We start from the raw sequence: 72089 nt of genomic DNA, 5'->3' as shown, positions 1-72089 counted from the left end.
GCGTAGGCCCTGCGAGTGATGGGTAAGATCATGAGGGAGTGCTGGTACGCCAACTCGGCCGCTCGCCTCACTGCGCTACGTGTGAAGAAAACCATCTCTCAGGTGACAGTGGTCAAGGACGTTAAAGAGTAGCGCACACACTACCCTCTCAAAGGTGCTGATGACCTTTGAGTGACCCCTTCATCACTCATTAAGGGACCAAATTTCAAAACTCTTTGTTCTGTCGATGCCAAATACTCCAGTGTGTAGCAGTGGAGCCTTCTCTCTGCCGAGGGGCGGAGAGCGAGAAGGATTTCGAGTTGCTCAGAGTGAATCTGGTCTCGTTTCGAGAATGCAGAAGGTGCAGGGAGTATGCAGAGGAACTATGAACTTGTGTAGGAGCAAGAATTCAGTCATTATCTGGATGGCTTACTAAATACGGCCTATTTTCTCACTTGACTTGTTTTCTTCATCTCTTCTTCGCTTCTCCGTATGTTGTCTTTGCTTCCTTTACAGCCTCTCATCTCCTTTTATGTCGTCTCTTCTCGTCACTTTCACACCTCGCTCCTCCAGTGGCTTTAGGGGTTCCTCTACCTGCTGCAGCACATTGAAAAATTGTAAAAAAAAAAAAAAGAAAAAAAAAAGAGGGAGATTGTACCCAATCACTCTTTGCATTTTTCAGTAACGGGACGGATAATATGTGTTAATAGTGTATACTGAGTTGCCAGTTCATACATCTAGCAGGTATCTACCCTTATTGAACATTTTATGAGGTACAACTACAATATAGATCATTTTTATCTGTCTACAAGGACTAATTGTTGCTCATCTCTTGGTCTACTCAATTCCCTATCTATCAGTTCGAAAGGGACCACCATAAGACTATGACTGCGCAGATGTTATTTGAGTGGTGAGCATTTTCAGGACAGCCGAGACAGTGACGTGATAGCGTTTATGGTCCTGGTATGAGTGGGTCAGGTGGAGCAGTGTTTCCGGGGTTTTTATACTTCTTAATGTCACTTCTGGAAGTCCACCAACCGAAAATATCCAGCCAGCAGCCGCGCTGACACAGATGATTACCACAAAATGTTGTGTGTACAAAGTTTTTTGCCATTTACATTTACGGTATCGGTAGATATCCAGTAAGCAACTTATATTTATCTCATTTATAGATCTGAGCCGGTAAGGGTTAAGGGCCTTGCTCAAGGGCCCAGCAGTGCCAGCTTGTGGTGCTGCGGTTTGAACTCACAACCTTCCAATCAGTAGGCCAACATCTTTACACACTGAGCTACCACTGGCTAACCACGGTTTCCCCTGTTGAGCTACTGTTCCCATGGCAACAAGGACCATTTGTTCATTTCTGTAATTATTTCTGTTTTGGCCTTGACACTTCTTGTTCTGTCATTGCTTGGTTCCTCAATTGTGTGCACCTGTTCCTGGCTTAGTCCATGATTAGTTTGTCTATAAATCCCCTGTTGATTCATTGTCTCGTTGCAAAGACGTGTCATGCGTTAAGTCAGACTGTGTATCCCAAGTGGCATGTTTCATATTTTCATGTTTCCTGGTTTTGACTGTTGCTTGTTCTTCAGATTATGATTATGGATTAACCCAAGTTATTGCCACCTATCTGTGATTTTCTCTTAAAGAAACCCACACTACTTTACACGTTTGTGTCCCTACCTGATCGATCTACACATCTAGTGTTAAGACAATCCCAGATTTCCATCTCACATTTGTAACAGGACCACACATACTAACCATGTCACTATCGGTGCTGTCTTGAGAATGATCCACTATTCATACAATATCAGTTGAGGTCACATGGCGGTCTTGTTCCATTGATGGACAGGGTAAAGGGGGCTGATAGATTGTACACGACAACAGATGAGCTTCTTTCTATCTGAATCTATAGTCTATATGATAGGTGTAAGTAATAAAATAGTCAGTGAGTGGAGCTGCAAGGTGGGCACACTTAATAAAGTGGTAACTTGATGTACACTCGCCTTGCACTTTATTAGGAATACTAATGTGTACACCTGCACATTCATGCAATTATCCAATCGGCCAATCACGAGGCAGCGGCGTAATGCTTCAAATATTGCAGGTAGAGGTAGAGCTTAGTTTAGCGTTCACATTAGAACGGGAAACAAATAATCATAGTCGATTTGATCATGGCATGGTTGCTGAGTATTTCCAGAAACTGCTGCTGATCTCCTGGGATTTTCACACACAATAGTCTGTAGTGCGAAAAACAAAAAGCTCCCAGAGAGCATCAGTTCTGCATGTGTTGATGAGAGAGGTCAGAATATAATGGCTAGACTGGTTGGAGCTGACAGGAAGTCTATGATAAGCCAAATAACCGCTCTTTACAACTGTGGTGAACAGGAAAGTCAAAATGCACAACACATCCAGCCCTTGAGGCTACAACAGTAAGAGACCACATTGGGTTCCACTGCTGTCAGTCAAGAACAGGAATCTGAGTTACAGTTGGCACAGACCCACCAAAACTGGGCAGCTGGAAAAAGCCCAGGCGGCAGATACAGGTGTTCCTATTAAAGTGAATGCATATTAAACATCAGTATTATGAAATGGTCATGAGCCTGTTAAATTAGCTTGCTGCATTTGTCAAATGGAAACACAAGCATTTATGTTCTGGTTATACTCATGTATAACTCATAGCATTGTCTAAAGCATTATAATCAATCTTTATGGATCTGCTCATTTAAAGATCTGACCCAAGAAGCCGAGTGCTTTAGAAGCATGAGCTGGAGCAAAAAAAAAACAAAAAACGGTCACTTGAACTTTCTGCAATTATTGCTTTCATTCTACTCTGCTATACAAGTTGTACTCCCTGTACCTTTCCGAATACAGTGATGACTGCTACCTCATGTGCTTTCTCTAAGAGCCAAATGCTTCGAGTCACGCATTTTAAGCGTTGTGCCATAACTGCTTTGGCTGATATTATGCCTATATACTGTATTCTTTATGTATATGTGGAATGTTATTGTTACTGAGCAAAACACTTATGAGACAAAGGATTGATTGATTAGCAAACAATAAGTCTATGGATTAATTAACTGGCAGATTAATCACACCATCCAACTAAGCTATCTAAACAAGCAATCAAAAAATGTATTCACATGCATACCAAAAATTCAGATATATATATAGTTTATATATATATATATATATATTAGTTCAATAACACATGTCCTGGTTGGGTGATTTGATTTATGCAAAATGCAAATCCACGAATCACTTTAAAGCGATGTTTTGAACGTAAAAGAGAACCCTACATTCTTTCAGAAAGACGTATGAAGACATCGTTTTATTTTTAAGCGTTTCGATTTCGGATTTTTCCATATGAGCACTATCACTTTCAGTTGCACTGCACAGACCTTTCCATATGACAAGCGTGACTTCCTGTCGAACAGTGTTATTTTTTTAACATGAAAAAAAAAAAAAAACTAACAAAAAACAAAACCAAACTAACAGCTTTGCAAAGAATGTCGATCCGTCTATCAGCATTTACAGTAATCATTATGATTGCTGAATTTGTGAAGGGTCAATGCAGTTCTCCTTAAAGTCTGTGTATTGCCTGTATATCTGTATTATGCATACAACTCAGCCGTATGCTCACTGAGCTGAAGTGCAATATCATGTGTACTTTCATAAAAGTACAACTACGATTTGAAGCCTTTTAATGACGAAGCTTGATGCGCATTGTATGCTAATAATACAGGTGTGTGATAATGCTGTTCTATATGAGCACTCCTATTCCTGCTTCCTTGCATTGCAATATAGAGCAGTATTAAGTTGCTCAAGTTGATTATATCTAAAAAAAAAAAAAATTAATAATAATAATAATCAAAATGAACGTATGTATGAAAAACAAAATGGATATCTATGTGTTTGGATCCTGAATGGAGAAAGTCTTCTTACCCAGAACAATGTCTGATATGTAGCTTGATTTGACATATTTTTACCCTCTATTCATGCAACACCCACCATCGTCAAGCTAGGCAGACTGTAATGAAATATATGGTCACTACACAGCATGAAATTTAATGAATCGGTACAAGCTACACAAATCAAGATATATATCAGATGCATGGAAAATACAAAGAGATGCTCTTTTGATATTTCATGCAGGATGCGGTTGAACTGTTCTAGCCTGTGAACTTTTAAAAGAAACCTGTGGAACCAGCAAGCAACCTCGTTGAAATAACGGGTCGCTTTTCAGCAGCCAGTTACACCAGTTGAATTTAATATCGATTGTAGCCTGGTGCGAATTTCAACTGTACCATCGACAAAACATGTAAACAGTTGAAATTCCACAATTTGCTGTCTAGCCAGTATATCAGCAAGTGATATGTACCACAGCGAAAGCTTTTAGAGATTTAGACGTCGTGAGCAGGAATTTGTAGACAATGTGTAACGTCGTAGGCAGCCAGTGTAACTTTAATAACTCTGTAGTAACGTCCTCTGTCTTTTTGTCTTTTAAGAATACACACCGCTGTATTTTGGTCCATCTAAAGCTTCTTAAGGCTATCTACAAAGCTGGAGCACCATTCTTACAAAATATATACCTTTTGTTAGTGTTTTCATGAAGGTGCTGGAGAGCACTCTCAACACATCCGTTCGAAACTCCCGTCCTAATTGAACACCTAAAAGAGATTTTGGAGTGACGTTTTCGACAGCACTTTCCACCTCCATCATCAAAACGCCTAATGAACCGAACGCCAACGTTAAAGTGGCTCATGGTGGGTCGAAACTTTCCTAAGATAATTATGCTGGTTTTTTTTTTCTCCTTTAATTTGTCACCTTGAAGTGTCTGTGGTGCCAACATTGTTCTATACAGCACTAATTTTGAACTAATTAATCTCAACGTAGGGATTAGGACAGACTTTACAAGCTGACTTGCAGTCTCACTTAAGTTCAACTGGTGCAACTGGCTACTGGACAGGTATGGACATATCTTCAGAGTCTAAAACACTGTATGTCAACCGTATGTTTTTCTTTCATGCTACTGCTTTGGTCTTCTTTCCTGCGTAGTTTAGTGTTCTTCCTGCTCCAAACACATTATTTAATCCAGTATGCCTACTTGGCAATATGCTCGCAGAAAGTCTTCGTTAAGCTTCAGTATCAGATCAGTGTCAGGTATCAGCTGACACCTTTAAAATATGTATCATGTCAAAAAAAATTTGGTATTGGTATATCCTTAGATGTTATGACTTTGGGAGATTTCTAATATTCTGCAGGAATATAATGTGTGTGTATATGTGTATATATGTTTGTACGTGCTAGTTTTCAGGCCTGGACATGGCTGGATCAGTGATGTAGCACTCCTGGACCTGGATTTAAGTCTGATTAAAGTTGTGATTTTCATGACTTTTAAACTGACTTGGACTCGGTGTGAGATTTGACTCAGCTTGGACTCTAACCTAGACTCAAATTTGACCAAATGTAATATGCGCTGGTGTGTATATACGTTACATAGTGTAACTTATTTTCAGCATTAAACAACATTACTCATATGTTACTATACCCTGCTGTGATTCATTAATGTAGAGTGAAACATGTATATTTAATTATCACTTAACAAACAATACCCTATTCAAGACTCGACTTGGACTCGACTAGAAAGTATTTATAATATCCGTGTGGTGGTCTTGGAAAACCAGTCTGATGACAGAATACTGCCTATAACTTTTAATTCGGACAACTTAATACTAAGAAACCATGAATATACAGTATTTCACTAAAATGACACTATGTGGTATAATGAAAAGAAGACATAAGCGTAATCAATTCAATTTGTAATCAGATACTGGCTGTCAAAAATGTCCATGATTCTTCTGCATCACAGTCAGAATGAAATCTTAGAATGTTATTTTCTCCGTTTTTCACTTTTGGGGCTAACCTAAAATCTTATAGCTTCAATTGTGGTTGAGATATCAGTCCATCCAGGATTTTGCAATTTTGCGACCTTAGAAATGAATGCAAAATCAAGCAAAGTCTTTTTTTCTTTTTCTTTTCAGAGGAGCTTGCGATTCTTAAAAAATACTGCAGATTTTCCGCAGATTTGGGCCAAGACATTTGACATCATCGCAACGTGCATTCAGCCAAAGCCGCCTCCAGTACAGCTAAAATGTCTCATTTACCAACAAGCATCACTGCGAAAGACCGGGCGAAACAATTTTGTGCGATTGCAATTTGGCAATCCAAGTCGTTTTCCACAAAAAAAAAGCACAAAAACTCTACAACTCTAAAAGCCGCGGCAAAATAACAAAAATTTTGGCCGCGACAATCACACAATAATCTGCAATATCCTGTAGTTTTCAGATCTATATACAGTTGAAACTGTCAAAATTTTACAATGTGAAGAGTTTTCTCAGGCCACCAGACATTTATAGTCTCCATATCAGTAGGATTCACTGCCAAAGCTAAAAGAAATAGTAAGTAGAATTTCAGTTTCAGCTTGCTTGGCTTAATCTATATGCATGGTTAATGGAGCACAGGCAACATCCTGTCTAACTGTCTGACATTAGCAAACAGTGACCTATTTTTACATAGATGATGCCTATTTTTTTCTTCTAGCTCTTATAAACAAATCCAGGATCGGTTAAACATGGATACCGTTATGTCTTAATTATTTTCCGTCCCAGGACAGCTCAGCATTTCTGTATAAGCTGATTGAGAATCGCTAATCCGTTTTTGTAGCTGTTTTGCTCCTCTAAAATTGTCACTTGTCCCAAAGAAGCCTTGGGACCGTTGACCGACGAGGCACAGGGATTCACGAGTGTTAAGAGTGGCAGTTTTGGTTCCTCTCTAGTTTTTGACGAGGAGTTTGAAGATGACATTTCATACTTGTTTTTACATTTTGACTCCTAGACTATGATTGTCACATAGTATTATACTGTATTGTGTCTGTAAGACTATTTATTGTATTCATGTATGAACTGCGAGACAATAAAGTATTTTTCTTTATAAACCTGCTTTGGAATTTGAAATAATTGGATAAATTATTTTCTTTTTCTGGTTCTCTGAAACAGATTTCCAGTCACCAAGTTCACAAAGTCAGCAAAGATAAGAATACTTATCTCTGCAAATCCTGCCTCTGGCGTGACCTGGCATAACTTCAATTTGTTAACTCTTAAACATCTCGAATGATGAGTCAAACCTGGAGCACTGACTGCACATGAACTGCAACGTCTGACAGTTTCAGGTGCTGTGACCGTTAAAAAATCGACTCTATTTCAGTAAGTCAGATCTGAATAAGTGTGTGTGCGTGTGTGATTTCTGTTTCTGTGGCCTTGTTGCTGAGTCTTGAATTGGAAAATAGACGTTAAGCAGGTTGACCACCGGCGGTTTCAGAACGGTATTTCCCTGCATCAAAGAGATTGCAAAGAAGTTATCAATGGCAACAAATTCATAAACAGCGAATAACTGTTTTCGAAATGACTGTTGTACCTCTGATGGTTTGTTCCTTCATTCATCTTAGCACTCGGGGAGAAGAAATGGCTTTTATCACCGAAGTTATGAGGCCTCCATGGCAATGAAGAGGATTCTGAATGATGATTACTAGGTCTTTTTCATGTACCGTCGAATGCATATAAAAGACATGAAAATATCCCATTCAACTGAATTCATTAAAATAATTATAATTGTATAGCACTTTTAACAGTCATAAAGAAGCATCCTAAAGCAGCTTTATAGAAATCTGGATGTAGATTTAGATCCCTAATGAGCAAGCCAGAGGGTACGGCAGCAAGGAAAAACTCCCTGAGAAGAAACTTGAACAAGAACCAGACTCAAAATGGAACCAGTTCTCTTCTGGGTGAGACCCTATAGTGGGATTATAAATCATTACTCTTCTACAGTTGTATACTATAAAGTCAAACAGTGCTGAATGTGTTCACTATGAACCAAGCAGAAGTACAAATCCATTTGAGATTATCCACTGAAGCAAGGGTGGGTCTTGAGAATTCATCCATGTAGGACAAGTACAGAATCTCCAAGGAGACGAAGTATGACGACGTATCAGGCCGCTCTGGCAGGTGAGAGGAGTTAAAACAGGTTATTAGGTATGCTCTTATTCTACAAAGGGTGTATGTTGTGTGTGAGAGAGAAAGGGTGCATGTTGTGAGTTGCTGCCAGGCTTCCTCTGAAACTCATTTGTGTGGCTTCCACACAGCACACAGTAATCAGCTGCCAGAGCAATACAGACTTGTGTGCTGATGAACTAGTACATGCTTTCGACGAGGATGAGTCCTTTACAAGGAAAACCTTACAAGTTATATAATATCAATATTAAATGTATCTAATTTTTTTTTTTATTACAAATGATTTTATAAACAGTGTGTTACATTTGTAGTTGCAAAAGTTAAAATGTCCGTTGTTCTCAATAGGCATTTTTATCGATTCTACCTTTAACCTGATACACTTTTGTGGCACCTATTTACAATATATAATGCATAATTTAAAAAATAAATAAATAAATAAATAAAGACTAACGTTTCCTTTGACTCACACTTGTATCTCTAGAATTGCTGCACTGCTGCTTATTTAAACAAACTTCAGATAGACTGTTGGGCCCATAGTTTGTTGACACCTGACCATCTCACCCATATGTGGGTCTTCCTCAAAATGTTGCCACAAAGTCGGAAGCACACAGTTGTATAGGATGTCTTTGTGTGCTGTAGCATTACAGTTTCGCTTCACTGGAACTAAGAGGCCCAACCCTTTTCCAGCATGATGATGCGCCTGTGCACAAAGCGAGCTCCATGAAGACACGGTTTGCCAAGTTTGGAGTTGAAGAACTTGAGTGTCCTGCACAGAGCCCTGACCTGAACCCCACTGAACACCTTTGGGATGAATAGGAACATCCAAGCCCTCCTCACCTGACATCAGTGTCTGACATCAGTAATTCTCTTGGGGCTGAAAATCCCAACAGCCATGCTTCAACATCTAGTGTGAAGCCTTCCTAGAAGAGTGGAGGTTATTATAATAGTAAACGGGGACTAAATCTGGAATGGGATCTTCAACAGGGACATATTAGTTTGAGGGCCAGGTGTCCACAAACTTTCGGCTATATCGTATAGTTCAGAATGCAGTAACCCGTGTTCTTACCAGGGGAAAAAAAAAACAGCCCCGAAACACTAAAGAACCACCACCATATTTAACCATGGACATGAGGTACTTTTCCATATGGCTACCTCTCCGTGTGCACCCAAACCCCCTCTGGTGTTTATTGCCAAAAATCTCTATTTTGGTTTGATCTGACCATAGAACCCGATCCCATTTGAAGTTCCAGTAGTGTCTGGCAAACTGAAGACGCTTGAGATTGTTTTTGGATGAGAGTAGAGGCTTTTTTTGGCCACTCGAACCGTCCTCTTCACAGTGCGTTGAGACGATACAGATACACGTCCAATTCCAGGTTGATTCATAACTTTTCCAGGTGACTGGAACTTCTGATGGTGGAAATGGACATTTTCAATGCTTGTGCTATTTTCTTATACCCACTTCCCATTTTGTGCAGCTTAACAACCTTTTGTCGCACATCACAGCTATATTCCTTACTCTTACCCATTGTTACAAACGACTAAGGGAATTTGGCCTATGTGTTACCTCATATTTATACCCCTGTGAAACAGGAAGTCATGGTTGAACAATTTCCTGTTCCTAGTCACCCAGGTGTACAAAAAAAACGATGTAAAATGTCAACGGGGTGCCGATAATTGTTGCACACCTGTATTTAACAAAGTTTTTCTTAAAACGAACCTGTGTTGTGTTTGCGATTGTTTGATATCCATGAGAGCAGAGTATTTTTGTAATTTTTTTTTTTTTTTTTTTTAAACAAAAGATCAAAAGATTAAACAATAAAGACAAATGTTCACAGCCTTCTTTGCTCACATTTACCAAGGGTGCCAATATTAGTGGAGAACACTGTATATCTGATTCTCACTCATATGTGAAGTAGACAGCTAGATTTCCTGACTGATGAATGCTTTCACCACTAGAGAACTGCATGCAGTCAAAACATGTTTCAAACCCAGTTCAGAAATACTGAAGGTGGTGGGAGCAGAGACGATATCTACACGTGCTAATATAGCTCAAGCGTTGCCAGATTATAGTGGTGATACTGCTACTATTGTGTGTGAGTGTGTGTGTGTGAACGGGTGAATGACACACAGTGTAAAGCGCTTTGGGTAAAAGCGCTATATAAGTGCACACCATTAACAGCAGACTTAAGGTTCAGTCGCATAATGCTAGCCTTTTCTTTCTAGCTATTTATCATAGTTTTTAAATGATTCACATAAAGTTTATGCTTTTACTCATGAGCATACTAGTTGTGTGAATCAAGCAAAGCTTGGCACCAAACTAACCTTTAGCCCAATAACCTTTATTGTGTGCGTGTGTGTGTGCACATGGAGAGGCTAAATAAGTTCACCAAGGCAGAGTGGAGTTGGGATTGGGGCAATAAGCATAAACACTTTCTTGGCTCTGATACAAGGACTTACTGGCTGACTGGTTTCTTTTCACTCATGCTTTCTGAGGGGTTTTATCGAGCAAGTTAAAGTAACTTCAGTTGAAATTCAGTCGCTAGAACTCTTATGCATGTAAAATCAGGACATAGCACTAGTATTCCTGAGGAGAAACATTGGCTTCTGGTTTTGATCGGATAGAAACTCCTGTATAATACACGCTGCATTTGGACTTTTAAAGCCTGATATTGACTAAGCCTCTTTATTTCTACACCAGCTGAGGTCTTGAAGTTCAGATGAGTCAGATGTTCAGTTTTAGGGCATGAAAACTTTGGGAGTCTTCCTTCTTTCTTTTTGTGCCATAGTCATCCATGACCAGGACTCCAGGAGAGTGGAATTGTTGTTGTCTGGGTGAAACAGGTGGCCTTCTATGCTGTATCCCCAGACTCTCCTAAATTTATAAGTGATCATTTTGCTGTGGACAAAGTTTTCAAAGGATATTATCAATATGTCTCATGTGCCACATGGGTGGACAGAATTTTGGATAGGTGCCTTGGGCCAGTTCCAAGTTGATATCCACCTTCTGTCTACACCCCCGAGAGAGAGAGAGAGAGAGTGAGAGTGAGTGTTAGCCAGTCTCATTATCATTCATATGTTTAGACATGTCCTTTAATGTGTTGGTTGTGTGTTGTATTAAGCCCTATTGGTAATTGCCCCTTGTGGGATTAATAAAGTTGTAAACTATAACTATCTCTTCATCTCTATCAGAATAACGCTTGCCAACCGAGAGTGTTTGTTAGCTTATGTATATTCTCGCAAAGCAGACCTGTAGGTTTGCTAGACAGTCTGGCACGTTCTGTAAATACACATGGCCGAAAACCACCTACTTCAAAAGAACGAGACAAGTTGACCACAGACCTTTCACTGTAACCTGTCGTTAAACACACAAGACTCTCACGAAACTCATTTACTCACCATTAAGTGTTTCACACAATTCGTGAACTTTTTTTTTCAGCCCAGCTACTCCAGTTATGGAGTTACTCCATATCCCATGACACTAACTTATGTACTGTATAAAAAAGAGGGTATATAGCACTCTCCTTCGAGACTGTTCAGCTGCATGAGTGGCAGTTTCAAAATAAATAAATAAATAAAAAGATGCAGCAGCTTCTGTCAGTGTGTTTTAACACTTGTTTGTCTCAACGGCGAGGGCACTTTATACGTAGATAAAAGATATGAACTGTAATGGAGGATAAAATGCCATGAGGAGAAATGATATTGTTCCTGAGCAAATAATAAGGACATTTGCAGCATGCATCAACATTGCAATGTTTCAATGTATCTAAAGGTAACACCTCGGCTATTTTTGGAACTGTAACACAATGTGACAACGCACTTTAACTGTCAAATAAACACCCCCTCCCAGTCCCATCCAGAGTTAAATTCTCTTTATTTTATCAATACTATTGGTAATGATGCATTTAAACTGGATATTAAGCTAGGATAGTTAGCTAGTTAGCTAGGTACGAGCATTGTTACGGTTACAGTATGTGCAACACCGGAGCGTCTTTTTTTTTTTTTGTAAATATCAGCACAAAAACCACTCTGACCAACACCTTTTCTGTAAAAAAAATAAATAAATAAATAAAAAAAGGCCTACTTAGTGGTGCAAAACAACAACAACAACAACAACAACAATAAAGTTATTATTATGAGATCACAATTTTGAATCTTAACGATACCACAGCCCTCCATGGCAGGGAGTCAAGTGAATCAAATTAGACTCTCTGGGAGGGAGGGTATGCTATCATACAATAGAACTCAATTAATATCTTGTATAGTAGCACTACTTGTATTGTTCTCCGCTTGATATATCGCTTTGCTTGTATTTTCTCATTTGTAAGTCGCTTTGGATAAAAGCGTCGGCTAAATGAATGAATGTGAATGTAAATGTGAATATATATACTGTTTCTCCCTGTCAATCACAGCAGCACTAGTCAATCGTGGGCACCTGTGAGTTCATGTATGTGGAAGAGGGCAGACAGGACTTTCCTCTGAGAGTGTTACGCTGCCCTGTGATGCAGCACTACATTGTCGAAAATTTGCTGAAAAGATACATTTGGCTGGCTTCACGTGTCTTGGAGGAAGTATGCGTTAGCCTTCATCCTCCGCGGAGAGCTTTCTGGTGGGTGGGATTTGGATGGATGTCCAAACTGAGGAGAAATATGAGGACAGGAAGGGGGAAAAAAAAAAAAAAAAATCGCATGTGAAAGCGCCCATATGATTTATTTCCTCACAAAAAAGGGAGAACTAAATGTGCATTGACTAATTTTGGAGAAAAATTGAGTACGACTGGATGTGAGTTCACAGTCTTTCTGAAGATTTTCTGCATGGCTCGGTGACAGAGCAGAAGTGGTCTTTGAACCAAAGTCAGAAGTGAAAGAATGCGTGAAGTCAAGAGGAAACAGGTGAAAATATTAAGGACCCATGTGTGTCTGAGCTAAGAGAGAAAGAGAGTGAGAAATAAGGAAGAGAGAAAGAGAGAAACAGACAAGCACACACACACACACACACACACACACACACACACACAGATTAAAGGAAGAGAAAAGGAACTGCAGAGACGAAAGCACACACACACACACCCACACACACATTCGCAGGTCCCCAGTGGTCACATGACACACACATCCGCTTTGACACATTCATACTCAGACGGCTGCTGTCATGCTGTCTGGATTCAGTGGCAGCTATGAGTGAAGGCAGAGTGAGTGCAGGACCATGACCTCTAACATGAACCGTAAGACTATCCTGCAGCAGCAGAAGAGCCTGGACACTTGCCTACAGGAAAATACCTCCAGGAAAGGTCTGCGCTGGAGACGGGGATCTTTAAATAATGGAAAACAGTCTAAAAACAGTGTGTCCTCTTCAGGGACGCTGACCCGCGGACGAGACCAGGTGCGTTGCACAAACTGATTGATTTATCTGTGTATCATGTATAACAATATTGGTTCAAAAGTGCATGGAATGGATGGCTGTGTATTGTGTCTTGCATTTCATACACCTGTACGCTAACTAATAAATAATAACATTTATTTAACATCATTTTAAAAAACAGTTTACACCGTATAACATATAGCATGAGGTTAAGATATATGCACATATTATGTATTTCTATGCATATATATTTGATATATTTTTATTCTCTGTCTTTCTCTCTCATTGTCTCTTGCTCTTTCCGTACTGTATATCGATGTATCAATAACTAATAATAATTCGATTCATGCTACTGTTATGCTATTAATAGGTCTTTAATGTATACTACTGATACGATTTTCATACTTAATCATGTTGAATCGTGAATAGAGGCTAAACACAAAGTATTTAATATTATTGCTTTTGTTTTCAGCTGAGCCGATCATATTCCAGCTCTCTGGTGGACTATACAGATCCTCAGAGGTATCTACAACTTTCTACACTGGTCTTAGTAATTATACTCCAAATGAATGAATAAGCAGAATATGCTTTAACCGTTAACCTTCATGGTGACCCTGTGGCTGAAGACTGACCTCTCATCTCTCTCTCTCTCTGTTCTCTGTTTCAGGACGACGGTTGTGTTGGAAAAACAAGACAATGAAGCGTTCGGATTTGAAGTCCAGGTACGATCGCTTCCTCATTTCAGTTTCAGCCAAGAACCTTGGTGGGTTACAGTTTCAGTATGGCTTTCCATCCTGTTTTTGAGTAAGGTGGAAGTGCGTAAATGCCGATATTAATCAACGCACAAAAGTGCACGCACTCAGACTATTGCACGACGTGCAACCTTACAGCTCACGAACAATCCCATAATACTATTTGAAACTTCTTAGATCGCGTTATTTATATTCCTCTTTCTTTCTTCTGCACTGCAGACGTATGGGATTCAGCTGAATAACACCAATGAGTTGGAGATGTGTACGTTTGTCTGCAGCGTGCAGGATGGTAGTTCTGCAGAGACTGCAGGCCTGACTGCGGGTGAGATACATACACACACACACACACCCACACAAACACATACAAATATACATACATAGCCTGAGAGCTGCAGCTACTTCCTTTCCACAGCCTACCACATGACCACACCTACCTGACCTGACCCCTTCACTGCTGCTCTTTTGCGCGGGTACCATGTTTACTGCGCCCACCTCGGCTATTTTTTTACACCTCCGCACGCAACGCTCGCTGTTTTTTTTTTCCATTGACTGACATTATCAATGTAAACATGGCCAGAATGAACTTTCTGGTTAACCTTTTAAACTGTCAGGACACGTTGGCAGGTGTAAACATTTCTGTTATTTTCACAGAAGCGAGTGAATAATATAAGCACACGATATACTTTAAGATGAATTACTGAACAACAATCTGGGACGATTTACGATGCCGTTTCTTTGATCGGTTATTTATTTATTTATTTATTTTCTCGACACTGACGCTTTTAACCACTGCCGCGAATACAAGTGAACTAGGTCAACTGATATATCTCTCTTACCGAATCTCGTTCTCGTTCTCTGTCCCTTCTCGTATCTCTCTGATAGGTGACATAATACTGACGGTAAATGGTGTCATCATCAAAGGGTTTACCCATCACCAAATCATTGAACTGATCCGAGAGTCTGTCAACATGCTAAAGTAAGTTAAATGGAAAATATCAACTAGTGGCACGAATCAAAAATGATTGAAAACATTCAAGTGTTTCATCATGCACTTATACATCAGTAGTTCATTGAGGAAGTAAACATTTCGTAAGCCTGTCTAGTCTTTTTTTCCACCCCCGTGAACCCTAACCTATACAGCTGTGATCTGTGTGTCTGTGTATGTTACTAGGTTGGAGACAGTCAGTGGCAGCGTGGTCAAAAGAATTGAACTAGAGAAGAAGATGCGCATGCTCAAGGTATGACTGAAAATGTAAACGTAGGTTTGACCTATGTGAAAACCTGGGACTAGGTTCGGAAGTGCTCATTACGTTTTCTACTATATATAATCCTGAAAACTACAGAATTTCTTTGTTCACCAAAAATACGCCTCCAAAAGTGAAACAAAGGGAATTTTAAAGATTTTATTCCGATTGCAGCACAGGATATTTTGAAAAACTGAATGAATTAGGATTATGTGCGTTTCACATAGCTATACAACACCTTCACTGAGCGAGGAAATCACACCTTACTAGCAAGCTTTTAAACATCTTTATGCAGACTGGCTGTTTTTAACCCAACATGAAGATCTTCTTATGGTTACAGGTTATGTTAAAACCCAATTTGGGGTGGGTTTTCTGTCATTTTTGCCAGAATTCAGCCACACAGACAATATAGAAACTTATCATGGTGTATTGATAAATATGATGAACTCAGTAAGATTGTCCTTGTTATCAGACGAATGACTGGCGATTTAAAAACTCGTTCCTCAATCCGCAAATCACAGTTCTTCACTCCGGTGATCTAAATTCCTGCTGATGCAGGGTTAATCAGATTTCCCAGAATGACTAGATTACATATTCTCATGCACATATATGTGTGTATTTTTTTTTCCCTTCTCAACACAGCAAACCCTACATGAGAAATGGTCGGAACTGCAGGCACTCACCATACAGGAAAAACGTCTTACTCGAGGTGAGAAAAAAAAAAACACAGCTGAAAAACCACATACACGCACACACACATCCTCGACCTCAACTAAACCTGCTGCCATTCAGTTAATACTGTGCGCTTCGAATAAACACGTGTGAATAAAGTGAAATGTTAAATCTTCTTGGGGAAGTTCCAGCTATAGAAAACAAGCGTTTGCTGATTAAAAAAAAAAGTTTATGCCTGGGTGCTGAGCTGACTTCCTGTGAAAGAGTTCATTCCCACAGCAGAGAGACGTGCGACACTGCTTTGTTTTGCTATCGCTCAGATCAGATGAGAATACCTTCAGTGATGGTCAAAAACCGATCAGCAGTTCTAATCAGAACACCACAATGCTGAAGCTGCTTCCTGCGCAAAACCAAATTCATTCAGTTCATGGAATCCTTGAGCCACAGAAATGCAAAACTTATAAAAAAAAATTTCTGTATTAGACAAGGCATGATATGGCGTTAACCCTCAGATTGTGTTCAGTACTTTCCACAACTATCCCATTGATCTAGAGCAGTGGTCACCAACCCTGTCCCTGGAGATCTACCTTCCTGAAGACTTTAGCTCCAACTATAATAGTGCCCACCTGACCATCTAATCATTGCCTTATGAAGTTCTTGATCAACTAAAACAGGTGTCAGATTTTGGCTGGAGATCAAATCTGCAGGAAGGTATATTTCAAGGAAGGGGGTTGGTCAAGGAAGTGGGTGGTCAAGGAATGGGATTGGTCAAGGAAGGGGGTTGGTCAAGGAAGGGAGTTGGTCAAGGAAGGGAGTTGGTCAAGGAAGGGGGTTGGTCAAGGAAGGGGGTTGGTCAAGGAAGGGGGGTTGGTCAAGGAATGGAGTTGGTCAAGGAAGGGGGTTGGTCAAGGAAGGGAGTTGGTCAAGGAAGGGGGTTGGTCAAGGAAGGGAGTTGGTCAAGGAAGGGGGTTGGTCAAGGAAGGGGGTTGGTCAAGGAAGGGGGTTGGTCAAGGAAGTGGGTTGGTCAAGGAAGGGGGTTGGTCAAGGAAGGGGGTTGGTCAAGGAAGGGGGTTGGTCAAGGAAGGGGGTTGGTCGAGAAAGTGGGTTGGTCGAGGAAGGGGGTTGGTCGAGGAAGGGGGTTGGTCGAGGAAGCGGGTTGGTCGAGGAAGGGGGTTGGTCGAGGAAGGGGGTTGGTCGAGGAAGCGGGTTGGTCGAGGAAGCGGGTTGGTCGAGGAAGCGGGTTGGTCGAGGAAGGGGGTTGGTCGAGGAAGGGGGTTGGTCAAGGAAGGGGGTTGGTCAAGGAATGGAGTTGGTCAAGGAAGGGGGTTGGTCGAGGAAGGGGGTTGGTCAAGGAAGGGGGATGGTCAGAAAAATCAGGAGCCAGTCGGAATATGTTGAGGAAATGTGTTGATCCGAATATGTTAAACAATATCTGCAAAAAAGAAACACGACACAGCAGCTGAGAAAAGGCATAGAGCGTAAGGGTGAACATTTAAAACATATGTTGTAAGTAATAAATACAAAATTAAGTATACATAGTTTTATTTTCATTAGTTCCTGTCTTTTCAGACTCCCTATATTTAAACTTGATGGCAGTATTCCTTAGCATAGCAAACAGCATGTCCCATTATACCACAGCCCTGTTGAATTCTCTGTTCTGATTGGCCAGAAGGTGTTCATCAATTTACTTTACAGAGCCGTCTGTAATTCAGATCTCAGCGTTACATTTTAAAGCACAAGCTCTAATGCATGATCAATTCTATATCAACCTACACAAGAACTTGTACGATGGACGCCCCACATAATCTAAGAAGAATAAGAAAGTAAAATATGTGGTTGTTTATATGCTGAAGCCTTCTGTAAGGAGACCTTTATTTAACATTCATCAAAGTAGTCTCTATCGGATCGTCTTCGAGAGAGGAGTTTGAACTTTCTGGTTCCTCAGTTTTGTGACAAGCTGGGTTTTTTTTTTAACCTCAAGAGAGCACAGAAATGTTGGAACGACTATTTATAGCTGCTGTAACGTAAGTGATAACAGGAACTAACTCTTTTTTTTGTTGTTGTTGCAACATTCAACTTACTTTTAAAATGATACAAAAGTAGTACGATCTTTTATTCTTAATAAATAAACGAATGTTAAATGTGAAAACACTAACACTTTGGGACATGTTGTAGTTTCTACAACAGATCCTAGTTACAAGTTAAGCAAGTCTTTAGTCTAGTTTTGAATCTTAAGACTGAATCAGAGACCCTCAAAGATTCACTGAGTTGATTCCATAAAAAATGGAAAGGCAAAAAGAGTCCCACTGGCTTCTCTTTTAATCTTATAGTACATTTATTCAAATCAAGTTGGGTCAAGTAGGCCTTATCGCATGGTACACATTGTATACTGTATATTGTACATTCCTCTCATCATAGACAGATGTAATGTCAGGAGTGAGATATAGTAGACAGTACTACACTTGCCATGAAACATTGTCAAACACTGTAGAGTAATTTATTGCAAAATATAAACATTTATCCGAATGATGATCTAGATCAACAATCATAAAACCCTCAGAGTTGTGTGAGTAAGATACGGGGCGAATGTGTCACTGAAATCGGGTTTTATCTCGACACTATCGAGTCTGTTTTTTTTTTTTTTCTCTCTGCTCAAAACGATCTGAAATGTTTAGGACATTTCCTTTCATGACTCGTGTCCTCACTACCCTACACTACTGCTGGTTACCTTTCAGCTCAGCCGTTTCCCAGAAATGATCTCAGATAAAACCGATAAAAAAAAAAAAAAAAAAAAAAAAAAAACAACAACAGGGCGGCACCCCATCCTGCTCGAAGTGTGAGAGTTGTAGTCACTTCTTGTTCTAACGCTCGCTTCCCCAAACTTCTGCCTCTTTATTTCTGCCATCAGCACAAAGTGCTCTGTAGTACACACACGCTGTGGTTTTAAATGAGCAAATTAATCATTTCCTCTTCTATGAATGTGTAACGTAGGACAATACCAGGGAACTTCTCTCATGATAATCTTTTAGCCAAGAATTTTAATCACAGAAACATGCTCGATAATAAACACGATGAAAAATACCACGTAAAGTATTATATTTCTGAAAATGTTTACATTTTCTTATGTTCTTTTCTAGTAAGATCTATCTATCTATCTATCTATCTATCTATCTATCTATCTATCTATCTAATTTCTTTATCTATCTATCTATCTATCTATCTATCTATCTATCTATTTTCGTTATCTATCTATCTATCTATCTATCTATCTATCTAATTTCATTATCTATCTATCTATCTATCTATCTATCTATCTAATTTCATTATCTATCTATCTATCTATCTATCTATCTATCTATCTAATTTCATTATCTATCTATCTATCTATCTATCTATCTATCTATCTAATTTCTTTATCTATCTATCTATCTATCTATCTATCTATCTATCTAATTTCGTTATCTATCTATCTATCTATCTATCTATCTATCTATCTAATTTCATTATCTATCTATCTATCTAATTTCATTATCTATCTATCTATCTATCTATCTATCTATCTATCTATCTATCTATCTAATTTCATTATCTATCTATCTATCTATCTATCTATCTATGTATCTTATTCCAAAATCTATCTATCTATCTATCTATCTATCTATCTATCTATCTATCTATCTATCTATCTATCTATCTATCTATCTAATTTCATTATCTATCTATCTATCTATCTATCTATCTATCTATCTATCTATCTATCTATCTATCTATGTATCTTATTCCAATATCTATCTATCTATCTATCTATCTATCTATCTATCTATCTATCTATCTATGTATCTTATTCCAATATCTATCTATCTATCTATCTATCTATCTATCTATCTATCTATCTATCTATCTATCTTATTCCAATATCTATCTATCTATCTATCTATCTATCTATCTATCTATCTATCTGACTGTCTGTCTGTCTGTCTGTCTGTCCGTCCGTCCGTCCGTCTGTGTAGCTGATGTTCTTTAAAATGATTCATGTTTAGTTAATGATTCATTCTCTCTGCAGATAATCTGAACGTCAGCTCTGCGCATCCATCCATGGAGTCTCTCATGTCTCTGTCATCACCCACTAGTCGGTCTGGACATCGTTTCTCTAGTGACAGCAGCTGGCCGAGCACGTTGACAGATGAGGTCTGCGAGGACGTGTTCGATGACCTCAGCCCGTGCAGCCCACACAAAATCAACTGCGAATTATTCACCACTATATTTCAGCCAGAGGAGGCGCAGCCGAGGGCGACTCTGGCACGAACCCGCAGCATCAGCAGCGGCAGCAGCAGCACCAGCTGCCAGTCGCCCACGTGGGATAACAGACGAACGTGCTCATCCTCCTCGTCCTCCAGCGTGTTCGCCACGCTGCCTCGCCGAGGGAGGAAAGGCAGCATGAGAAAAAACCTGCTGAAGTTGTTACCAGGACTGAACTATTCTCTCGAAGAAGAGGAGACCACCTGAAACAGACTTCTGGCACGGGGCCGAAAAAAGTGGAATTCTTTACCGCGAATGTACTGTATCTGTACTGTATACTGTAGGTGTAAAAATGTGGACGGTGGACCTCTGATGTTGGAAAGACTCTTCATGAATTGTCCAGGCCAATACTGATATGTCTGAAAATGCCATTTTCATAGGTTTTTCTCTCCAGATTGACATGCAGAAACGACAGGAAGCCACCTCTACAGTGAGCATGTGCAACTTTGCACACATTACCTGAGCCAGATTGTTTATGCATTTCATGTTGAAGCTAAACAGTTTGATGTGGCCTGCACCAGAAAAGAAGGGGAAGCAAGAAAAAAAAAAGAAAGAGAGAGAGAGAAAAAAAGAAAAGATGTTTGGCGATGCCACTGAGCACAGCACTGAATACAAAACAATCCATCCTTTATGCAGGAATGCTGTGTTTATATCTTACCCGTGATTGATTCGACGTGATCGGTGTTGACTCTGACCAGACCATTTGATAACATTTATGGAAGGAGTCTCCAGTGTCAGTCAGTAGGTTTTCCACCAAGGGAAAGTCTTCAGGATGTTATTGTGTTTGTCTTATTAGCTTCGAGAGAGAGAAGAAAGAGAGACTGGTGAGGGAATGACTGCATCACATCGCTCCATCATAGATTATTTTCCTACAACGGGGTTTTATTCCTTAATGGTTTCATTGTAAAGGATAACAGATAACATCAAAAACATCAAATCAATCAATCTGGGATCAGTGACCTAGCTCTGGACGTTTACGAATGAACAGAATCAGCATTTAGAAATATCTTGCAAATTCCCCAAGTGTGAAAATGGCATCTTTTTTCCCCCCATGAACGCTTTTAAAAACATTTCGTTTCAGACGTGTACATACAGTACTCCTCACGGACAAGGCCTCGGCCTGTTCGGCATTCTGGAACATGTAGCATTCCAGAAGTGACATTCTAGAACCTATGATATTCTAGAACCGAGCCCCTTGATGGCTTGGGCCAATATAGGACAAGCCACACGTCAGCATTACACACACTCACACACACACTCTCTCTCTCTCTCTCTCTCTCTCTCTCTCTTCTGCACACAGACGCACCCACATGTGCGTAAGAAAATAGCACAGCGTGCAGAATAAGGTACAAGTGAAAATACTTTGTAACGTTGTTGTTTTTTGTGTGTTTGCGAAGTGCAGCATGTACACTGCTTTACACTGATGTGGTAGTTTTGCGTTTTATTTTTCAAACCCTGCATTAAAGCGCTGTATGTGAACGGGAGCGAGAGTGAGAAAAGTACAATCATGCAATTTTCCGTTTGACCCACACGTGTATCTCACTATGTGTAGCGATAAATAAATCAAAGTGACAATGTAAATAATAAAGGCTAATAAAAAAATAAAAAAATAAATAAATAATAAAAAAAAAGCTCTTTCGGGTTTTTTTTTTTTGGTTTGTTCGTTTCTTTTATTTTTGTTTTCGCATTTTCCGATCTTTTCATCTTTGCCTTTAATAATGCAGCCGACGAGGCACATATTTTAATGTGGAAATAATCCTAGCACAGAGATAGTGTGATTGACTGAGCGAGTTTAACGCCACAGCCCTTAACCACAGACGTATCTGAAAAATGTTCAAAACAGGATGTGGCTATGAGAAAGGTGCTACCCTATGACTTTTTTCTTTCTACAGGTGATGCCGTTCGACAGGTTCCCTTACCGACCGGGCTTGTGTGTCCGAGAATGAGAAGATGCAGAATATATACACAAGCTAAATATCCACAAGGGAAATATTCTAGAAAACAGGCTGGATAAAAGATATCTAAAACAAAATGTGTGCTGTTTTGCTGCTCCTCCTGACTCACAGAGGAAACTTGGTTGCGTCGGAGTGATCATGTAAATCATTAGTCATTCATGTACACAGTACTGTTCAAAAGTCTTAGGCACCCTATGTTTATTTTTTATATACATTTAAATATAAAGCATGTCTTATATGTCTATTTTATTCTCAGGGCATGCGTGAGTCTGTAGAAAATATTAGTAATATTAGAGTTTCTAACTTTATTATAATTACTTGTTTTTTTTAATGCAGTGCTTATTATATAATCAACCACATTAAGTAATAGACTAATTAAAAACATTATTACTGTCTGATTTTACCTGCAAGGGCAAAAGTACTGTAGCAGGTATATCAAGCAGGCTGGGATAACTAACACCTTCAAAACATCGGTTTCCTTCCAAAACTGCACCACAGCGTACCTAAAATAATTCATACAGATTTAAACACAGAAACTTGCGATTAAACAACAGAAAATTGGAATTATTATATGTTTAATTTTTTTTAATTTTTTTTTATATATATATCGTAATTATTTTCATACCTAAAAACATTTCATTCATCTCTTTACAGAACTGCTATGTTTCTGAAAAGATCTCACACTTGGTCTTGCTTAGAATTTCTTTAGAAACAATATGGTAATCTTAAAAAAAAAAAAAAAAAAAAAAAAAAAAAAAAAAAAAAAAGAACAGCGATAGTATAAACACTAGATGGCAGTGTGAAATGCAACTTGAGACTTTAAGTAAAATTTGATCAATAATCAGTGAGAAAAAATGAGTTATTATTTAAAGAGCAAGATATACTGGTTGATTTTCAGAAGCTAGTTGTTAGATATACATTATACATACCTTATATATATATATAACATGTATAACTTATATAAAAGTTTTTGAGCCTAAAAATTGATACATTTATACTTTTAAGCAATATTTTGTTGCAAATCATCTTACAATGATTCCGTGGTAAAATACGAAGTTATTTTTGTCAGCTAGGATCGCATTAATGTCTCAAGTTCCGTTGATCTCTTGCACGTTTTATTCTAAAAGTCGCATTTCAAGTAACACCGTATGCAAAATTAAGACGGCGCTTCTCAACCCGTCTTTCCCACAGTGAGCTGTCCCGGATAACCCCCCCCCCCACACACACACCCACACACACGTGCAGCAATAGCATGATCGCTGTGGTTTTCTCTGGTTGAAGCCTGCAGCTTCTGTGTCAGCACCCTCATGCAAAAGAGCAGTGAATATTTGAGAAAGGGCCGTGTTTCAGACAGCACATACAATATTACCATCAATAGGTAATAAAAGCCACAATGGCTGTAACGAGGGACTATCATTCACCATGAGGTTGTCTGACAGTCCATCAGCAGTTTCAGTTGACTCATCTCTACCTAAGCCGATGTGCAGATTTTTCTGCGACTGAGTGGCTCTAAAGCCCAATGCAACAGGACAGGCTTTGGATCTTAGGCTGTAGTAATAGCAGCTAGAGTGAGGGTAAATATACTCCCAATGCATATATCACCTTTAAATATACACTCATCATTTCTTTTGACGTTGTACTAATAAATCTGAAGAAAAAAAGAAAAAAGTATGCATTCATAACCATAATTGAATAATAAAAAAAAAACACTTTAAAAAGTGTCTGATGTAAACCAAGTTCTAAATGCAAATAATGCGCTCATATATGTTCTCATGCAAATTATAGGTGTCATTATGAAAAGAAAAAAAAAAAACATTGCCATTGGTCGGAAAGATTTCATGCAAGTAGTGAAGGTGAAAGAGCTTCCTAAAGTTTTCAGGGACAACATTATTAAGCAACACCCGAGTGTAAAATACTACAGAGCCATAACAAAGACCTTAAACGTCCCTGTCAACAGTACAACTGGTTTGGTAATATGCAGGTGGAAAGTTCATGGAACCACAACTATTTGTCGCAGGACAAATGGAGCCACGTAAGATTTCACCACCCGCTTTCAGACTAATGAAGAAGCCAGCAGTAACATGAGAGGAGTTGCAGGACGATCTGAAAGCAGCAGGAACTACATACTTCTATCTCCTCACAGTCTATGTGTATATTACCCGTCATAACATACCAAACTATTTCATGCTTCAGATAGTGAAACACAGATATGGTTTAACGGGTCAAAGATGTAAATGCTCCTCGTCCACCGAGTTCTGCCAAAAAAAAAAAAAACCAAAACAAAAAAAACAAACAAATGCGCTATATATATATTTTTTTAATCACAAAGGCTTAATATCTCAAAAAGAAGAAAACTGAAATATAATATGACGCAAAATGTTTTATTGTACGTTTCTTTCTTCATTAAACAAACACCAAATTCTTCGCATACACGTTGGCGCAAAATCTACAACACACAAACGAACCAAAACATCATTGTTTTCAGCTAATTCTGTAGCACAGGCTTAGGGTTAATTGGGATAAGTTTCCATTCTCTTAGTGCCTGAATTAATTGTAATTCATTTAAATTGCAATGACATAAAAATACAATCTGAAATATTTACTAGTTTTTCACATTACAAGCAGAATAAATAATAGAGAAGGCCCAATCCTGTATTTCCATGTTTGATAACATTAACATTATCAGAGCTTTGAGTGTCAAAGATCTGTCGTGCCAGTCGACATCACATGCATTTGCAGCAGCCCACATACAGTGGGCCAATGGAACAGCATATTCTATGTTTCACTCTTTGATGCAGGTGTAGCCACAAAATCAAAGAGACCATAAATACACCTGTTCCTTGAAGGCCCAAGATTTTCTTAGAATGCACACCTAAACAAACAGCATCATAAACACCAAGCAGCTATCATTCGGAATAATTTAAAAAAAAAAAAAAAAAAAAAAAAAAAAAAAAAAAAAAACTGGGATAAAGTTCTGGAAAAATATCAATCAGTTTGATTATTTAAAAATGAAAAAAATAAATAAAAATAAATAAATGTCACAGTCATCATCTACCAAAAGTCAGGGACTAATTAAGGATTGCATTAGTCAGAGAAGCTGTTACTATAGTGCAACCACCACCATGCTTCCATGTGGAGTTTATATGGAATGTACACACACATTTTAATATCCAATATTATGTGTTATTTTGTGAAGATTCATTGGCATAACCAGAAATAAGTCAATTTCAGTTCCAGGTTGTAATATTCAGTTCCAATCTGCAAAAGTTTGAGGAGGTGAATACTTATGCAAGCCCACAGTAGTGGTCGCCAATCTAGGGGTCATGACCCCGGGTTGGGGTCGTGTGATTTACAAATGGGATCATCAGAGAAACTCATTTACAGCAGGGCTTCAAAATGACTTAATGGTTTAATAAAATGACGACACATACTAACGTCCCGACGAGGAGTACCTACTCCGATGAGGAGTATTTTCCCCACTGATTCACAGAATAAAATACGATCAGTGGATGAGATTCGGTCCAATGCCGAGTCAATGTTTAAGCCCAGTGTCAGCCGTGATATTAACGCATGGTGCTAGATCAGTGCATCGTTTGTAATTAACCTGAATAATTAATCCTAAAAAAAGCGGTCGGTTCCATTGTGTATAATTATGGCTACTTACAGCCCCAGTGTGTTACTGTTTTACCTCATGCTCCAGTCCTGTGTATAATTACATGTAATAAAATTGCTAGCCGTAGCAGGGGTACAGAAAAAAAATCAGGCACAAATCCTCCATGACTGAGAATGTTAATCAGGCCTTAAAATACCTCGGGCAGGATTAAAACACGAGGACAAACGGTTTGTTTGTAATGGAACAGCAGACAAAAGGCCATTCATTTGGGTCGATACAAATCCCCTGTTCTCTAGTGGTTAAAGAAATACATCACACATGAGTACAAAAGCCCTGCCTGTCACAGACTGGTCATTAGAATGCAAGTGTGAAGGATGTAAGTGTGACGGAGGGAAACAGACATGACGGACAGCATTTTGACCAGACTTCTGATGTGCTAAAGAGAGAGAAAGGAAAAATATGGAAACAAAAAGCGTGTCTGAAATGGCCGATATTACGAGTGCGCTTGATATTCCGAGCAACACCGCTCCAGAGAAAGACGTGGTCATCAGTGGAGGAGCTCAGGAGGACACGGTGCATCAGCCGCCTCTGCTTACGACTGAAGGGGACGATTCTGTATTTTACAGCAAGGAAGAGGATGTTCCACAGCAAATCCTCGACTCCATTTGGGCTCCACGTTCAGGAGAACCGATCTGGCCGGAAAAACTTCATTCTGCTCTTCAGATTCACAATTCAGAAGCTCAGTCTTCATGTCACAATATTGGGCTAATTCAAGCAAGCTCTGAGCACGACAGCGTTTCCATGCTGAAAGAAATGGAAAACAAAGTGAATAATGCGTCATCTACAGACACTGATGTGCACGGCGAGACAGCGGCCAACGACAGAATAACCCACACCGAAGAGCTTTCAATGCCTCCAGTGGTTCCACCCAGAGCATCTACTCCAGCTGAAGCTGCACAGATGAAAGAAAGAGGTAGGAAAATGGATGTTGATGCAGGCGAGAGTATGGACTATCATTAGATATAACTGACCATAAATAGTTGTTAGCACAATATTGGCAGAAGGTTATATAAGCAAACGAAGCCAAATCCTAATCACAAAACTCCCTGAGCCAACATGACGAAGAAACCTTGAGAGGAACCTTAAGACTCAAACAGGAATCCGTCGTCTTTCGGGTGACGCCGGATAGCGGAATCATTAATCATTACTCATTACATTTACAAAGTATGTTGATTGCATGTTCAATATGAGCACCTTGAGTCCTGGAATGAGCACAAGTCAGTCTTCATGATGACAGCAGCAGGTTTAAGCTATAAATCTACAGGATCCAAGGTGAGATTATCCACTGAAGCAAGAGTAAGACGTGGGATTAAGCTGTTTTCTGAAGTGCAAATCATCCTCACCAATTTTCATATACACAGATAAGAGTCTTTATTAGGGTTATCTAAAAAAATAAAAAAAAATAATGCATGCAAATCTATAACTGTCACTTCAAGAGTTGCGCTTGTGCCATGCGGGATTGTATCTTTTCTCAATCGTAGGCCACTTTTATGAATGTATAAAAATGAATCTAAAATATACTGTAGATGCAGGATTAAACTATTCTACAGTAGTTTATAGTTATGCCTATCTGTAAGGGAATAAATCATATATCAGAAACCTTGATTGACGATTAGTAGTTTACATTTTTTTTTTTTTTTTTTGTGTGTGTGTGTGTGTGTGTGTGTGCAATATATTAAAGGTGCAATTTGTAACATTTAAAAGTGTGTCCAGAGCTGGAATAATCCCATCGTTTCAAAGATCCTTCAAAAAAACAAACAAACAAACAAACAAAAAAACGTGATTTGCAACACTTTCATGTAATAAATTTACCTCGTTTCTATATAATTCGATCGTCCGCTTACATTTTTCGGGCCCAGAGATGAGCTCGATCCCAGACGCAACTGAGATTCGATTTAAAAAGGCAACTCACAACACAAACGCATGGTCACCTGTCGGGAAACGAGACGAGAAGGCTTCTCGATTACAAGGCTTGTCGACTTGCCTCACAAAAGAGCTGATGACTCTGATAATAATAAACAGCTCCTATAAAAGACCTAAAGCTCTGTATTTAATCTGTCTGATTTTTTCTAGCTGACACATACACAGATGAGAGCAGTAGCTTTTTGCCTGATGAGGCCGGAGTGACGGGACTCCCAGGAGCCGGCAGCGTGAGTCTGGAGGAAGTGGAGCAGGAACACTGGCTAGACATTGCATGCGAATCCCACGACAAGCCGTTCGATCACCTGATGCATGCAAAGTACGGAACGGTGTCATATCGGAGAATTCAGAGAGGCCAAACGAGGAAGAGGATCGAGATGTTCGAGTCTATGATGCAGCTGTGAAAACCTTGAACATAACACACACACACACACATTTACTTACATAGATATATAGTACAACTATATATGATAGCACAAGACTTTTGGGTGCTTTCAAACGAATGCTTCTTAATAACTCAGTTAACAATATGAAGCCTTACACTGAGAACATAGATACACAGTCAGCTAACAGAAACATTGCTCCTGAGCTGAAACATGTGAGAAAATAACATTCTTAGGTAATTAAACTCTCCAGTACTTGGTAACTAAAGAGGATGAAAGCACAATCCTACTGGGAAAAAAAATCCCCATCATTGGAATTTCTCTCATGGTATTACTGCAGTGTGCAATAAATCCAAGCTCGAACACAAGAGGTCAACTTTATGTTTATCGAGACACTGCATATTTCTAAATTCATGCTAACAATCCGTATGGACTGGGCATATATGGGCATATATTTTGTCAAATCGTAATAACAAAGTAGAACAGAAAACGGTGTGAAAGTTGATATTTGGTGCTTTGGTGCTGTAGTTAATCTCTTTGGAAATAAAACACTGATTAGGTGAAGTGCAGATTGTCAGCTTTAATTCAAGCAATCAATAATCTATAAATCTAGGCATTTCAGAGTGCATTAAGAAGTCATGTGCCCCAAAGTCAGAATTACAGAGCCCTCTGGAATTATTGGCACGACGAGGCTAATTCATTTGTTTTTGCTGTAAAATGAAGACTGATCTGGGTTTGAAATCAAAAGATGAATACGAGAAGAGAGTTCCGATTTTCAGCTTTTACTTCCTGGTGTTCATACAGAGATGTGTTAAACGGTATAGAACATTTTGTATCAGACCACCCAATCTGTAGGTAAGCAAAAATATTGGAACATGTGACTGACAGGTGTTTCTTGTTACCCAGGTGTGTCCTGTTAGATTGACTGTTTAAACAATAATAATGCTCACAGGAACATTTTGTCTGCCAATTTACAGAGAACTGCATCCAAATTAATCGGGAGGAACTTCATCATGAGCAAGACACTAGTGATCCAAAACACACTGCCGACTCAATAGGACTTCATCAGGGGGGGGGGGGAGTGGAAGGTTTTAGACTGGCCGTGCCAATCACTCACCAGACCTTAACCCGGTTGAGCAGAGGAGACTGAACAACAATTTGGTGATGTCAGTGAGTCACAGGCTTTGATGTAGTTACCGCAGGCAAGAGATATACAAGCAAATGTTAAGTATCATTTACTTGAATTTACGTCAAGTCTTACCTATACGCTCGCTCATCTAAAAACTGGGTGGTCTGATACAGTACAAAAGGTTCTATGTTTTATGTTGTTTAACACATCTAGATGTAAACACCAGATAATAAAATCCTAAACTCTTGTCTCAAATCCATCTTTTGAGCTCAAACCCAAATGTCTTTGGTGTACAGTACAAACAAATGAATTGGCCTTGCCATTCCAATAGTTTTGGAGGGGACTGTAAGTGTGAAGTCACCAGCTCACAAGTCAAAATGGAGGTCAAGAACCTTCACAAGTACAAGTACAGTGTTTCTAAGCTGGTGTGTATGAATACTGTCCTGGGAAGTGTGGATACGTAATCTGTAGTTGTGTAGTTATTTAAAATAATAAATATTACTCTAGAAGAAAGCAATGCAGGCTTTGAGCCGGCGATCGTTCTGCGATGATTCAGATTTGCACTCGCAACAACGTCATTCCTCTCCATGTTTTCCTATCTAGAGTGTGTTAAACTGGTGTTTACTGAACGGCATTTCTGTATACTGTATACTGGCCAGCATTTCTGGAGCATTTCCTCTTATAGTGTATGACATTAACACCTGTCTGTCACTGTTATACTGTTTTAGAAAATAAATCAACAACGGGGTGGTGTGATGTGGTCTGACGCAAAGCAGATTTACCCCTGTTACCACCCTGAAGTTGGTTATTTTCCTATAACAGCACGACTCAAAGTGATTTATTCATCCTATACCTCAACAATTTGCTAATTATTATTATTAGATTAATAAAATAACATACTTTTTTTTTTAAATCAATTCATTGTGACATTTAATGTTGCAGAACATCTGTGAGAAAAGCTAGTCAAAAAAAAATCTAATAAATATGACACGGAAAAAAATTACAGCTTCTCGTGTTATCTAGACAAAGCTCTCCACCCTGAAGACTATCTCGTGTTGGAAAACTAAAAAAAAAAAAACCGACGGCAAATTAAAAATGTACTGCTAACTGTTATAAAGTGCTGGCACTGGAGACTCCTTCCAAATATACGAAATAAACATCTCCTTACAGAAAACGTCACCGAATCAACGATTACACCCTTTAAAATTAATAAATAAATAAATAAATAAATAAACATCTGTTTACATGATGTAATCTCTGCATATAAGTCCCTGTGAAACAATAATGTATTAGAATGAGCGCATTAATATAAACCTGCGCAGCAGCAATTACTGTCAGAGCTGCTCCTGGAAAAAAAATGAATCAAAACCATCTGACCAATCAGATTCGAGAAACCAGCAGCGCTGCGGCATAATCCGATTAACTCAGATTTTCTGGTGAGATTTTCAGCTCGACGGTGGCATTCTCACCCTGCGATGAGTCCGACCTCTCAAAAATAATTCCTCAGAAAGATTTAACCACAAAAAAAAAAAAAAAAAGTTTAATATAGTTTAAGAAGATTTAGGACGCTTCTTTCTTTTTTTTTATACACCAGAAGAGACCTGGAACCATGCTAAAGGGTCAGGAGTGCTTATTTCTCGATCCAGTCAAGTGTATCTTCATCTTATCAATGTGTTCTGTAACACATTGTCACACAACTCTACAGAACTTCTACAAAAGAACTCTAGAAAACTGTAACTAAGCCTTTCTGTGCCTGTAAATTGTGGTACACTGTTGGAGGTCAGGCTGGTGAGTATATTCTCTGTATGAAAAAAAAAAAAATAAATTAGCTTTAGCGATAGTGCTCTAATCGGTTTAACAGCTTCTCTTCATTGTGCTTTTGGCAAATTAAATGAGAGAGAGAGAGAGAGAGAGAGATTTTGTTATTTTCTTCAGATTTGAGCTTCTGGGTTGTACAGTAAGAAGGTACTTTCCTGAATTACATAGAAAAGATTAAAGTGTTTCCTGTTAAGAACTACTGTAACCACGTGATCTTTAATGAGGAAGAGATTAAAAAAAAAAAACAACTTCTATTAGAGTTTTCATATTGCTTAACAACTGATGAATGTAAAACAGGATTGCATGAATATGTGCTTTGTATAATAGTAATAATAATAATAATAATAATAATAATAATACAATTTCTTTGTACTTGCATATTCATGGTAATAGACAGGACTCATTCATCCATCCTTTTTAGCTGCTTTATCCTGGCCAGGGTCACGGTACATCTGGAGCCTATCGTTGGAACACTGGGTGCAAACAGATGAGGCATCAATCGATAGCAAGGTGAGACGAACAAAAGGGATGAGAGGAGAGAAGAAAAGGACAAGATGAAAACTTGAAAATCAGGGAAGCTGTTGAGACCTACAGTAACATTGAAGGAGCTGCACGAACATCTTGGAAGTACTGCTCACTCCCTGCATGTGACAACAATCTCCTATTCGTTCATGTCTGGGCTATGGTGTAGGGTGGCTAGATGGAAGCCCATTCTCACAAAAAACAACCCACATCCAACTATATCACCCCAATCATGTGGCCAAACATGTTACGGTCTGATGAGAACAAGGTAGAACTTTTTGGGCACGATTCTAAAAGATATGTTTGGTGCGATAAGACCGTTGATCACCCGTACAACACCATACCCATGCTGAAGCATGGTGGTGTAAGCATCATGCTATGAGACTGCTTCTTTTCAAGTTCAAATACTAAATAAATGGATAGCTCCAAATATCAATCTATTTTGGCACAAAAAAACCTGCAGGTCTCTGTTAGACAAGCTGAAGATGAAGAAACAAAGTCACCTTCCAGCAAATAATGACCCAAAGCACAAATCGTCAGACTTCAGAAGAAAAAGATCAGACTTCGGCAGACTTCAGAAGAAAAAGATCAAAGTTTTGGAATAGCGCAGTCAGAACCCAGATCTAAATCCCATCCAAAACCTGAGGAATGACTTGAAGAGGGCTGAGCACAGAAGATCCCCATGTAATTTGATAGATCTGGAGCATTTTTGCAAGAAAGAATAAAATAAAATTAAAAAAAAAATGCCAAATCAAGTACTGTATTGGAGGCTAAAGATGCTTTAACAAAGTATTAGTACTAGTTAGTTCTAACTAACACTTCTTTTTTCCCCTACAGTGTTTGTATTTGTTTTTCCACTTGAATTTTGTCGGTTGCTATGTCACATGGAAGGTGGAAAAAGATCTGACATGATTTATCGCGATTTCATCTTGACACCACAAAAACCTGCAATTTTAACAGGGATGTGTACACGTTTCATGTCTACTGTAGATAATCTATAGACCATCCTCTCGTCTCGTCATATCACGAGAGCAGCTCTCTTGATGCATTTTATGACGTTGCTGGAAGATAGGTACACATCCACCGGCATGCTGTAGAGAATCAGGTTAAGATACTTAATGACAGTCTATAGATAGTTTGGAGTTCATGAGATAAGGACATCTCCATAAGCCTTCTGAGCAGATGAGCACCGTGAACTGATCTGCTCAGAGTGTTGAGCGTTTTTAAAATGACACTATTGTGAAAATTTCCTACACCGCTGTAACAGTCGGGTGAACGTGTTATGAAAGTGTAATATTGGTGTGCCTGATATCAAGTCCTTTCATTAATCATACAAACACTGCAACTCAATAAAGACAGGGTTTAATTTTTTAATAAAGGCAGTCTGATTTGGTCTTAACATCCAGAATCACCAGGAAAAAAAATAGTCGAGCAGACCAAAAAAAAAAAAAAAAAGATTCAAAAACATTGTAAACAGCTCCCTCTAGTGTCAACAGGGAATGTGTACAGCATAACACACTGCTTATTTTTAATTGATGTAAACAATACAATTATTATTAAAAGCATGTTTTGTGTAACATTCCAAGTTTGTGCCATCACTGACAACGTACCACACTCAACTGTTATGTGACCCAAGTACCACTGGATGTGTAACATGTACTAGAAAGGTTTCTATACCTTTTTTTTATTTCATTCATTCATTTATTTATTTTAACCAGGCACTTCAAATACTTTTTGCTTGTTTCAACCAAGCAGAACAAGAAGTCCATTAAGTTCTCAATAGTCCCCCAAAACATGATCTTGTAGTGCAGCTGCTCTCAAAATCATCCAGGGCAAAAAAACAAAAAAAAGCCTACCACACAGACCCTTAAAACAGACATTTTAACCAAAATTACACGTCATCTCAGCATGCATCTGTCAATACTTCACTTACACACTATGTAACAATGTCTTCATCCTGACAAAGTGAGATGGAAAAACAAAAAACAAACAACAACAACAACAAAAAACTGGTTGCGTCTCCGGGGCTCACTGTGCATAGTAGTGTGTGAAATGCCATTTCTGATAAGAACTGGATACGTCACATGCCTTTAGGTAGATGGTGTTTCCTTCAGATCCTGCCTCCAGACACGTGCGTTGAGGATGTGTATCAGCAATCAGATGCTCTGGCTAAAACACACACACACACACACACACACACACACACACACACACAGGACACTCTGAAACCTTTGTAGATATTCTGTGTCAGAATTCGCTAGTATATGTTAATTAAGAGTTAAATAATTGTATTACTGAGTACGACAATATCTTCAGTTTAAAGGAATATTATGTCGCTAACTGTGAGTAAATATCCATCCAACCATCTATATTCTGTACCACGTACCCTACACAGGGTTGCGGAGAGCCTAGAGCCTATCCCAAGGGACTTGGGGACACCCTGGCTGGGTTGCCAGCCCATCGCAGGGCACAATCGCACACACACCCATTCACACACTACGGACAACCGAGAGACGCCAATCAGCCCACAACACGTCTTTGGATTGGGGGAGGAAACTATAGTGCCGGGAGGAAACCCCTAAACCAAGGGGAGAAAAATGTAAGCTCCATGCACACAGGGCAGAGGCGGGAATCGAACCCTCAACCCCAGAGGTGCAAGGCAAGCATACTAAGCCACTGTAACCCCTGGGATAGTAAACATCATGTTGCATAATTACTTTTAATTAATTAATTTTTAACAATACCAAAACATCCATCTCTCATCTGTATCTGAACACATTTAAGACCAGTGCATCCATCTAGGAGAACTAGACGATGGTGTGGAAACAAATATGGCCCAGTGCCTGATATCTTCTACCCACCTTATACAGTGCTTTTTCAGTGAAAAAGTATTTGCCCCATCCTGATTTGTTCTGTTTTTGTGTACATCTCGTACTAAACTGTTTCAGAAATTCAAACTGAATCTAAAGATAAAACAAAGGCAACCTGAGTAAACACGAAATACAGTTTTTAAACCAATTGGGCCTGTGTGAAAATGTATTCGCACCCATAGTTACCAATTCCCCAAATGTATGAAACCGCATTCATAACGGGGTTCAGCTGGACTAGACGCAAACAGGCCTGATTACTACAAACCCCGTTCAATCAAATCAACACTTAAATAGAACTTTTTCAACAGCGTGAAGTTGGTTAAAAGGTCTTACCGTGTAACACACTATGCCAAAGTTGAAAGAAATTCCAGAAATATTGAGGAAGAAGGTGATTAAAATACAGCAGTCTGGGAAGGGTTACAAAGCTTTTTCAAAGCCTCTGGGACTCTGAAGAACCCCAGTGAGAGCCGTTATCTCCAAATGGAAAAACTCAGCACGGTACCGAACCTTCACAGAAGTGTCCGACCTTCCGAAATTCCTCCAAGAGAACAGCAACCACTCATCCAGGAAGTCACAAAAGAGCCAAGGTCAACATCAAAGACCTACAGGCCATTGTAAAGGTCATTGTTCATGACTCCACTATCAGAAAGACACCGGGCAAAAATGGCTCCATGGAAGAGTGGCGAGGTGAAAACCACTGCTAACCCAGAAGAACATTAAGGCTCATCTGAATTTTGCAAAAACACACCCTGATGATCTTTTGGGAGCGTGCTCTGTGGACTGATGAGTGATGATGGAGCATGAAGACAATAGAAATGACCTGCATGTTCTTACACGAGGTAATCCTCAGTGAGTTCTTCTTAGATCTCCTGCTACACATTATTACACTATATGGCCAAAAGTTTGTGGACACCAATATGTGCTTGCTGAACATCCCGTTGCATCCCCCTTTGCTGTTATAATAACCCCCACTCTTCTGGGTAGGCTTTCCACTAGATTTTGGAGCATGGCTGTGGGGATTTGATAAGAGGATTAGTGAGGTGTCAGGTCAATACCGGAATCGACAACAGACTCGGTTTCCCAGAACACACCTCAGCTGACAAATATGGCTGCCATGGACTACACTTCCCAACACCCGTGGACATTCACCTGAAGACAATCAACTCCACACAGTATATAAGGACTCTATTTCCACTGGTTTTGACTTTGATCTGCGTCTCGTTTGTGATTTTGCCCAAATATTGGTTTGTTTTTTTCTGTTTTGGATTTGTTTGCCAGCCCCTGAAACCTCAAACTGCATTTGCATCCGTCTTCAAGTCCATCTCATGATATCAGGTCGGACACCGACGTTAGGCGAGGAGGCCCGGTGTGCAGTCGGCGTTCCAGTTCATCCCAAATGTTTTGAGTAGTGTTGAGGTCAGGGCTCTGTGCAGGCCGCTCGAGTTCTTCCACTCCAACCTTTGCAAACTCATGGAACTCGTTTTGTGCAGAGGGGCATCGTCATGCTGGAAAAGGTCTAGACCTCTCAATTCCAGTGAAGGGAAACTGTAATGCTACAGCACACAAAAACATCCTATACAATTGTGTGATTCCAACTTTTGTGGCAGCAGGTTGGGGAACAAGGCCTTGTCGTAAATCAGCGTTTCTCTTGCCAAGAACACACTTTGTTGATCTTGTCAAGGTTGTTCGGCATCATACTTTCACGATGGCTCACCCATACAGAAACTCAGTAGAGATTACTTTAATTAGTGATAAGAATCAAGTCAGCAACGACATACCAGAAATTTATTGGACTTGTGCAGCCAGCGTAGGTGTGGCTTAGTGTTGTCACATGGCTCTAAGGCCACGCCTCTTCCTGTGACTTGTGGAGACAAGCAAGTAGTGTTCTGGCGGAGCGTTCTCACCCAGCTGTAACTGAAATGCTGGCTCTGAAAGACGGAGGACAAGGACGACGGTTAGTGTCTTATAATATCGTCTTATATGCTAGAACACGTGTCTAGTAGAATGTCAACTCTTTTAAGAAACATTCCAATATATATGTGTGGTGAAAATTATAAGTCACTGCTTATTGCTTCACATATAGCCTGAGGGATTTCTATAAGAAGTGTATGTTAGGGTTTTAACACTGAGAAAGATCTGTCAGCAGCAAGAGGGTTTAATATAATTAGGCTAAAATGCCTGTGTATTGAAATAAAATGTAAAGATAGCTATTACATTGTCTGCAACTGAGAGGTCAGACTTCAGCGGAGTCCTTTTCAATTAATATCGACATATCTACATAGTTATGGAGCTTTTTCAGTGGACAGTGTGGCATGGCAACAAATCAAAACTACTATGTTAAAAAAAAAAATATATATATATATATATTTTATATTTTATATATATATATATAAAAAATTTGCCCACATATTTATTACAAAGCTAAGCACAAACATCACAATATAATGTAATACAGGTCTGCATTACCTGTTTGCTAAGATCACAGACCCCAAAAGATAAAGAGCCTTTTTCTTGCACCAGACACTTCCTAGTGCCAATGTTAAACACCTAAAAATAAAAATAAAGAATGAAAACAGGGTTAAAAGTTCATCGTGAAACGAGGAGAGCGAGAGAGAGAGAGAGAGAGAGAGAGAGAGAGAGAGAGAGAGAGAGATGGAGTGCACTGTGCTTTCGAAACAATGTGATTTTGTAGCTTTGACCCTGACTCTCTAAAACAAAAGGCTTCAATCTCAACACGAGGAGACTCGAAGACCTGCGGTGACAGACGGCCCTTGTCAACGTTTAACAATAGCCGTGCCATCTGACTGAGAAAACAAAACCTAATTAGCATGTGGAAGACATTACAGAGGATTGCTCAGCATTTTCAGGAATAACCAACAATAGAAATCATGGGCACTAGGGGTGGGCAATATGGCAAAAATATCACATAGCGATATTTTCTACGATACGTTCTACAATATTTCTATGGTACAGGATATTCGCTAACAAACTGTGGAAAAAAAGTTCTAATAATATATATTTATTTAACACTAAAATGTATTTAAAATTTTTTTTGGAAATAAATAGTGAAATGCATTTTTAATGAAACCATTTAATTTTCAAGTTTAATTAAACAAAATGTGAACAGCTGCTTCGTATGTAATGGTCATTGTGAAAATATTTAAAATGTCATAAATAGTTCTCAAGATCTCAGAAATGTGTATCGTGACGTTATTTAACATAGTATCGATATATTATATAGTCATATTGCCCAGAACAAATGGTAATATTTTCAAAATCCAAATCCAAAAAAAAAAAAAAAGCACCAAATTAAATTAACTTTGTGAATTTCTGTACATCATTCAGCTTTGGACAAAAAAAAAAAAAAAAAGAAAAAAAAAAAGATTATATGTTTTCTTTCCTGTGTTTAGCGTTAAAACATAGTATACTTACAAGGCCTTCAGCTTTGGCCAGCGGAGCGTCCAGCTCGGGGAAGACGTTCTCCACGTACCACTTAAAGCTCTTGCACTGGAGCTTCTCACGCAGCTGGATCTGTGCTGAGAGGTTCCCGATGTCTATCACGTTCTTATCCAGCAGGTGCAGATAACCGTGGCCGTAGAAAATCTCTTTATACTCGTCCAGCCAGACCTCGGCCACGCGAGCCAGGTTTCTCTCCACCGTCTTCTGACGGTCTTTGGGGAAGCCGTAGGGGTTCTCGCTACGGAAAATATGACCCACGCGAGAGCACGGGATGATCTCAATCTCACCACCGCACATCCAGATCTGAAGAGAGGAAATCGGTCATGATGTGGTTCAGTTGAATAAAGAAAAATGGAAATCGGGAAATTAGGTGTTATTTTAACTGATCAATGTGTGCACTGAAAGTGAAGGATCGATGATTATTTGCTAAACTTATGTTCATCTAGATAAACTTATGTACTGTATATCATATTCTTTACAACAGATTTATGCCTAGGGCTGTCTTATTCCTTGTGTTTTAGTACAATGGGTCAACGGGACAGAATACATCAAGGTGAGAGGTGAGAACACTCAGCCAACCGTAGTCCTGCTTCTCTCTCTTCTCCCCTCTCTGTCTCTCTCTGTGCTCTATACACAAGCTAGGTCTTTTGACTCTTCAGACTGAGCTGGTGTAGACTTTCTGAAGTTATACTTCTGTTGGTGAAAAGCTGATATGAAGGTACTCCAAGCGCAAAAAACATCTGACAGCAGCATCCTACATTTTTATTTACTAAATAAAAGACACACCAGATGCTTTATCCATTTATACAGTAATGTGTAATGTTGTGGAATCTCTGATACTCAGGTTAGTTCCTGTTCTCGCTTACGTTAGAGAAGCCACAAACAGCCGTTCCCTCACCAGACTCTTTTTTTATTTTCTCTCTCAAAGTTAATAGGACAAAAAAAAAAAAAAAGTAGCTTGTCATGTTACCGAGAAACCGCAAAGCACAGCACCTCTGTCCTTTTCCATGTTGGAAAACTTAAAGGAACAGCGTTATCTCAGCTGCGACTGCGACAAAGAGCTGACACTGGAGATGTGCTAAATAAATGTCTCCTTACAGAAAACCACCATTTTACGGCAGGTGGCAGACGCCCTTATCCAGAGCAACTTACATTTATACATCTGAGCAGTTGAAGGTTAAGGGCCTTGCTCAAAGGCCCAATAGTGGCAGCGCTGGCGTTTGAACTCACGACCTTCCGATCAGTAGCCCAACGTCTTAACCGCTGAGTGCCCACTACCACTGAGCTGCCACTGCTCACTACCACTGAGCTGCCACTGCCCACTACCGTTGAGCTACCACTGCCCACTACCGCTGAGCTGCCACTGCCTACTACCACTGAGCTGCCACTGCCCAATACCACTGAGCTGCCACTGCCCACTACCGTTGAGCTACCACTGCCCACTACCGTTGAGCTACCACTGCCCACTACCGCTGAGCTGCCACTGCCCACTACCGCTGAGCTGCCACTGCCTACTACCACTGAGCTGCCACTGCCCACTACCACTGAGCTGCCACTGCCCACTACCACTGAGCTGCCACTGCCCAATACCACTGAGCTGCCACTGCCCACTACCACTGAGCTGCCACTGCCCAATAACACTGAGCTACCACTGCCCACTACCACTGAGGTAACACTGCCCACTACCACTGAGCTGCCACTGTCCAATACCACTGAGCTGCCACTACCACTGAGCTGCCACTGCCCACTACCACTGAGCTACCACTGCCCACTACCACTGAGCTGCCACTGCCCACTACCACTGAGCTGCCACTGCCCACTACCACTGAGCTGCCACTGCCCAATACCACTGAGCTACCACTGCCCACTACCACTGAGGTAACACTGCCCACTACCACTCAGCTGCCACTGCCCACTACCACAGAGCTGCCACATCAACAATGACACACAGTTCTTAATCTATTTATGTGAAGAGTCTGCCATACAAGCCTCCAAGTTACTATATGAACAATAACATACTAGAACGAGTGCAGTAACGCAAACTTGTGATTGGCCTTGGAGATGACACCACTACCAGAGCTGCTGTAAAAGGAAATGAATCAACACCTTCTGACTCAACAGACTCCAAAATTTACCAGCTCTGTGTATGGAATATAACACAATGGGGCATGCTGTTATAGGAAAATAAGCCATGATGGGGTGGTATGATGCAGCCCTGTGAAGAGCCTTTTCCACTCAGCAAATCAATGATTACATGCTTTGTTAAATGAAATGATGTTTTTTAATGATGTTTTTTAATCTGTTTATTATTAGTCTTAGTTTACGCGGTGTGTCCACCGTACAAGTCCCTCTGAACGAGTTTGTTCCTATAGAAACAACAACGTGACAACAAGCACAGACACGTAAACGTCTCATGTGAACGACATCTTTTTGCACACTAATCCACAAAATATGAAACGATGCATTAATAATACTTAAGATTACACTTGCTTTACCTTGAAAGAGATCTCCATATTCTCCCCTCCCCACACATCCAGGCCTGGATCATATGCTCCCAGCTCATAAAAATACTTCCGATCTATAGAGAACAACCCCCCTGCCATCACCGGGCACCTGAAAAATAGTGTGACAGAAAAATAGATCATTTATTCCTTTATTTTAGATGCCATCCAGACTCATCAGTCAGGCTTGTACGCGTCTGTGTGAAATACACTGCAAAGGAATTCATTGTATAAGTTGATCCGAAGCAGTTCTTGTTCAAATGCAAGTCGTGAGATACAATAAATGTTACCTGATGGGATCGGAGACTTTGATGTGGTTCTTCCAGATCAAATCTTTTGATAGTGTACTCCAACCAAACACTAAAGGCCATTTGAAGATGCCTCTTTGGAAATTGTCCACCATCACATAACTGTAAACACAAGCCATGCTCAAAAAGCTGAGTCAAAACGTTCAACATAAACCTTCAGATACAGTGTTGTTATTTGTTTGCATCAGGCTTGCTGCGGTAGTCGGTGTTACACTGTGATTACTTCAGCCCCCCCCACCCACCCCCCCCACCCCACCCCGCGGCACCGCCCCCACTGTCGTCTTGCTTTTTTAAATAGTGATAAAAATCGTTTAGTTCGGTTAGAGAACGGACGCTACAATTAAAAACCATTTTGGCGTCTGCTCAATTCAGCATGAGCCGGACGAGGATCTAAACCGGATGTTAAAAAGGGACCCTGCACACATTAATGTTTTATATTCGTTTCTCATTGATTTGGTTCCACAGTGTTTGTTGATTTTCACTTTTTTTTAATTTAAACTTTGTGTAATTAATTTGTCATTTTACATTACAGCATGGTGCACGTTGTGCTTACTCGTTTTCCTAATAAAAGTTTGATGTTTAATATAAGCGAGCTTGTTATTGTACTGTTTTGTTGTTGTTGTTTTTAAATTAAGAATAATAACGGACCCACCGTTCAAGCAATATCCGGCCGCTAATTCGAAAGCGAAAGTGTGACGGTGATATCAGTATCGACCCCCCGTTCCCGTTTTTCTGAATTTATTGCACAGTAAAGTCATCAGAGAAAACGAGGAGTACATCCAGCTCCAACACTGTAACACACTAATACTTCTATCCTTTTTAATGCATATGAAGAATAAGATGGAGGAGGAAAAACAAGGCATCATTGTCATACAGGTAAATAATAAGCAAATAAACATGCTTGCTAAACATGAAATGCCACTTCCTGGACAGGTGCTATGTTGTTTACTTAGTGGCCGTGTCAGGCTTGTATAAGCTTACACTGACAGAGCTGTGTATTTGCCTCATGCGTATGTACGTTACCTCATATCCTTATCGTTGATGACCTCAATAACAGGACAGGCGACTTTTCTGCGGTCTAGGTACACTCTGTCCAGCAGCGGCTCCAACCAGCCCACATTACACTCGATATGAGAGTCCAGGAACGTCAGGACATCACCTGAGTAAGAGATGCAGACATTTTGTAAAAGTGGTACACATTATGTACAGAAGTGGAGGTGACAGAGAAATCAACATTGGCGCCCTAAGCAATGTATTTGTGCGTGTGTGAGGGGAAAATAACGAGTCTTTGTAAATAGTGTGATAAAAAGATATGTCAAAATATCACATCATAATATGTAAGGCATTTTTATCATACACAATAAGTACAATGATGTATAATTTTGCGAATGTCGTTCGATTTATTGTTGTTAGCTGTTTAACTAATAACATTTCGAGTGGCAGTGGTGGCCCAATGGTTAGGCTCGGGGTTACAGATCAGAAGGTCGGATGTTCAAGCCCCAGCACCGTCAAACTCAAACTCAGAATTTCACTGTGCTATAATGTATATGTGACAAATATAAGCTCTCAAATTGCCAATAAAGGTCGCTGTAGGTTTAGAGATTTGTAGGATTTCATGAAATTCAATTAAATTCAGTTTGATTGAATTTATTCATTTCACAGAATATACTGTCACAACAATAGTTTTTCCATTTTCAGTCAGGAAGTAAGAAAGACGTTAGAAAAGCACTGAGAAATACAGTTAAAAATGGCAGGATTTCGTGATGTACAATAATGAACCCAAGATCGATCACGTCTGAACTTTTCCCCACCCTCAATGTGAAATTACAACATGTAGAAATGAAGTGAACAACGACAAAAAATCTTAAACATTTTAGGGAAAAAGTAAGGAAAAAAAAAAAAGTTACAATAACCTAGACGTATAGGTGTGCACACGCCTAAACTAATACGTTGTCGATGTACCGTTTGATTTTATTACACCAATCGGTCTTTCTGGGTAAGTAAGGGTCTACCAGCATGGCACATCTTGACTTGGCAATATTTTCCTACACTTTCTTCAAAAACATTCTAGATCTATCAGATTGTGAGGGCATTTCCTGTACACAGCCCGCTTCAGGTCACCCCACGGATTTCTAGTTGGATTCAGGTCTGGGCTCTGGCTAGGTCATTCAAAAACACTGATGTTCTTCGTATGCTCTGGATCATTGTCGTAATGAAAGGTGAAATTCCTTTTCATCGTCAGCTTACTAGCAGACACCTGAAGGTTTTGCATTAAAATCGACTGGTATTTGTAGATTCCCTCCACCTTGATAAAATCCCCAGTTCAGGCTGAAGAAAAGCAGCCCTAAAGCATGATGCTGCCACCACCGTGCTTCACCGTGGGTATGGTGTTCTTTTGGTGATGTGGTTGTGATTTTGAAATGGGTCTCATCAGACCGTAACACATTTGCCACATGGTTTCGGGGTGATTTAGTTTGGATCGGATGTTTCCATCTAGCCACGCTACCCTATAGCCCAGACATGTGAAGAATATGAAAGACTGTTATCACACACACGTCACATGCCTCGGCAGCCTCCCTGGTAAGTGTTTGTCTGGTCCTTTTGTAAATTTTGTACGAACGTCCTGGTCTTAGTGATGTCACTGCGCTGCCACGTTTCCTCCATCCGTTCATGACGGCCTTCTCGGTGCTCCGTGGTTCATCTAATGTTTTTGGAAATTCTTTTATACCCCTCTCCTGATCGCTACCTTTTGACACGTGAGATACCATGCATGCTTTGTCAGCTGTTTGTGGACCACGGCTTCGGCAGTCGGATGAAACCGAGAAGACGTGTGAAGAAAATCCTACAGACGCAGCCGATCTTTATTCGGAGTCGATCAGAATAATTTCACTGACGACGGCTGTAGGATAATTACTTTTGAACACGCGATTGAATGTGATTGATTCTTTCTCAACACAGTCACATCCCCAATGACACTTACTCATCCGGGTCATTGTAACTTTTAAAAAAAAAAATTTTTTTCCCCTAAGATGTTTCTTCTTGTTTTTCATTAATTAATTGTGCGTTAATTTTTATACGTTGAAATTTCACGTTGAGGGTGGAAAAAGTTCTGACATGGTCTGACATCATGGTTTCATTTTTTTTTTTACATCACAAAAAACCTGCCATTTTAAACAGGGGTGTGTAGACTTTTTTTTTTTTTTTTAAATATCCACTGTACATATGTGTATTGTTATGCAGATGCATTTTCTTGCTTGTTTGTGTTTACCCTTTGCCTCAGCAGCCCCGGCCAGCCTCGCCCTGATCAACCCCTGCCTCTCTTTGAGGCGGATGATGCGGACTTTGGGGAACTGAGACATGTAAGCATCCAGCTTGTCCTTCAGGTAGTCTACAACACAAAGAGACAGAAACTAAAACTTTTGCTTCAATTAAGGCAGCATAATGGCGCTCCAGGGCAGGGGTGGGCGATCTTATCCGGAAAGGGCCGGTATGGGTGCAGGTTTTCATTCCAACCACGCAGGAGGCACACCTGATTCCACCTGTTTAATCAGTTGATCTTGGCTTTCAATAGATTCAGGTGTGGATTCTGCTTGGCTGGAATGAAAACCTGCACCCACGCCGGCCCTTTCCAGATAAGACTGCCCACCCCTGCTCCAGGGTCTCTGGTATAGTCCAGAGCTGGTGCACCAAAGCTGGAGCTGAATTTCCCATTTGCTTATTAAGGCTTGCCAGCTTCATTCTGTGACGCAACGACACTCACAACGTGTCCAGTATTCACACACATTTTCCAGTAAGTTCAACAGTGACACCCCTAGTTGCTAACACTAATGCTGACCACATTTTGTCTTAGCATTACCTTAACCTGGCATTAGGTCAATACCACACCTCAGAGCAATCAGTTTGTAAAAGAAAGGAAGTTAGCACACGCTTATCAAGCACACAGCAAGCACAAACAGAAATTCCTATCACCCAGACACACACACACCCTAGCCTTTCCCACCCACACACCTTTCGTACTGCAGTCGTCTACCAGTAGAATCTCTTTGAGCAGGTGAGGTGGAGATCTGTTCAGCACGCTGTGGACGGAGCGCAGCAGAGTGGACCAAACCTCGTCCACAAAGCAGAAGATCACACTCGTCGTAGGCAGATCATTGTGAACTAAATTCTCTGAGCATCTGAATCAGGAAAAGGATGAAAGAAAAAGATAATTACGTATAAATACGTGGCAGCATGCGTCATAGCATCAACACATAATACTATGACTAATTACTATGGATAGCAATAAAAATGCACGGTTAAAAGTTAGGACATATCTATTACCATCTAATATATATATATATATATATATATATATATAAATATTTTTTTTTACTATTTTAGAATAACAATCAAGACATAACATTATGATATAGTGCCCTCCACTAATATTGGCACCCTTGGTAAATATGAGCAAAGAAGTCGGGAAAAATTGTCTTTATTGTTGAACCTTTTGATGTTTTGTTAAAAAAAAAAAATAATTCACAAAAATACTCTGCTGTCATGGATGTCAAACAATTGCAAACAAAACACAGGTTTATAAAACAACATATTTGTTAAATATAGGTGCAACAATTAATGGCACCCCTATGAATTCATATGAGAAAAATAGATCTGAATTATATTCCCATTGATATTTTACATTTTTTTGTTCACCTGGGTGACTAGGAACAGGAAATTGTTCGAGCAGGACTTCCTGTTTCAAAGGGGTATAAATATGAGGTAACACATAGGCCAAATTTCCTTAGTCATTCATAACAATGGGTAAGACCAAGGAATATAGCTGTGATGTGCGGCAAAAGGTTGTTGAGGTTCACAAAATGGGACGTGGATATGAGAAAATAACACAAGCATTGAAGATGCCCATTTCCACCATCAGGGCAATAATGAAGAAGTTCCAGTCAACTGGAAATGTTATGAATCATCCTGGAAATGGACGTGTGTCTATATTTTCTCAAGGAACTGGAAGAGGATGGTTCGAAATGTGAAGGATGTGGAGAGATTCTGTATGGAGGAACGCTCTCGGATCCCTCACCATGTATTCTCCAACCTCATCAGGTGTTATAGGAGAAGACTCAGAGCTGTTATCTTCGCAAAGGGAGGTAGTACAAAAGGTGCCACTAATTGTTGCACACTTAAATTTAACAAAGATGTATATTTTTTTGGATAAACCTGTGTTTTGTCTGAAATGGTTTGATATCCATGAGAGCAGAGTATTTTTGTGAATTTTCTGAACAAAAGATCAAAAGGTTAAACAATCGAGACAATTTTTCACAGCCTTCTTTGTTCATATTTACCAAGGGTGCCAATATTAGTGGAGGGCACTGTAAGGTGGAATATGGGGACGGTTTACTGTAATGATTTATAATCCCGTTACTTTTGTGAGGCTCACGCTATCTTGCTTATTTCATATCAGGGAGTTTCTTCTCGTCACTGTCACCTCTGGCTTGCTTTTTAGAGATCTACATTTCTGTAAAGCTGCTTTGAGACAATGACTAGTGTTAAAAATGCCACACAAATAAAATCGCATTGAATCGTTAACAAAAACATGAATTGTTCTCATTGAAACCAACAAAACTGCACGTTAAGTAATCACACTCACAAAAGGATCATACTCAAGGACTCCTGACCACCAAAAAACATACACGACTGTATACAAATATATATATAATATATATATATACGGAGGGAACGAAAATAAAAATCTACTCACGCTGGAGGTCGTGTGTCTGGAACGGCCCTGTCCACTGGAATCTGCTCGCTGAGGAACACGTTGAAATAGCCCTCAGTCCATCTGCGCCTGCTCTCGTCAAGGTCATCCAGAGGCACATCTGCAGCCCAGCCGAACTGCCCGGGCGCGCGCGCATCCCGTGGTTTGAGGGTCACATCCAGGTTCATGACCTTACGAAGCCCACCTTGCTTCCTCACGCCCGTCGTGTTCAGGAGCTCTCCAGTTTGGATGTTCAGACGGGCTCGTGGTGGTTTCGCTGTGACTTGCACGAAGGTTTTAACATTCAGCAAGTCAGTCTTGTTATCCTTTACAACCGATTTCATCTTATCGACAATCTGAACGGAGCGCTCCTGTTTTGGAGATCGTGTCAGGGAAGCGTTGTTGGATGCATCCGGTTCGACCTTGTTCAATGTGCGGTTGGATTTGATAGACAAAACAACACCTGGAGGTACTTTCAAGTCCTGTGGTGGTATTTGGTGGGCTTTGGTGTCATTTGATTGCAGTTTTATACGGTTTCCTTCCTGGCCAGCAGATGGCGCTTTGGTTTTTCTCAGGACTGGCTTCTTCAGGTTTGCTCCCATTCCTGGAGCTACTTTGTTGCTTGGAGGGTTTTGCTTTTCCAAAATAACACTCTGTCCAAGTCGTGTTGTATCCGCGTGCACTTTTGGGTCATTTCCGGCCACCACTTTGGGCAAAGTCACGGTTACAATGTTACCAAGCGACTTAGGTGCTGCTGCTTTATTTTCGCCATTAATCCTGGCAGGTTTTTTTCGCCTGTAAACCTCAACAACTTGTCTATTGAGCATTTCTGAGCGTTGAGACATCTCGACATCCGGGTTCACCTTTTGGAAAGGGTAATGCTTCAAGCTGGTGGGCTTTGAGTTTGGTCTTTTGGCCAACTCTGTCTCTTTCATGAGTTGTCCATTCACGTCTGTAAGAGACAGCCTGAGAGCTGCCATGTCAAACAGGAGCCAAAGTACTGAGGCAACGAAGACCAACGCGAGGAACCTCCCGCTCCCTCTTAAATACTTACTGACCTTCATGTTGGAGATGTGTTTTTAAAGTCTAATTAGACGTGGAGAGCCTAAACACAATAAAGAACTTTCACCATAGTGGAGCCATGACTGCGTGGCAGCATCTCATCCGCGTCCTTCTAGTCTGAATTCTTTCTCTAAGACACATTTTGTCCACACGAAGTCCAAAAAGAAACGGAAACATCACATTTACACACGAAAACTCACATGACGTTAAAAAAAACACACACACAACCCTAAACAAGCCGGAGCAAATGCGTAATACAGACGTACGCACGCACGCACGCAGTCACACGTCGGCCAGGTAACTTTACTAAGAGCTACACATCACGACGTGTTATGCCTGCCGGGTTGCCAGATCGCAAACTATCCATTTCTCCACTGAACTTCATTTCACGTTTATTATTCTGCCGTGTAATAATATTCAACACATTCATTCATAAATGTAGAATATAATCACCCAGGGTAAAAGCCTACAACAGGCTGTGGAACATGATGTACATGTATATCATCTACAAAAAAAAAAAAAAAAAAAAAACAGTTGGAGAAAGTGTTCAATCTGGCAACCCGTGTGCGTCGTAGCTCCACGTTCTCCACGCTGAGGCCCTCCTTTCAAGTTGATCTCCACTGTAAAGCTCATATTTCATCATTCGGATCATAGTGGAAATAGTTTCAGTGTGGAAAGGTCAGGATTAATTGTTGTGAATGATCAGGGTTTTTAAAATTGTACAAATTTAAAAAAAAGAAAAAGAAAGAAAGATTCGAATTCTTTTGGCAAGGATTATGCATGATTAGTTTTAGTTGTCAAGGATCTTAGACATGCAGTTCCTGCATGGACCAGGATGGACCTTTGGGTGATTTTTATTTATTTATTTTTTTTATACACGTGGTTACACGTGGGCAAAGAGGATTGACTTCAGGGTGGGCCTGATGGATGCGGTTTAGAGAAACTGTAGAGTAGAATTGTAAATGTGAAATATTTAAAGCAAATAATAATAATAATAATAATAATAATAATAATAATAATAAGCACATAGTATATAATTTCAGCATATTTTTGCTGTATAGGCTACATTCTCTTAAAATACACTATATGACCAAAAGTATGTGGATACCTGAACATCGCACACATATGTGTGTCTTCTCCACAAAATTGGAACCACACAGTTGTACAGAATGCAATTTGCATGCTGTAGCATCACAGCTTCCCTCCACTGGAACTAAGAGGCCCAAACCAGTATTAGTAATCAGGTGACTCTGAGCAGGGATAGCAACTTGATTAGAGGTGTGTGTCATTACATCATTGGCTGAGGATCATGGGAGTTGTTGATATGCATGCGACATTCATTTTCCCAAATCCTTTTTGCTTATTTTCCTGAAGGTTGCCAAGTGAGTTGATGTTTATACATGTAAATAAAATACATTAACTAAAATAAAAATTAAAAATGTATCAAAGTGCTTTACAGTATGTGCAAAACTAAATTATAAAAAAAAATAAGCTAAAAAAAAATCAAGTCTGAGAATTTTTAAAAATTGTTATACAGTTAAAATAAGAACAATAATCACGCAAATACATTTATTAAGAACATCAGCCAAAAATCCCCCCCAAAACTTTCGGCTGTTTGCGATGAACAAATCAAACAAAAGCAACTGAAATAGTTCAACACGATGAATGCTTCAAATGATTTCCCCAAATTCAACTGAAAATGCAACTTGTAATGATTTCTCCAGACTCAAAATGATTCAACCCCCTGAATAGAATCCCTCACAACAGCACAAACATGCAAAACAGGTGTTGTCTCAAACACACCATGCCCGAACTCCAAGGCGTACACCACTTCTGACCCAAAAGCACATGAAAAGTCATATAATTAACATATTTTGACATATTATTAACATGTTGGCACATGTTTCAGAGCTTTTTCACATATTAACCACATAGTAATCACAAAATGTACGATCACGTGTTTCATCATGCATCAAGTTTCTTAGGTGTGTCAGTTACACCGACCGCATTATATCACAGCAATACTGTTTTACTGTGTAGTTCATTAGTCTGTATTTGTGCACAGGCTGAATTATGAAACAGAGTTATGAATCATCTGAACAAAGATGAAATATTGTCGGTGTAAGTCGGTGAATAAAGATCTTATTCACTATTTTATTTTGAAATATATTTAAAATATAAGGATCATAACAGATGAAGGCATTGAGATGCTCAATGGCAAAATCATGTCATCAAAACAGAGAGAGAGAGAGAGAGAGAGAGAGAGAGAGATCCTGATCCTGTAAGCAGGCCGGTGCCTCATGCTGCTGTGTGTGTAGTGAGGTCAGATGGGAGTCTGGATCCCTGAGTGTGTGGCCTTCTCGTCCTGGCGGAGAGGCTTTCATAGGGGTTCTTTAGACTGATTAGCCTGAGGGCAGCCCTGAGGCCTCGTCCCAATCCCCATGGCATCCATTAGCTCACATGCCTGTTCATTAACCAATTAGAAGCAGGCACCAACTGGCACATTTCCTTCACTGCTTATTAAAACTCATACATAACACATCTTTACCAATACCTAATCCAGTTTAAACCAGATGCATCATGTGACTTGTCCAAATTCTGGAAGTGTGAAAATCCTTAACAATCTTTTTATACGATTGCATAAAAATTTTCAGAATTCCACCATGCCTGTTTTGTAAAAGCTGCCCAACCTGTGCTGTTTGGATATTCAGAATAACATAGATCTCAGACAGCAGCACTCTAATTGAGCTGTTTCCAGCCACTGTTAAACAGGCTCTGGCATGGCGCGAGTGGAGGTGAATGATCCGCTGTTGCGTCTTTATAACATGCTAATTAGGCCTTGGAATTGAAATTACAACAGTTGGTCTCTCATTTGCATAGAGGTCATGTTTAGCTAATGTGTCTCTTGTTGGAACAGACAGCCAGCAGGACTGTGGTTAAATCTGACCCACTGACATTTCCAGCAACAAATTATGCACAATGTGTGAATTAAATTAATTAGAGAATTCATTAAGAAATATGGCTTGCGGAAACGACTGTAATATTTAGTTATGTGAAGTCATTTTCTTTCATTGTTGGAGCTAATTTGTTTCATAATATTTCCTGCGGTAGTTTCTTTCCTGTGTTAACTATGATGTATGTAATTTGTTAGTGCTTTAATTAATTTAGATTAAATTTCATTCTTTTTTTTTTTTTAACCGAATGTGCAGCATGTTTGGACAGATGGTACCCATCATGGAGAACTTTCACACAATTAATTTAAAATCAATTATGGGGTTTTTTTTTTTCCTCTCGATTTCTTTCTCTGCAACTTGTATAAAGCTTGCGTGGGAAATGGGGATGCTATTTCCATGGATCGTGTCTGACTGCACGTCGGTGTAATGGCCGATCATCATCATCATCCCCTCTGGTGATGCAGCAGTCACAGAAATGAAACGTCGGCTCTTAATGGCCGCTGGCTCCATAATACACCGCTGCTTAGATAGCTTTCTCAATTAGTCCTGGATTGCTGCTCGGGTAGAGAGATGAGGGATCTGTTATAAGAGCCTTGGTAGCTTGTAAACAGGGCCTTGTGCTTAATTATGTAAATCACTCTTGGCCAAACAGGCTCGTGGTGACCCCAAAGGACTTCCTGTCAGTCACAGGAATAGAGAGGAAGAGAAGAAGGGAGAGAAAGAAAAAAAATGTAATGCAAAAATGGATAATGTAGATTTGTACTTAAGAACTACTGCTGTAATTGTGAAGACTGTCCTATGCTCATCCCAGGACTCTTATTCACAATATACAGTACATAATGCATCATTTAAACACACTTAGTACTGTTTGACATTATAAGATAGAGTTGGAGAAGAGTAATGATTTATAATGGGTGTCATCCAGAAGAAGAGTTCCCCTTTGAGTCTGGTTCCTCGCAAGCTTTCTTTAAAGCTGCTTTGTCACAATATCTTTTATTTATTTATTAATTTAAAAAAAAAAGAGAATTACAATGAATACACTGTGTCTTATGGAATACAGGTTGTGTAACATAAGCCTCATCAGACCTTAAAGACATATAGTGACTGTAAGATTACCTACCACTCATTTCCAGCTAATTTAATCATTAATTATTTTCTAAATGTACAGTATAAAGACCATAGGCATAATTCTCACTTACAGACACCGCTAGCCGAGCCAGTAAACTCCAACGTGCCCTATTTTAAAAATATCTATTTCCTAACTTTTGAACCTTTCGTTTTGCGTCGTGAGCTTCGCTCGAAATATTCCCTTTAAATAATTACGTAAAAACACCACTGTCACCAAAGCACTTCATCTTCCCCATGAAATCTCTTTTGGAGTACGTTTAGGGACAGCAATAAACTTCTAATCTGCTGAGATACAAAGGGATCAGAGTTGATAAATGTGCTTCAAATCATCCCTTCGACGCGAATCCGTTTCCGCTCTGATTTCCTCACGCATTCATACACCCATGTGGCGTCCATGTGTGACTCCTACTGCAGTCGAATATGAGTTTTTAGACTGCAGTACATAACTGATCCTCTCAAACCACAAGATGGAGCCTTTGTTCTTTAGATGTGAGGTAACAGCAGCGACACCCAGGTGGTTAGTCCTACAACTGCTGGTGAGACGTTCAAGTCAGATACACAAGCGCAGCTTAGAGATATGGACAAAAAGAAGAACTTTAAGACACAAAGATGGTTTCTTCTCCGGATCTGTCGCGTTGCTTAATAGTCAACTGGGAAACGTCATTAACACTAAGACAAGCACGGTTAAAATGCTGCACTGTGTACTTATAGCTAAGTGAGAATCTCTGATTGAATATGATCTGTACTTCTGCATGGATTGTTAATGCTACACATTCAGACATGACATAGAAGCTATACGTAACGCACCTTACATACTCTAGAGTTGTAGCTACTTGTCTTCATTTGATATAATCAGTAATATTCTACCTTATCGTTATTAACTCCTGTACCTGTTTAATTTACTGCCTAATTTATTTATTTTTTTGTTTAGTCTGTGATAATTGGGCAACTACCAAGCCAAATCCTTTGTAACTAAAATCTTATTTGGCCAATGTAATTATTTATAATTCTGATTGCGTACAGGTTTTTTTTCTTTTTCTTTTTTCTTTAATATAACCTATTTACAAAATAATTACACATATCTAGGTATGAGGCAAATTCATATCTCAGATTCTTTAAAGGTTCCAGTTTTTATTCCTATTTTATAAATAATACACTCACCATCCACTTTATTAAGAATGCCTATACACCTGCACATTCATAAAGTTATCTAATTTGTCAAACATGTGGCGGCAGCACAGTGCAAAAAATCATCGAGGTACAGGTCAAGAGCTTCAGTTATTGTTCACATCAAACATTAGAATGAAGAAAAAGTGTGAACACTGAGACGTTAATCGTGGCATGGATGTTGGTACCAGATGGGCTGGTTTGAGTATTTCTGAAACTGCTAATCTCCTGGAAATTTCACATCACCTGGAAATTTCTAGAGTTTACACAGAATGGTACAAAAACATCCAGTAAGCAACAGTTCTGTGGGTGGAAACGTCTTGTTGATAAGAGAGCGTTGATAAGAGATGTGGTCTTCTGCTGTTGTAGCCCATTTACCTCACAATTTGGTGTGTTGTGTGCTCTGAGATGCTTTTCTGCTCAACACGCTTGTAAAGAGTGCTTATTTGAGTTACTATAGACTTCCTGTCAGACCAGAACAGTCTGGTCATTCTCCTCTGATCTTTCTCATCAATAGTTTCAGCCCGCAGACCCTCCGCTCACGGGAGGTTTTTTTGTTTTTCGCACCATTCTGTGTAAACTCTAGAGACTGCTATCTGTGAAAATCCCAGGAGATCAGCAGTTACTGAAATACTCAAAACAGCCCATCTGGCACCAACAACCATGCCATGAATAACGTCACAGAGATTGCATTTGCTCCCTGTTCTGATGTGAACATTAACTGAAGGTCTTGACCTGTAGCTACATGTTTTTTTTTTTTTTTTGCATTGCACAGCTTCAACATGATTGGTTGATTAGATAACTGCATGAATGTGCAGGTGTTCCTAATAAAGTGGAAGGTGAGTGTATATTGAATCTATCCATGATGAAGGAAATGAATTCTGTTAAAATTGTTCTGACCAAACTTTTATGACACTTTTTATTTTATTTTATTTATTTATTTTTTACATATATTAATTGCAGTAATATAAACCATGCACATGATAGCCCTATTCATTTACTGTTTATTCGTTCATTTATTTTCAGTAGCCACTTCATCCTGGTCAGGGTTGCGGTGGATTGAAATCCTGTCGCAGGAACACTGGGGGTGAGGCGGGATAAGGCCCTGCATGGGACACCAGTTCCTCACAGACTGTGTTAGATCAATATGGTAATTTGATTTCTGAATTTTACTTGAGAAAATATTCAATACCATGTAGCTGAGTATCAAAAGCATGCCATGCACAAGGCCTTTATACTGTTATTTTATATTTCAAGATAAGTGTAATGTTTAGTAATTATACCATAAAAGCTGCAGTATTGTTTAAGCCTATTGCTTACGTTCTACTCCACATTATTACTACAGCTGGCAAGCTACATAACTATAACTTTAAATTAATACATAAATCTTGGTATTTACTGTCTTTTTAGGGTTCAGCCACTATTGACTTGCAAACAGACATGTATTTAATGTGTTGTTTAGTCCTGCCTTTACTTTTACCGGGCAAATTCCATGTTGAAATACTGTAACGTACATGGCTCAATATTGTAATTTATGTAATTTGTAGATGATTCTCAACATTGCCAAACTCAAATGTTAGCATTCATGCCTTATTTTATGACTTCTTTTCAAGTTCAAGTTCAAGTTCAAGTGGCTTTTTATTGTCATTACAACCATATACAGCTGGTACGGCACACAGTGAAATGAAACAACGTTCTTCCAGGACCACGGTGCTACATACAACAACACACTAACCACACGAGACGACACAGAACTAAATAAGACCTACACATTCTACATAAAGTGCACGTGCAGATGTGTGCTAAAAACACAGGACAGTACAATACTACTAAAACAGGACAATAGGCACAGTAAGTGACAGTGTAGTGCCGAACAGTACACAGTTCTAGTGTGTTTCACTGTTTCATTGGTATATAATTGAACGAAATTTTAACCACATTTTGATGAGATAAGGTTTCTTATAACACTATAACATTCTAGTTGTCTATCTATTACAATGACATTTGATAAAAATATAATTCCATTTTCTATGTTTCTAAATTCTATCTTCAAACTACTTAGAAGCATCAATCATGGTGGTTAAACACGATCTTTACAAACACACTGGCCCTCACGTGAGTTTGCCAGCCCTGTAAATTGAAGTGGGCTGTGTGTCCGATGGCCATGGCAGAGGTTGGCATGGCAGCTATGTTAAATGTCAGTCATTAATGAAAGCTGGCTGAGGTCTAAGTGTTTGGACAGCTTTGACAATGGTTCCTCTCATGCCCTCTAGCCTGCCTGGAGCCCCATAGCCACCCTGACTCCAAATGTCCAAGTCCCAACTCCTAATGCTCAATCCATTCGGGCTCCTAATGCCAAAGCCTGGTTCCTAATGGACAAACTAACCTGACTACTAATGCCCAAGTCAGCCTGCATCCTGCATGTCCAATCATACCTGAATCTAGATGGTTGTCCACCTGAGTCTTAATGCTAACCTGACTCCTAGTGCCCAAGCCTAAATAACTATTAATGGGGTCATTAATGACTTGGCTTTAAATGCCTAACCCATCCTGACAATCTGGTTCCTAATGTCAAAGTGAGCCTAACTACTAATGTCTGAGATAAATCAACGCATAATGCCCAACCTGAATCCAAGTCACTTATTTTATTCATAATGTTCAACTAACTTAACTACCAATCTCCAAGTCAAGATGGATCCTACAATCCAAGCTAACCTGGCTCCCATTGCCTAGTTCAACCAAACTCTTATTCCTCAAGTCAACCTAGTTCCAAATGATAAAACCAACCAATATCCAACCCAATTGGTTCCTTATAGCCAATTCAAACAAATAATGCCCAAGTCAACGTGACTCATGATGACCATAGTGCCAAAAGATAACATGACCATAAATACCCAAGCCACCTGATTCCTAGTGACTCACCTTATTCCTAATGTTCAACATGGATCCTAATGTCCAAGATAACCTGGCTCCCATAGCTTGGAGGTGGGGGGCCGGGGGTCAACGAAACTCCTAACACTCAAGTCAGTCTTGTTCCTATTCGTCAAACCAACCTAATTCCCAGGCAAACCTGACTATGAACGTCGAAGCCAACTTCCTTATTTCCAAATCAAACAAAAATTATAACATACAAGTCAGCCTGGTTCCTGCTGATAAAACAATCTGGCTGCTATTAGTGAAACCGAAACCGAAAAGTTTTTAAAACCCATTTCAAAATAGTTTTTTTTTATATAATTGTAATAATATGAGACTTTTTAATTCATTTCATGAATTTAATGAATCTGAATTGAAAAAATACAAACCAATAAAATGATTGGTTTTATTGAAATGAACACACCAAAACCAAAATAATATGAAATATATTATTCTTCATTCTGTTCTGTAACAATCAAATTTAACTTTTTTTTTTTTTTTAATCCAATTATCCAAATAATGTAAAGTTCTAGTAATCTATTATGACATGCAAAACAGCAGTCAGGTAATGAACTAGGCGTCTACTCTGTTTATGTAAACGTGTTTCCACATTAATTAAAGATTATTGTACAAAACAGCAGCGAGACAACTAAAACCAAGCTCAAACTGTAAAACACAGATGTAGCCTCAAGTCAAGAACAAAGTTTTGCAGGTCTACAGGAATTTTAACGTAATTGCTATAAATGATAGCAAATTGGGCTTTCTCTCTTCAAATTGGACTTTTTCTCTTCAAGAACGAAAGTTGCTCAGCTTTCTGGCGTTAGAGACGGTTCCTCTTCTCATCAAGAACATGAGATGCTGTACTGAATAGTGTCTCACTCTCTGTGCTGGTGCTTGGGGCGGATGAATACCTGCGTATGTAAGCAATGGAAAGCGTAGCTGCGCCCGCTGCGGCGCCGCTGTGGATCGGGGCGCTTTCCTGTAGTATCTCGTCAAACGTGTCAGAAAGCGAGGGAGTTTGCACCTCATCACTTGTACGCTCCCGTTTCTCTGGCACACTTTGTTCTGTGCTGCGCGTCGATCCTTTAGCAGATGCATTCATCACCATGTATTTTCGGCTCATATTTTTGGCATTTTTTATCTTTCGGTCAAAAAACGAAAAGAGCATTTTCTGCAGCCGAACTTTCGGTGCATCCCTAGTTACTATATGACCAAGTCAACCAAGCAGCTACTGCCCAAGCTAATCTAACTAAAAATGCTCAAGCCAAGCTTATTTCTAATCCCTCACCTTACACCCAATGTTCAACCAACCTGACTACTAGTGTCCAAATCAACATGGATCCTAAAGACCAAGCTAACCTGACTCTCATTGCCATGGGGCAACCAGACTCCTAACACCCAAGTCAACCTAGTTCCTAATGGTAACACCAACCTAATTCCCAATGTTCAACCTAACCTGACTCTTAATGCCCGGCCCAACCTGATTCCCAATACCCAGGCTATGTCCAAGCTACCTGATCCGTAACGCCCAAATGAAGCGGACTCTTGCTTAAGTTAAAATAAGTCCAAACTAGCATGCCAACTAACATTGAAACCAGCCTCAGTCCTAAAGTCCAGACCAACTCAACACTTCATGCCCAAGTTAATGTTACTAATATCCAAACTTCACCTGACTTCTTATGTCCAAGATAACCTGACTCTTAAAGCCCAAACTAGCTTGATAAAAATGCATAAAGGCTTGATTATTATTTCTCACCATGACCCCAACTCATGTTAGCTTCACTATATACGTTTTAATCTTATTACTATTGCAGCTGATCTTGGGGAATAAATGACATCTGAGGTATTTTTCAAAATCAATGCAGGAAGACATGTCAGTTTTGAAGAACTTGACTCCCTTTGTTAAATTTCTATGAGACCTATTGGCAAACACGCCTTTTATTATCATATACCAGCAGAGGAGATGAGCTCACATTGTGTCTAAATTAACTTTCTCTATTTGCCAGTAAATGAAATCAATTCCATCCTTTATGCTACTTTTTCATATGCCTTTTGTCTTGTTGCGGAATCTTTTCTCCCTCTCTCCCTCATTCATCTGTTTTGCCCTTTCCTTGATCTGATAGCATTAAACATATAATTAAGTCATAAAGGAAGGTGCTGATGAGCGTCGCAGATGGTAATTGAGTTCTACATTTGAATGAAATGATATGCATTGCCACAATTTACAGCCTGCTGCTCATATTTTATTCAGCAACCTTTTATCTTTCTTCCCTCCAAATTATTCTGCAATAAATTTAGACATCTTATCAATAGCAGGAGTGATAGTGGCAGGAACCTGGTAAAGGGAGGGTGAGAGAGAGTCAGCAAGAGAGAGGAGGGGCAAAAAGAAAGAAAGAAAGGAAGAAAACCTGAGTATGTAGCTGGTTGCGTGGTTTCAAATCATTTTCCATAATAAAGACTTTATCAGGTAGGGAGTACAGAGGTAGAGGTGGACAGTCCTGAGAGTAATTTGCTTTGGTGACAACTCAGCACTCCAGGTGGCAAAACATGGGGGATGTTTTTAATAGACCAAATAATTATTTTGTCTTAAGAACACAGTGTTTTATAGCAGTGCAAATGGTAAATCGGTAGAGCAAGTTGGCCGGGTGGTCAAATAGAGCTGGCGAACTACATCAAACTCATAACTAATTGTTTTCGTGCAAATTTTTGAGTGTATGAGGCAATGATGAACAAATATACGCTTGTGCCCCAGCAGTGTTATTTAAGGTTCTTAATATCCACCTTAAATTAATTTTAAAGGTATACTACATCCTCTATATCCTTGAAACAAAGGTACAAAAGACATACCATTAAAGGCCCTTTGTGTATTTAGTGCATTTTTATGATACTAGTAAATTAATGAGTTGTGCATTTATGAATTAAAAAATAGATATTTTGCAGGAATACCCTCACCTTAGCTCATATACATTCGTACATACATTCATTTTTCATTCAGTTCAGAAATAACTAGGTTTAGTATAGTTTGATCCATTTGCTCAATCAAACTAATGCCCCAAGGTGTGCTGTTTCTGCTCTGCTGCACCAATATTCAACCTCCGACAAATTCCACTAATGCACCACTTGTGAGTGCAGGCCACGCTCCCAACTAAATGGCATGGAGAGCGATTGTGGAACTGTAATAAAACTCTGAGAACCTGGGCTGGAGTTCTTGACAGCTTCTGCTTGGCAAATGAAGGCCCACCCCTCCTACTAAAGAGTCTTGAATAGGAGATAACTAGTAGGGATGATAGGGGGAGGTGGTGGGAATTTTGTCACTAATGGAGAAAGTCAGGTGGTAATTGACAGGACCCGTGTTTTTTCTACCAAACTTCAGTTATTTCATAACTCTATTATGTTTGGAATGTCAAAAAGTGCACTATATCGTTACCTTTGTAATAAGATTTTCCTCTCTGTATATCCTTGAATGGATTTCCAAAGGACAAAATGACTCCGCTGGAGACAGTGACACGTCGACGTTTCACAATTCAACTACAACCAGTCCATAAGTCCATAAATGTAATGTATTGAGTTAAGCTTCTCGAAACATTTTATGCATCTTAGTTTAATATCGTACTGTATATTAGATTGTTAACGATTATTAACTTCAAATTTTATTGAAGTGGCCTAAATGGCAGTTTAAAAGCTTCTATCTGTCGGACAGTAGGGAAAATCGTGTGATATGAATAAAAGGGTTGTTGCATGGGTGAGGCAGGTTTAGGTTGCGTAATTACCTGGACACTGAACTGTTTAAAAGTTGGCAGTGCTGCAACAGGAGGCAACGAGATGGAACAAGTGAGCAAGTGAACATCAAGACAAAAGTGGAATGAAAACCATGAGTCACCAGTTTGAGATAACGTAAAAATGACGGGTCTTTGATTACCAGTTTGTGTTATGTGGCAAACTGTGGACCTAAAACCTAAGCACGTTAAAGAATTTTCCACTTAATTTTTATTTATAAACCACATCTTTGTGTGATTCCTGCTGACAAAAAAAAAGTTTTTCTTGTGCTGAGAAAAGAACCACAAACCTCTTACTAGAAACTTTTACAATGGAAGGGCATTTGTTGAATTCCATAAATACATGTTTGCAACGCATGACGATATGACATGAATTTAAACCAGTTAGAATTGTTATACTTAGAATAAAGGTCTTCGGATGAGATACACATCAGGAAAACTATTACATTTGAATGAATTGAAGTCAAAAGTACAAACACTAGCAATTTACTACAAAAGTATTCTGGTAACTTACACTTAATTTTTCCAAACACGCACAAAACTGAGGTGCTTGAAAAATCTGTCGTATACAGATTGTACAAATAAGGTTTCCATCCATCCATCCATGCATCTTCTATACCGCTTTATCCTTTTCAGGGTCACGGGGAAACCTGGAGCACAAGGCACAGCCAAACCATCACATACACATTCACACAGCCATTCGGACACTTTTTGGACACGCCAACTGGACTGGGGGAGGAAACCGGAGTACCCGGAGGAAACCCCCGCAGCACGGGACATGGAACATGCAAACTCCGCACACACAGGGCCACGGTGGGAATCGAACCCCCGACCCCGGAGGTGTGAGGCGAACGTGCTAACCGATTTTAAATATAATTAAAATGATAATTTTTCATTATACAATAAGTGAGTTTTGAGTATCCTTGTATATGCTACAGATGAAGTAGATAAGTATAAAGTTTCAAAATTCACAAACAAGGCCCTTAATGTGTAAGCCAATAAATGGCATGGAAACTAAATGCCACCAGTACAAACACACAAGTCTGGTTTTTTTTTTTTTTTTTTTTTTTTTTTTTTGGAAGCCTCATCAAGGTTAAATTATGTACATAACAAACAGCGCTCTGAAATGGTAGTCTGTTATATGGTCATGTTAAAACTCAAACTCAAACACTTAGACATGCTCTTCAATTCGCACGGATATCTCCCTGCAGCTTTTGATAAATACCGTCACTATGTATGCTTTCTCATGCGCACCAACCAGGGCTGTGGTTGTTGTTATTGGTTAGTGGATTATTCTTGCTGAGATCCTGAGATCCCTGGAGGAACCTGTTAAACAGTTCTGCTCAGCCTTTCCTCCTTCTCAAAATCCTTGAAGGCGTCTTAAGCCAGCTTTACGCTGTATGAGACAAAAATCACACATCTTAAAAGAATTCTTTGGTTGTGAGCTAAGCTCGGCGGTTTTAGAACATTCACCGCGACTAATTATTTTTTGCCATAGTAACCAAAGATGGCCGACAAAAAGTTCTGGCAGCATCACAAATGTTTTCATTGAAATCTCATTGTGACCTCTGCTATGATGTTTGACTAGAAGCCACCAATACGAGTATGCCGTATGATGTGAAACTCATAGGACAGCTACAAATACAGTGCCCTCCACTAATATTGGCACTCTTGGTAAATATGAGCAAAGACGGCTGTGAATGGTCTTCATTATTTCACCTTTTGTTCAAAAAATTCACAAAAATACTCTGCTCTCATGGACATCAAAGAATTACAAACACAACATAGGTTTGTCAAAAAAATCTTTGTTAACTATAGGTGTGCAATAGTTTTTGGTATCCATTACTTCTTGTTGCTCTTATCCTCTTATACAGGACATGTTTTTCTTGAACTTACTTTCTTCCCTGTCTTCAAATTGACCAAGTCCTTGGGCCTGTAGCCAGCATGAGCTCAAGAACACTATTGAATCCCCTCTGTTCTCCTCTTACAGGTCCCCTGTGCATGGCTGGAGTTGTCTGATACTTGAGAAGGAGTAACAAGGCCAATATAGGTTTAAATCTCATGTTCCTGTGACCTGCCAAGCGTTCGGTTTGTGCCAGCTGGAAGGCTTTACTCCACATGAAGAGGATAGGGAGAAGGCATAGGGATCACAGAGGAAAGGAGGGAGGGAATTGTTTTCGGCACTCCGGGCTCTGCACCGTTTGTTGGGACTCTGCTCCATTACCTTTAAGTGTGAGTGCTTGTGTTTTTAATCGCCCTGCAGCCTTTTACAGACACGGAGCTCACTGTAGAGGCTGCGGTTATCGATATCGCCGCTGGAGTCACTTCTGTAGCCGTTAATGGAGTGAAGGAGAGAGACTGAGAGGGGAGAAGAAAAGATAATGTGTTTGATCGATCAGCTTGAACAAATTTCATTTGTTAAATCAATAAGAGTTTACAGTTGACAGAGCTAGATAACTACATTTATTTCTTCCCTCTGATTGAAGCTTTCTGGAGAGAGAGCGAGAAAGAGAGAGAGAGAGAGAGAGAGAGAGAGATGCAGCAGAATGCACTGAGACCCTTCTGGTTGGTTATTGCCAGCAATCTTTATATAAAACTAATATCAGCATGTAGAGAATGGCTGCAGGCTATGCATGCACAAAACCAATCTGATATAGGTGCCGGTTTGTGTTCCTGCTGAATTAGAACGTGAAAAATAACAATTCGAGCACATTGCTCACACGGTATCCATCGCTCAGTTTTCTGTGTTTATGGCGAGAATGATTGGATTGTGTTTGTGCAGGGAAAAGATTTGTAATATACCTCTGTGTATGATGTAGCAGCGGAATATTACAAAAGTCTGAGGCGGAATGATGAAAAGATGGGAAATGGACTTGTGTGTGTGTGTGTGTGTGTGTGTGTGCGTTTGTGTGTGTTTGTGCAGGGTTACAGTATAAGCTCAGCCTTTGTACTGTGGTAGCTTGCATTCATGTGTTAGCGCAGATCGCCCGCAGTCATAAGAGCCCTTATGTCCTGATGTGTGCTGATCGGAGACCTGCGTGCCTCCACAGACAGAGAAAGGAAGCTCGTCCACACAGATAAACATTTAAGGAGAGAGACAGAGCCTCGGGCAAGCTCCTTTCTCCAGACGAGAACCGCATGGAAACCCTCTGTGACCTCCACAAGGAGAAGAGAGCACAGGCTGTGAACCTGTTTCTCAGTCTTCAATTGATGTCTAGTATTGATGAAGCCATTATTAGTGTGTTAGACTCAGCAGTGGTTATGTAATATGTAATTTGTTTACATAACTGACTTTTACGCGGGTTTTAAGTAGTCTAATTTGGTTAACTAATGTCAGCGGGTAAGTTTTCAATGAAAATTGGCTTGATAATTTGCCTAATGATCATAATTTAGTTTTGTGTAAATTACATTTCGCACACACTATGAGCAAATATACTGTTTATTTTTTGCTCCACTCGCAGAAATAGATCCCAAAGAAGCCACACTCACTTTATACCACGTCGGTTAGCCAGGTAGCTAGTACACATTGATTTGTACATTCCCGTTAACAGCGCCTCCGATAATATTGATGTCCTTTCATCCTTTCCACCTATATCTGATGAGCTTTCATATTTTAAGTCAAAAATGATATAACTGAAATGTATTGTTTGCCATGTCCGCTGATGCTGTTGCTAACACTACTGCAGTAGCTGCTGCAAACTAGGAAGTTAAATTTTATGTGTCGGACACCGACGAGAGGAGTGATACACATAGTGAAATGTCCCAGTGCAGTTATACTAAGTATAAGCACTACTGGAACACCATTCGACCGATGAAATCAGTGGACTGGAAGTAACTGTTGTATAGCATTTTTTTTTTCATTTGACCAGTGATCAAGAACATTGGAACATGCAACTGACAGGTATTTATTGTTGCCCAGGTGTGCCCTGTTAGACTGATGTTTTAAACAAGTTATAGCTCTGAATGTCTACTCTTGGTTTGAGCTCTGGATTTCACCTTTGAAGGCTGCATTTGTTGTTAAAAAGGATAAAACAACATGAAGACCAGAGAGCTTGTCTGTGGGAGAAAAACAAAACATTTTGAAGCTGAAGAAAGAGGGAAAATCAATCAGAGACATTGTAGAAGCACTGGGCATAACCAGTACAACAATTTGGAATGAAAAAGAAATAAACCACCGGTGTACTAACAACCAGACATGGAACAGGTTGGCCAAGGAAAACGACAGCAGTGGATGACAGAAACATTATGAGAGCTGTGAAGAAGAACATAAAAAACAATAGTCACTGACATCGCCAACAAGGTAGGGGTGAAAGTATCACAATCCACCAATCGAAGAATTATAGAGGCCACACCACAAGTTGCAAACCACTCATGAGTAGGAAGAATCAGAAAGCCAGATTGGAATTTGCAAATAAATACAGAGATGAACCACAAAAGTTCTAGAACCTACATTAACCTCTACCAAAGTGATGGAAAGGCCAACATGTGGAGAAAGAAAAGATCTGCTCATGATCCAAAACATACAAACTCATCAGTCAAGCACAGTGGAGGTAGTGTCATGGCTTGGGCTTGCATGGCTGCTTCTAGAACAGGCTCACTAATCTTTACTGAATATGTAACTCATGATGGTAGCAGCAGAATGAATTCAGAAGTCTACAGAAACATTTTGTCTGGCAATTTACAGAGAAACTGTCTAATCTACTTGGGAGGAACTTCATCAGAAAGCAAGACAATGATCCAAAACACACCGCCAACACAACAAAGGACTTTATCGGGGGAAAAGTGGAAGGTTTTAGACTGGCCAAGTCAAGCACCAGACCTTAACCCAATTGAGCAGCATTTCACCTCCTGAAGAAGAGACTGAAGGGATAAACCCCTCAAAACAACCGAAAGAGGCTGCGGTACGAGCCTGAAAAAGCATCACAAAAGAAGAATGAAACTATATCAGGCTGCCCTGATATAGTTATTGCAAGCAAGCGATATGCAACCAAATATTAAGTGTTATTTGCTTTCATTTACTTTAAGACTATCTGTTCCTATAATTTTGCTCACCTAAAAAGTGGGTGGTCTTGTTCAAAGTTGTTTAACACATCTAGATATAAATATCGGGAAACGAAAGCTGAAATTCTGATCTATCATCTCACATTCATCTTTTGCTCTCAAACCCAAATGCCTTCAGTATAGCATAAACAATGGAATTGGCCTTACCGTTCCAGTACTTTCGGAGGGGGCTGTATATTTAAAGATTTAACTCATCCACTAATTACCAATAGCTGAGACAGATGTCGTAAATACTGTGCGCTGACTTGAATTCCCACCGTGGCCCTGTGTGTGCGGAGTATGCATGCTGCGGGGGTTTCCTCCAGGTACTCCGGTTTTCTCCCCCACGCTGATTGGCGTGTCCAAAGTGTCCGTAGTGTATGAATGTGTATGTGATTGTGCCCTGCGATGGATTGGCACCCTGTCCAAGCTGTACCCTGCCTTGTGCCCGATGCTCCCTGGGATAGGGTACAGGTTTCCCCGTGATCCTGAAAAGGATAAAAGATGGATGGATGGATGGATTTTGACTGGCATTTTATAGAGGTTGATCTTTGGATTGGGGCCTGTAATTTTTCACTACCTGTTATATTGGACACTCCAACACTAGAACTGTGTACTGGTCGGCGCTACACTGTTACTTACTGTGCCCATTGTGCTGTTTTAGTAGTTAGTGTACTGTCTTGTGTTGTTTACACATGTTTGCACGTGCACTTTATGTAGAATGTGTAGGTCTTATTTAGTTCTGTGTCGTCTCGTGTGGTCAGGGTGTTGTTGTATGTAGCACCGTGGTCCTGGATGAACGTTGTTTCATTTCACTGTGTACTGTACCAGCTGTATATGGTTGAAATGACAATAAAAAGCCACTTGACCACTTGACTTGATTTGATTTTTCAGGTAAATAAAGAAACGAATGATGCAGGCATTAAATGTTAAACCTTAATTTTGGATGCTTTGGAAGCCTGCTTATGTATGTGCTGTTTAAATAACGTGCAGGATCACGTTCCCCATATTTCTTATAGTGGATGCATACAGTGGACTTGTTGTTTTATAAAGGTCACTGTATACCCAGAAGTCTATTTTTTATGGTAAGCCAGTTTTAAAGAAGTGTGTAGACTGAGGAGGTTGACATTCGTGTTTGGATTTTTCCTGCAGTACCTTTGATTATACTCGTATTGCACACACAATTGAAAAGGGGACGGTCCAAAGAGGACATGGTAAACTTTTTTATTTATTTATTTATTTATTTATTTATTTATTTATTTTTACCATTTTACCCTTTCTGTCTGGTTCTTTAAGTACAAGCCAATCCCCCTATCCATAGGAATCTGCTTGATTTTACACAGGCTAGAGAAGCGATGATCCTAGAGGCAATGGATGAGCGAGTGTCCGCCCCTCCCTCGTGTCCCAGTGTGTTTAGAGTTGGCCCAGAGTGTGCGCCGGCTTGAGCTGCATATTGTTTTTGTTCATTTGAATGAGGGCAAATGTCAGATTTCCATGCCTTGAGGCTGCGTGCATGTTAGATGATCCAGTGGTTGGTGCCCGTGGTAGTGGGTTCGTGCTTGGTCCTTCCAGGTCACTGTGAGCCGTGTGGCACACTCGGGCCATAATTGACCTTTTGACAGAGCAGAGGGAGACAGCTTTACTCCTAGGGCTAGAATAATCATTTCCTATCTTCTGTTGCGGAAAACTCACCTCACGTAATTAAAAATTACAATGTTTACACTCAGGGTATCTTCTTATATAGTATGTGTAAATAATACGTACTGTTGAACATATTCATTCGATTAAAGTTCATTGTTGAACACGTTCAACTTTTCTTTATTGGTTTAAATATTAAGCCTTTATTCAAGAAGGTGTTGAACTGTTGAATGTGCTGAGTTCTATACGAATCGTTGAAAGTGGGCTTACGGCAGCTACACTTTTACAAATGTGCTGGCATTGATAAACAAAAATGACAGGCAACCTCTATTCTCGTATCTTCTGTCTTAGGCAACGTTCATGTTCATCACCATTATTCAATAATAAGTGACACCTTGACTAGACTCTCTCAAAACTAGACTCTTAGGGTTCTCCACTGGTTCTTTGGACAGTCAAGGGTTCTTAGCTTTCGAAAAGATACATGAGATTACTGTGGATGGTACCACTTAAAAATCATGAAGATGGCTTTGGACTGAAAATAATACGAACAATTATGCTATGATGGTTTAGGACTACAATTGCTATGATACCTTTAGGATTGCAATTGCCACAAACAGTTCTGCACTCAAGTGACCATCAGTGAACAGTCGATAACGTTAACTAAATAGACATCGCTTGAAAACTATAATGTGTTTCCTAGTTACACAATTGCACTTTTTGACCATGTAGTGCACAGTTATAGAAGGGAATTATTATAATTGCACTATTCGTTGTCATCAGGATGAGGATGGGTACCGTTTTGAATCTGGTTCCTCTCAGGATTTTTTCTTCATATCATCTCAGGGAGCTATTCCTTGCCACCGTCACCTCTGGCTTGCTCACTGTATTCAAATAAGGACTAGACGGTATGTACTGCATTATATGTTTAAACAGAAACAAGGAATAAAACATGTCAGGATGTGCTGTTGTAGATGTGATGCGGCCTGGCGTAAAGCTGAGTTAATGTTGCCAGTCCCAGAAGTTGATTTTTTTCCAATAACAGCAGTTATTAATCGTTTGTAGTTGCATTTATGGGGCACGATGGCTTAATGGTTAGCAGGTTTGCCTCACGCCTCCAGGGTTGAGGGCCCTGTGCAGGCTCTCCCAGTGCTTCAGTGGTTTTCTCAGGCTACTCTGGTTTTCTCCCCCAGTCCAACGTTATGCATTGTAGGCTGCTTGGTGACAGTACCTACTGCATTCGATTCAGCACCTACTGATCAGGCATTGATACAGTATATACTAATCAGTATAAGTGGTAAACATGGATACAATCCGGACATACTACATCTGCCATACTGGCATTGTCTGCTTCAAAAGAGCTGAAACGCCATTTTCGATTCTGATTCTTCTGCGCCAGTCGCTTTCCCTTCAGGTAAACAAAGAAACGAATGATGCAGGCATTAAATGTTAAACCTTAATTTTGGATGCTTTGGAAGCCTGCTTATGTATGTGCTGTTCAAATAACGTGCAGGATCACGTTCCCCATATTTCTTATAGTGGATGCTTACAGTGGGCTTGTTGTGAACAGATTTTTATAAAGGTCACTATATACCCAGAAGTCTATTTTTTTCTGGTAAGCCGGTTTTAAAGAAGTGTGTAGACTGAGGAGGTTGACATTCATGTTTGGATTTTTCCTGCAGTACCTTTGATTATACTCGTATTGCACACACAATTGAAAAGGGGACGGTCCAAAGGGGACATGGTAAACTGACAGCTCTTCTGCTCCAGTCCCGTTGCCTTATGGGATAGCACAGTATCCACAGTGTCCAGTGATTCCATACGGCAGAATGTCGGCGGAAGCAGTAGGTCATCCAGGTATTTCTTGCCTACTGTTTTACGAATACTGAGAATTCAGACATACAACTCCTTTGGTGTACTGCTTTTTGCCTACTGCATAGCAAGCTAGTAGGGATATTCAGACACAGCTTCTGTTTTCAATGAGACTAAAATGGGTCGACATTCTTAAATAATCTAAACCATAACAGATTTGACAGTGAGAATGAGATCTAATACCATCTCTGTAGTCTACCAGTTAGTTCATGTATCATAATTATCAAGGCAGTTTGTTCTGTGAATGGTAGCTAATAGCATTCAGCTAGTTTGTGTCATCAGGATTATGATCATACTAGCTAACATGTGCGACATTAAGAATAAAGCTGTTGTTAGTTAGCGTTAGCTTATGTTTTCCCATACTCTTTGATTCCTTGGTGAAGGAAATAAAATCAGTGCAGGAATTGACGACCTACTTTGAAGGCTTTATTTATGTTTATTTAGTGTGTTGCACTATTGGGTACTTTTAGTACCTCTGGCCATGCCAGAGGGCCCTTATGTTACAGTTGGTTTGGTTTATCTTACAATGTGTGATTATAACACAGACTTGACTATACTCCTGCATTCTGACTAGAAAATAAATTGAGTCTTTTAGGCTATAAATGTAATAAATCTGGTCAGGTTCAAATAATAATAATAATAAAAAATTAAAACAGCTACAAAAAAAAACGAACCCTAATATGCCAAAAAATTTAAAAATAAAATAAATAAATTCCTGTAAATCTGCCCTATCCCTGAGTCTATTTCCCTATGCTGTCATTTTTATGCCACTGTTCTATTCTGCTATTCAAACTCAAGAGTCAGTTCTGTGGCTTTTTCCATCCACAGTCACAGCACGGCACATAATATATCAAATGCAATTGTATACTTTCAGAATGAGTGAGCAGAGGCAGGAAAAAAAGGGCTCCAAGCATCATGGCTGCTGTCTCGAAAGTGTTTACAAGAAACACACGTACAAAAAAAGAGAGAGAGAGGCAACCCAGAAACGCCAAAGGCCTAGCTTTTGAGTATAGGATATTACGTTATTAATTAAAGCGCAAGTCGGCTTTCCCCTGTCACCGCTCATAGCCCATGGGTATACAATGTAGCACACTTGATTGAATCAGGTACCGGCAGGCTAGGCATTTTTTATTTTGCGCTTGAAGGGCTAAAGGGGATTTTAGCGTAGCCCTATTACTTGCCACGTGAAGGGGAAGTCTATTCCAAGAGCTGCTGAAAGCTGTCAGCATCAGAACTCTCTTTAATTCTCTCATGGAGCTCGGATTTGCGCCACAGCTCAGCATGAGCTGGTTTTTTTGTGGGTTGTTTTTTTTTTTTTTTTTTTGCTGTTCATGGTTTGAGTGTAGACTTTTGTTCATTGTTGAGCTGAAAAACTCCTGCTTTTGTGCTAAAGTGGACACATTGACTTCAGGATAATGTTTTGAGCCTTGCGGGAATCTTTTATGAAGCTTTTAGAAGGTATATTAAGCCTGGGGAGCTAGCCATTCACTAAATTCACCTCTATGCTAACACACAGGACTTGATTTTTCGGTTAAAAGAAATAACAAAAAAATGATCTTCCTCATAGTTTCAAATGAGATCTGACAGTTACACATTGCATTGCATGTATCACAAACTAATAAAACGATGCTAATTATCAAACTGGCTAGGTAGCTAGCTAACTAGCTACATTGTTATCTATTGAAATGCATCTAGCTGTCTAACTAGCTACATTTTTACCTTATATAAACACCCTTCCCCTTGTGACGTGCTTTTATGGCACTACCAGAGTAATTTGGTGAAATTTTTTTTGGGGTGGGGAGGGGTTAGTGGGGGGGGGGGGGTATGATAAGTTAATATAACATGCTAACATATTATTTTACATGCTAAGAAGCCAACATGACTAGTAGCATTTATCACGTCACAAAATGCATGTGTATAGGAATATATATATATATATATATATATATATATATATATATATATATATATATATATATATATATACTCTTATAATGAAATGCCCATTGATATTACCAAGCACATAAACAAATAGACCGTCTAATCACAGTTATTACTTAAAAGGTGTTTATTTCTGAATGATAAATTTAAACTTGGATATAGTCTGAAAGTTAATCCCAACCAATATCATTCCCTTTATGTATAATCCCACCCTCATCCTTAAAAATAAATTGCTCCCGATGCTATTTCAGATACTCCCGAATAACATAATTAGACGGATCAGGTGTATTAGTTGAGAGCTGGAACGTGTCTTGTGGTGTATTTCACACATACTGCAATCAGTGCACAAGTTATTTTTTCATCAAGATTGGTCCTGGCGTCTTCGTAATACTAACCTGCAAGCAGAACCGGATTCATTTTCTTTTCTCTCTTCTTTCTCTGACTCATTAATGCCCAGAGTTTATGTCATGGAAACAGACAGAAAAACCCTCCATTAGTCTTTTCTCTGCTGCTCATTATGGCTTTGTCCTAGTGAGCTGTGAATATGTACTGTTCTAATAAGCAGTGTGACAGAATGAAGGCACTTCTAATTGGTTTTAATGCCGACCGAGGCTGAAGTAGTGGTGTGGCTATGCAGGACAAAGGTGCCTGTAATGAGCTAGGGTTGCACAGCACGCTCCGGACTCTACGAGAGCTGGGAAAATGGCTAGACACTGCAGGTGGAAGAAGGAAGAAGGAAGCTTTCTGTCAATTTCTATTATTCTCCACCTTCTCTGGCTCCTTCCTGTCTCTCTTCGTTCCTGTTCTTCTTCTCTTCCCCTTTTGATTATGATTGACCTCGTGTTTGTCTCAGTTAGATGTAGCGCAGGTCAGAGTGGACAGGCAGCTGAAATATCACAGGCCGCCCTAGGCTTATATGTTTCTCTTTGCGCTGGAGGTACAGCAAGCGTCTCTCTCTGTCTCTCTCTGTCTCTCTTTCGCTCTCTCTCTCTCTCCCTTCTCCACGAGGTGCAGACAGCCACGGCGCTGCAATTTCTGCTGGCACATGCAGATCGGCAGGTTAATTAGGTCCTAATCCCGTCGAGCTCCCCGTATATTAAACGGCACACACTCTAATGGGATGTAATGAATTAAAATGTAGGCCAGACAGGTGATATATGAGCTCAGACAAGACGGCAGAATATAGAAGGTGAATGAATGAATGGGAATTAATGACTGTTAGTGAGCATGAGAGTGAGAGGCTAAGTGAAGGTGTGAGATTAGACGTGAACGCTTGCGTGTGCATCTTGAAAAAAAATCTCAGGATATGTTGATATGGATGGCTGTGGCCAGGTCAGGCCTGGCAGGGAGGTGTGCTGGGTGGAGCATCAGGACTGTGCTGGGGACTGATAACCAGGTGGCTGATTTTAAACCCACACCGAACAATAGGACCATCTCCTGTTATGCCCGGCTGCACAACAATGGCCGCTCTCACCACACATTGCAAACAAACAGCTAGATCCAAAACGGTTCATTGTCTGCGCTGGCAGCTTCGCTAATGTGCATCTTGCCACAGAAAGGTGCTCCTTTATTTCCTCAACTTATTCTCACTGTTTTGATCAAAAACAATTGGGAATGTACTGGAATGTCGTGCTGCTTTACGTTAGTGAAACGAGGCTCTGGAAAATGAATTCTAAAAGTTTTCCAGAAATTCGGCGAAACGTTTTCCGTTTGAGAAAAACTTTCAGAGAGATTGCATGAACATAGACAGAGGTGCATACAAGACTTCATACAGGCCAGTACAATGTAAGCCCTATCTACAGAAAGGGAAAGATACAAGTGCATGGCTAAACCGAGGAGGAAGAATCATTTAAAGCCTTTATTTCAATTAATCAGAAATACATTACAGTTCAGCAAAATTCTTTCCTTTGCATATCCAAACTGGTGAGGAATCAGCGCATGAGGTAA

At 39.8% G+C, this 72089-nt stretch overlaps 4 protein-coding genes and 1 long non-coding RNA gene across 7 annotated transcripts in view; 3 read left to right on the top strand and 2 right to left on the bottom strand.

Annotated features, from left to right (window-relative positions):
• LOC108266932 (activin receptor type-1C) overlaps positions 1-6973 on the top strand; it is a 45549-nt gene extending 38576 nt beyond the window's left edge. The window contains exons 9-10 of one of the 3 annotated variants that reach the window (XM_053680592.1): positions 7-102; positions 6021-6973. In XM_053680592.1, coding sequence (XP_053536567.1) covers positions 7-102; positions 6021-6251 — 327 coding nt within the window. In that variant the 3' untranslated portion in view covers positions 6252-6973. Of the gene's footprint in view, positions 1-6; positions 5383-6020 lie in introns of those variants that run through there. The other 2 variants (XM_053680593.1, XM_017470766.3) reach the window with 2 other exon arrangements.
• Positions 6974-13086: 6113 nt separating this feature from the next.
• On the top strand, positions 13087-20929 carry cytip (cytohesin 1 interacting protein). The gene is made up of 8 exons (XM_017470305.3): positions 13087-13424; positions 13876-13925; positions 14071-14125; positions 14375-14477; positions 15038-15131; positions 15327-15393; positions 16042-16108; positions 20135-20929. The coding sequence occupies exons 1-8, from the start codon at positions 13248-13250 to the stop codon at positions 20575-20577; spliced, it is 1056 nt and encodes a 351-aa protein (XP_017325794.1). The 5' UTR covers positions 13087-13247; the 3' UTR covers positions 20578-20929.
• Positions 20930-24627: 3698 nt separating this feature from the next.
• LOC128632885 (uncharacterized) lies at positions 24628-28214 on the bottom strand. Its single transcript, XR_008396503.1, has 2 exons — positions 28083-28214; positions 24628-26742 (listed from the first exon to the last, which is right to left on the bottom strand). It is a non-coding gene; the product is annotated as an uncharacterized LOC128632885 (long non-coding RNA).
• On the top strand, positions 26398-33081 carry LOC108266672 (uncharacterized). Its single transcript, XM_017470307.3, has 2 exons — positions 26398-26911; positions 28072-33081. The coding sequence occupies exons 1-2, from the start codon at positions 26398-26400 to the stop codon at positions 28320-28322; spliced, it is 765 nt and encodes a 254-aa protein (XP_017325796.1). The 3' UTR covers positions 28323-33081.
• A 45-nt stretch (positions 33082-33126) lies between these two features.
• Positions 33127-48038, bottom strand: LOC108266671 (polypeptide N-acetylgalactosaminyltransferase 5). The gene is made up of 10 exons (XM_017470306.3): positions 46658-48038; positions 44917-45083; positions 44177-44296; positions 41932-42067; positions 40891-41010; positions 40595-40712; positions 38073-38402; positions 37107-37187; positions 36419-36568; positions 33127-33939 (listed from the first exon to the last, which is right to left on the bottom strand). Exons 1-10 carry the CDS (start codon positions 47716-47718, stop codon positions 33799-33801), a joined length of 2424 nt encoding a protein of 807 aa, XP_017325795.1. The 5' UTR covers positions 47719-48038; the 3' UTR covers positions 33127-33798.
• Between the last annotated feature and the right edge of the window lie 24051 nt (positions 48039-72089).

This window comes from Ictalurus punctatus, chromosome 6 (genome assembly GCF_001660625.3).
Source record: "Ictalurus punctatus breed USDA103 chromosome 6, Coco_2.0, whole genome shotgun sequence".
Lineage (NCBI taxonomy): Eukaryota > Metazoa > Chordata > Actinopteri > Siluriformes > Ictaluridae > Ictalurus > Ictalurus punctatus.
This window is presented reverse-complemented; position numbering and strand designations above follow the sequence as displayed.

Bases quoted from the DNA above. Each gene is read 5' to 3' on its own strand.
- cytip (XM_017470305.3), top strand. From the start codon at position 13,248: ATGACCTCTAACATGAACCGTAAGACTATCCTGCAGCAGCAGAAGAGC. The intron at 15,394-16,041 runs GTATGACTGAAA...TTCTCAACACAG, and splicing joins AGAAGATGCGCATGCTCAAG to CAAACCCTACATGAGAAATG. The intron at 16,109-20,134 runs GTGAGAAAAAAA...TTCTCTCTGCAG, and splicing joins GGAAAAACGTCTTACTCGAG to ATAATCTGAACGTCAGCTCT.
- LOC108266671 (XM_017470306.3), bottom strand. From the start codon at position 47,718: ATGAAGGTCAGTAAGTATTTAAGAGGGAGCGGGAGGTTCCTCGCGTTG. The intron at 44,297-44,916 runs GTGTGTGGGTGG...TTTGTGTTGTAG, and splicing joins AGACGACTGCAGTACGAAAG to ACTACCTGAAGGACAAGCTG. The intron at 40,713-40,890 runs GTAACATTTATT...ACTATTTTTCAG, and splicing joins AAAGTCTCCGATCCCATCAG to GTGCCCGGTGATGGCAGGGG.
- LOC108266672 (XM_017470307.3), top strand. From the start codon at position 26,398: ATGGAAACAAAAAGCGTGTCTGAAATGGCCGATATTACGAGTGCGCTT. The intron at 26,912-28,071 runs GTAGGAAAATGG...GATTTTTTCTAG, and splicing joins TGCACAGATGAAAGAAAGAG to CTGACACATACACAGATGAG.